This window comes from Conger conger, chromosome 2 (genome assembly GCF_963514075.1).
Source record: "Conger conger chromosome 2, fConCon1.1, whole genome shotgun sequence".
Taxonomy (NCBI): domain Eukaryota; kingdom Metazoa; phylum Chordata; class Actinopteri; order Anguilliformes; family Congridae; genus Conger; species Conger conger.
In genome coordinates this window covers 27,131,966-27,204,054 of record NC_083761.1, presented here as the reverse complement: position 1 = coordinate 27,204,054, position 72,089 = coordinate 27,131,966, and the positions used below count along the sequence as shown (strand labels likewise).

Here is a 72,089-nt window from a genome sequence, read left to right as displayed (position 1 = left end):
ATCTGCCATGTGCAGTGAATGTATTACTGCTGGTAAATGATCGCAGGGCTAGTGAAAATGGAGGGTTTTCCCTCCCTCCCCACTTGGGAGGTTTTTATTTTTATTTTTTTATTTCTTTATTGAATTTTGTACAATCACTGCAGATGGATATTTACTGAAGTAATTCAAATGAAGTACCTTGCTCAGGGTTGTGACTGCAGACCTCCTGCTCCTACTGTCATTTGGCACCTGCTGGTCCTCATTGTCAAATGCCAATTAAAGGCAATCAAAAGCCTAGAATCAAGATAGAGAAAGCATTCTTATACCTCCTCTATGGAAGCTATTCAATACACATGACTAATCAGAAAATGGCGGAGAGCCTACTACCCAATTGCTTTTGGTCCCTTAAACTAGGGGAGGGGGGGGGGGGGGGGGGGAGACGATTTCTCCATTCATAACGGTATGATATAATTTATTACGATGCAATACGATACAATTAGCTGGCTGTGAGAGGAGACTGAATGAAACAAGTCAAGTCCCCAAAACAAGCAGGAGCTGAAGATTTCTGCAGTACAGGCCTGGCGGAGCATCACTAGGGAATCACCATGCATGCAATGACTGCTTGAAGTCTACAAAGCAAAGGATATGCTACCCAATCTAAAACATCATGACTTTATTCTACATTGTTAAACTGTTTAATCTGATATGGATGAAAATATTCTTTGTCTGCACTTCAACCTCATTGTCATTGTATCCTTTCAAACTCACTGCTAGAGCACAGAATCAAAATAACCAAAAATGTTTCACTGTCAAAATAATTATGGTGCTCACTGAAGTTTGTTCACCAGAGGCATTACGGCTGTGCTAAAGCCAAATGTCAGCTTTGACGGTCTTCCTCTCCGTGTCTCTGCAGACAGATGCGTTGAAAAGCGTGGCGCTAGCCAGCAAGAACAGGTCCTTGGCAGATTTTGAAAAGGTGAGTTTTCCAGGTTGTGCCCAACATACACATCGACACCTCCATCTACCGAATGATTACGCGTGTACAATATTAAAACTGTGACTGTTATAGTAATATCAATATGACATCAAAGTGCCCATTTGGTTATTCCTCTCAGGCCCTGACGGAATACAGAGCAGAGCTGAGGGACGACCCGATCATCAGCACCCACCTGGCTAAGCTGTACGACAACCTGCTCGAACAGAACCTTATCCGCGTCATCGAGCCCTTCTCCAGAGTACAGGTAAGTGGCGCTCTCGTCCTACTCTGCTCCTAATGCTTATTCCGAGTCTGGTTGAGAACCCCCCCCCCCCCCCTCCTTTCTGGCTGTTAACCTGTTGTGTTTGTTTTACAGATAGAACACATATCGACTCTAATCAAGCTCTCAAAGGTACACTTGCCCGCCTCTCGGAAAGCTGCTGGTATTTAATAAAGATGCAGTTTTTTGGACAAACTGCTGCAGATATGAATCACATTTACTTTGTGAATTCTAATGCGATATCATTTCACTTATAATCTGGACTGTGTGTATTCTCCAGACAACTGGTATTCTCTCCTTAAATGGGAATATGCTGGTAGGATCGGTTGGTGCCTTATAGTTCCGAATGGCATCCTATCATCTGGAGCCAGCAGGCCCCCATCATGAATATTCCTCATATGGTAATATGAGCAGCAAGTGCCAGGGGATGGCAGAGATGATGGGAAATCTGTCAGGAAGTGCAGGTTTTAGCGGGCCACTCTGAATGCCAGGTTTGAATTGTACTAGTCCATCTGTTTTCCCGTAGGTGTGGCATTAACTGCTTTATGGGTCCTTGCATAGGTGGTCAGGGAACAAAAGAACATTTTAAAATGGTGTATGTTGTTACTTGTCAGGGTTTAGGATGCTCTGCCTTTACAGCTATCCCTTAGACTTGGTGAATTTATTTTAGCTTACCTGCAGTTGCACAAAATGTGCAGAGAATGCATACTCACTTTTTATTCCAACCACATTTTATTCCAGAGCTGGCATTCTTGATTTACCGGCATAATCTATTATAATCTGGGTCAAGTGTTGATCATAAGACCTCAAAACCTTTGAATAACCTTGTTGGCTGGCCAACATCCAGAACCAAATGCACTCACAATTTTGGTGGTTAATCAAGTTATTGATGCACCTTTTTTGTGGAAATGTATTTGTATGAAATGCACAGTTTATTGTGATTCTGTACACAATTGGTTCTACACCTCATGGGGACAAACCTGGTTTATCAGTCTTTTATTCCATCCATTATGGAGTATGGGATTGTAGGTTATTCAATAGCACCGTGTACAAATCCTATGCAAAAATGGCAAATGAAATGCATTGAGCATCTTGGTCTGTGAGGACTTCTGACTAGGCTGTGCTTGTACCTTCACAGGGAGATGTCGAGAGGAAATTGTCACAGATGATTTTGGACAAGAAGTTCCACGGTAAATGTAACATCATGCTTCTGCATGCAACTTTCTGTGTTTTTATTTTCTCCAACAGCTTTATTCTGTGATTCAGTTAGTCTTCTTTGTCAAGCAAATAATAATCGCAGTATAATCACTTTGATGATAACTTGCACTGCCATTTTGCTTTTCATGCGAACCGACTGGCTCGCTTGCCAAATTCCAAAACCTCCAAACTTTGGGGTCAGTGTGTCCTTTCAGTCTTGACTCCCTGTCCTGCTACTCTTGGTAAACTCCAGCTGTCGTATTGGTCGCATACCCACACCTTTTGTGGTTACGGCAGGCCAGAGCTGTGGACAGTTTGGAAAATACGCAGTGATTAATCTGAGTGGGGCCCACCCATTTTGTGTGCCTATGAAGCCTCTATTTTTGCTAATGCTATTTTTGAGCATTTGGTTGGTTCGTTCCACATATGGACAAGATGGCTGCAATGGTTCACACGGTCTAGTTACAGACTTTCAGTCTGTGCAATGGAGCTCCATAATTAACCATCTGTGATGAACCATCTGTCCGCTGTCCTTGTTCTTGACCTTGCACTTTCCGCTTCCTTTGGGCAGGAATCCTGGACCAGGGGGAGGGTGTGCTCATCATATTCAATGAGCCACCTGTAGACAAAACCTATGAGGCAGCCCTGGAAACCATTCAGAACATGAGCAAAGTGGTGGACTCGCTCTACAACAAAGCGAAGAAGCTCACATAGGTGAGCCTCGATTACCATCTTAGAATAATATATTTTTTTGTGTTGTACCTTTCATTAAAGTGACAGTAAAGGGGCTGGTAAGAGTTCAAATAGCAAAACATTATCACAGAGGGATGCATCAACTAAACATCCCCCAAATATCTATTCAAAGTAATGAAAATGACGAATAACACATTTCAAGTTGGACAAAATATGTATTGAAAACTACGTCAGAATTATATGGCCGTGACTTAGACTGCCCCATCTCAACTCCTCCCAAAGTGTACCACCCATAAGGAATTTGCATTTGAGATTGAGGGAGACTAGGAGAGGGATAATGTTGGTTAGGGGTATTAAGAGCTGAGAAATGGCAAAAATTCTAACTTCACACTGAGAGGCCCCAGTCAGGATTAGACACAGCTCACCACCGTGCCATCACATAGCTCCTGATGCATATCCCTCTATAAAGAAATCTCATGAAACTATGGGAGGAGATGGGCCTTGAGACTGAAACATGTATTGCCCATTGGGTCCGGTCCCTCTTCATCTGGACTCAGTCTGTTTAGTCTGAGTCAATATTGCAGTGCAATTGATTTCTCTACTGTTGCTGAGGCATAATGTGTACCATTATTACGCCATACAATGTTTGATGCCATTTGTGGATTTACCTTTACTGTAATTTTAAAGATCAATTCAAAGTGAAAATCTGAGCAAAGATAACAGATTTTGAAAACGACAATGTAGTTTATTTCTGAATGGCAATTGCAGTAATCAAAATGTTTATGGTCCTAATAGCATGTTATATTAGCATATATAGTTTATTGAATATAGTCTTGCACATGTGAATATAATATTATATAGTTCATTGAAAATTCATTTAAATATGTTTTTTTAAATTGCCTGTTCGCAGCGAAATTTGTCAAGTTGCTAAATTAGTCGAAACGGTAACGCAAGCTAATATTTTATTTGAGGAGTTTTGCCTTTAAGCTCCACAGACACCAATATGGTTTACTGTAATAGATTGCCCTCTTAAACCTTTCAGTTAAATTCAAGTTAATGTAGATTTGGACAGTGGTTAAAACGTACAGTCTTTGGGAATGGAGGATCAGCGCTACGTGACTAACTGGTAATCTGTCTCATTCGCAGAAGTGAAGACCTCAGCTGTGGAGAATGTGTGTGATCGGTGTTTGGAACATTTGGGAGAAGGGGTGGGGGGGAAGGGTTGGGAATGGAAAAGACTACAGAAAAACCCACAAACCAGGATTCCTCGGTTCCCTACGGAAAGTTTTTAACTTCTTTTGATGGACAGAACTTTACAATTGCATCATTTTTTTCCCCCCCTTTTTTTGGTATTCCTTTTCAGTACTCTGTAATACTCCGCGGCCCTGCAGGCCATCAGGGAAAACTGTACAAAAACAATAAAAAAATTAAAAGCATATACAGTATAAATATATAAATATATCCATCTCTTTCAGAATAAGTCGGTCTACTGTTGCCATCCAGAAGTGCTGCCTCGAAGCCCAGAGAAATGCAATGTGCGAAAATGTTATGGTCAAAGTGATCCTATTTTAAGAATACTTCCCCGTTTACCCGGTTGTATTTCTTACTGAAGCACATTGAGTGGTCGTTGGAAATGTCTGGAACGTCTATCTGGTTAGTCACATGACACATACAGTACTCCTCCTGGCTGTGTTCTTGCGCATGCGTAATGTTACCAATCTGTCCTGCACCTCCTGCTTTCACCTCCCATTACGATCAGCCAAATGTAAGTGCTTATGTAGAGGAGGTTAGCAGTTTGGATTTTGACCATTCTTATCCCATTCATTGAGAGGACAAATAAAATCGTTCCCATATTCTGTGATGTTAATACCTGTAACGGTCATGTTAGTTTTAGATCTGTAGGTATGGGGATCAGCTGGCTAAAGTGGAGCTTCTACTACTTTTCCCATATTGATGGTTACTCAAACGGTAGTTCAAATGTTCCAGCAGGACATGCCAACAGCCAGTTTGTATTTTTAACGGTAATTTTTCTAATAAATATTTTGTATTTTTGTGGATAATTGCATCTCTCGCAGAACAGTTTGCCCTTCTCAAGAAATGTCTTGTTTCATGAGTGACCTATTTGTTTTTTGTGTTGTGGTGAAAAAGGAAAAGATTGGGGGGATTTCTTAACAGACTGATTTAAGCATGATGAGCTGATTTAAAATGCCTGTAGTGTCAAAGGTGGTGGCAGGATGTTGGACACTTTGCCATTGAAACCAGTTAACTTGTGGACAATGGGCATTTTTGGTGGACACTGAAAGGGGTGCCTTGCCACTGGTTGGGTACTATCTTGGGGGGGGGGGCGGGGGTAGAAAATGAGTGATTGTATGTTCTGATGATTTACGCAAATGTAATGGTAAATCATGTACCTGTCAATTGCTTACCCAGATGTGGCATTGTTGTGGGCCCAAGTGTGTACTGCAAAGTTCTTGTTGAAAAATAACTGTTTTACATAAGTATGTTGCCTGCTAGGAATTATGTTCACTAAAAACCATGTTGCCATAATCTACAGTTGGGTGCAGCACACACTGTCCTGCTATTTGGAGTGCTGTTTGTAGGAGAACTACAGTGTGTGCCCATTTTAAACAGATTTTCTATTACAGGGCTAACTCATTACACCTGGGATGTGTAACTAGATTCATCAAGGGACACAGGGTTAGCTGTATGGTTTCTCTGCCTATTCTCTTAACTCATTAACTGTCACCCCAGGCAGTGAATGAGTCAATATTTTTTTTGAGTAACTAACCATGGGAAAGGTTGTGGCTCGTGGACATATGACACTAAAATGTGCTGGGCTTCATCCCCGCCTTTGAGTATTGAATTGTCATTTTTGCATCCCCAAGTGTTGATCTAGTGTTTTCGATTGTGCACTTGCAGTGCACAGTTGGACAGTACCAATACTGTACCTTCACATCAAACTAGCAGTGATCCACAATGTTTTCAGCCCTCCGTGTAGTAACCAACCAGATTCATGCCACTCATAATTGTACAAGTGAATGTTGAGTGTTGAATGAGTGCTTGTTTTTTCTTTGCTTACTGTAAGGCTGGTTCAAAGCGTGAAGCTGCACTGAATGCATTGATTTATTGGGAGTCCAAAGGGTGTAATTGCATGACTAGATTAATTTTATCAACGGGATTGTTTATTTTTTGCCTGCAATCAGATTATTATTATTTTTTTACTTCTTGAACACTGATTTTCTTCGTTCTGATTGAATTTGCTGACCCATGGATCAAAAATTGCCAGTATGCTCTCCTGGGTTTGGTCAGAAACGGCCAAGATCGGAAGAAACTTGAGAAATGGCCCTCTACTCCCCCCCCCCCCCCCCCCCCCCCCCCCCCTTCTATTTTAATTTTAATTTTAAAATAAAACATTTATTTTGCTGTGATTTGTGAGCTGTGAGAGGCTGCCTTTTTTCATAAGTTCCAAACATCAACCTGCTCATTCGAAGACCCTTTCCCCATCATTTCTCATCGTCTTGGCAGGCTTTCCGCTATGATGCAGCAAGGCTGATGTTTAAATCGAACACGCTTTGGTCTTTTAGTTCAATTTGTTGAAGGCAAGCACAAGCATTTTTGACTTTGTCAGGCGGATGATTGGGTTCCAACAAGTGGCATTTGTTCATCAGAACAAACCTGTTTGAACAAATGGGAATGTGATCCTTTTCATTCTTTCAATCACGTGATGTGGCTGCACGTTATCTTTATTGCATCTATGAATTCATAGGATCTTGTACAGTATCGTATCCCCTGACTGGGGGCAAGTCTCTTAAGAGATTTTGTGTGAGATCTTTTTCTTGCTTCAGCTGTGTTATGAAAGAACACATTTGACACTGCAGGGTCCTCCACAAAATCAGGTTGAAGGCCTTTCAGCCAGGTCAGTTTCCAAAACCCAAACTGTTTAACCTTGACTTTATGTTGCAGTTTTCCTTTATGGTTTATTTGGCCTATGATATTTAATAAACTGATCTGTCTAGGTTTTTCTTTATTTTTCTTGATGGTACTTTCCCCCACAAATTTGGCCTTTTCCTTATACTGAAATAACTTTGTATTGTTGCACCTTGGCCACCCAGTCTTCGACTGATTCCCACCCAACCAAACCAAAAAAAGAATGATTGCTTGCTTTGGGTTTCTAACGCCATCAATATCAAATGTACAAGCGGTTCTTGCTGACCAACAATTACCGAGTATATCTGATGTTCAGATGAGTTCAAATAAAATGTTTTTTTTTTTTCTTTTACCAAAGCGTTCTGGTTTCTTGAATTATGGTACTTGAGCTATATAACCTTTAATATTTTGTGCAAAATACGTTTTATCTTTAGGTGATCTCCTCCTTTTTAGATGGTATCTTATCTGTGATGTTCTTCTATCATGGTCCTTTTTGTTAAATTTAATACCTCTACAACTGCAGTGTCAAAGACACCAAAACGGTTAAGTGAACACCTTCCTTTCGTTTGAGACCACTGTGCTAAATAATTCCCACACCTTGTTCCCACAGCCTTAAATGGCTGTTAACGGAAAGGAAACTACAAAAGACATTTTGGGCCTCCACGACTTGAGTTTGATACCACTACTCTGGTATCTTGTCCTCAGTGTTTACCATTTCTCAGATTAACAATCTACCAATTCTCAGAGCGACAAAGTGCATACATACAGGTATGTAGATGCTGTGCTAGCAGGTGTGTTTTCATTATGTGGTGGAAGACATACTGTGACTTGTCCTGACTGTAGCAGTGAGCTCATTCTACCGTTTCAAATTCAATTATGCCTGTGTGTACAAGCATTCCCATACTTTCCTCTGAAGTGCTTTAACCCCTTGTATCATCTTATTTAACAAAGGCCTGAAAGTGGTATGCCCAAAATAAAATGGTTACTATTCTTGAACCCTTTTGACGACAGGAATAATACTAGTCTCTTCTTAAAGGGGTTTGTTTTCCAAAATGTAGAATTGAAATTTAGAAATTACCACAACAACGTTACAGAAGCTCAAATGGAGTGAAAGTGGAAGCTTTTTTCTCACTGAGAAGATTTTTGGTTTTTAAGTTGATACATATTGTCGCTGTGCCTGGTGTGCTAAGAAACAATGGAGTCACAACACTGGACAAATCCCCTTTCAAGTTGGATGACAATATTACCAAAAATGACCATTCTGCATTGATTCTGCTGGGCAGTTTTCCCCAAAAGGACACATGGAAACTAAATGATATTATAGGTCTTACTGTATCTTGCTTATCAAATTAAATGAGGCTATCCTGAAAAGTGTTCCCTCCCCCAGCCTCTCTCTCCTTGCAGTCTCCTCACACAGCAACAGGTGAAGGTGATTGTTTAAAAAAATATATATATATTCTCTCGGATGAGAGATGCTTTAGAAGTCCATCAAAGGATATCCTCTATATGTAGGCATTGCAAAACCACTGGACACTTGTTTTGCCACCCACGAAATAAACTGTTGTCGCTATAGCTAATGGCATCATAAAATAGATTAGAGATAGAACCCTGAGTTTTAACGCTTTCCAGCGGTGTATCATGTTACCATTGTGATAGAAAATTGCGCTGTGAAAATGAATGGGGGAAAAGAAAAAACATACCGGCCCAGTCTGATGAGACTTAAGGGGTTAAATTTCATCTTCACAGTGTTTGGACTGGTTTTTGATAAGTATGTAGCTAATGCAAGGAAGGTGTTTATTATTTTGTAGGTAATGTTGCTCAACGTACTGATTGTAGCTATGAACGCATGTGATTCACTGGATAAGTGCTCTTGCTGAATGGATATAAAATGTAAAATGAGCAAATCTTGAATTATTTCAAATGGGCTTATACCTGTTTTAGCTTGAGGTGTAGTTGGTAACATAGCTTAATAAAAATATTGTCTGTGAAATATGAAGCCAACTGCATAAAATACAGTAAACATATTTTAAGGCCTCAAAATGGGTGAAAAGAGGGACTACTCCAGTTATATTCCTGCATATTATTTTGGTATAAATAATTGTCTATTCTTGGCATTAATTGAGTTGCTTTTAAAAATCACATCATTATTTCTGTGAAGTGTAAAAAAAACACCCAACTGTAATTACAAAAGTAGGAGGTATAACAGTAATTATGACTGGACACTCATAGTGCACAGCTCCTTGGTTAAAAAAAAAAATACCTGTGAATATGAGTATGCCAACAATGTTTAGAAGTAGTTTTTTGTGGAAGTTAGCTCCTAATCATGGCTTCCATTCCAGAACAAATTGCGGATATGGACTTCACAGAAATAATGATGTGATTTTTAAAAGCAACTCAATTAATGTATTTGCCTTCAGCTCCTAGCTTCATGAATAAGAAACCAGTAATTGCACACGGTCTTTCCTTACAGCAGGTGGCACTCACGTCCTACATACACTGAATGACAGTATTTGTCAGAATATTAACCAGGCCACTTCAGAATTTGTGGAGGGTAAACATTAGTAATGAGAACTACGTAATGGATGAAGTGTGTGCTGTACATCGGATATGAACTAATGAAGGAATTGAACGAATGAACTAATGATTTTAATACTTTCCATATAAAAACGTTTAAACTGGTTAACTCTGTGAATCATTAATAGCACAATAGAATTTTTTTTTTTTAATCCAGCATAACCACGCTATAGTATAATATAGTATTCATAAAACTAGTGTGTCAACATTAACCTGATAAATCTATGTATTGTAATAAGACAAGTCTAGCTATTGAGTCCTTGGTTCAGTTAATAGTCTATTTTAATACGTACAGTATTAAAAGAAAATGATTATTAATAACAAAGGGGATATCAAATGCTTTAAAATTAGACTTAGTGATAAAGTAGCCTATGTCATAATCAACTGAGACTGACAGTGTAAATGTCCTCCCTCAATATGTATATTCCTTGATGCATAGTATCAAACAATGTAGTTGTCAAAAATATTTAAAATTAGGCTAACATTAGCTGATTAGTATTGGTTAGCCAACAAACATACAGCATTAACCGCTACAATGGGTAATAAAACACCTAGGCCTACTGTGTAGCCTACTTTATTTTAGCTACTTCTTTTTAGCACAATTTTCTTTTACTTTTGATACTTAAGTTAACTCAATACCCAAATAATTTAAAGGGGCAATAAACCCTAATTCACTTCTTTTCTTTTCTTTTTTGTAATGCTGAATGTCTTTATAGAGGGGCGGCCTGTTGCGTAGTGGTTAAGGTAAAGGACTGGGACACGCATGGTTGGTGGTTCTAATCCCGGTGTAGCCACAATAAGATCCGCATAGCCGTTGGGCCCTTGAGCAAGGCCCTTAACCCTGCATTGCTCCAGGGGAGGATTGTCTCCTGCTTAGTCTCATCGACTGTACGTCGCTCTGGATAAGAGCGTCTGCCAAATGCCAATAATGTAATGTAATGTAATGTATAGATAACGATAATGCAGCCCTGACTGAAAGGTTTCGTTTGAACCACGCCCCAATCCAGGGTGAAAACCCATAGACATATATACAGTACATGTCTATTTGAAAACCTACATAAACGTAATCAATTTAACTCTCCACCTCCACCCTCTTGTTGAGCCAGTCGACAAGGGTGGACCCGCCCATAAAAACGTCATAATCTCTGTAATCTCTTCAGGGGGGAAGTCTGTCAGTGTTTCCACACGAAATAAACCAAGCGGTAGGTTAGTTATCACAGTTCAATAGTTACAAGTCTTTAAATGATCGTAAAATGTAGTCTTACGTTTTTCAAAACACCAGAAAGACGCCGTGTGGCCTACCGCACAGAAAACGAGTTTATAACCCAGATTTTCAGATTTTCATTAACAAGAACCCCGTGGCAAACAACTAATGGCATTTGCTCTCTAAAAGTCGTTAACACCGCTTGTGCGATGTTAAAAGTGAAAACTAACGATTATGATCACACAGATAGTATCAGATAGTCTGGTTAGTTAGTCTAGCTTGTCAGTCTACTTTTCATGGTTATGGGTCATAAGTCTTAGTTTCTTCCATTCCATTTCCATTTAAGGCTTTTACTTGTAATTGGTGACATTTACTTGTCATTTTCCGGTAATGGTAGGTAGGCCTATGTATACTTTTTAACATGTTCATTAGCTACTGGTAACAACCGTTGAAAAGAACGATGACGTCGGCGAAATGCAGGTGGCGTTTTCTTGGCATTGTTCATAAGAATCAGGAGTTGCCTGATGCTTAGATGCTGCGCGAATTTATGATCATATGATCATATTTGTGCATATGCGAGGATCAGCCATCGGTCTACCGGTGGCTTACTTGAACGGATGAGAAATTAACCAGATTAAAGATCAGATAGCATATGCATCTCTGATTCCTAAATAGTCGTCATTTTAGAGAAGTTCCAAAAGTCTATATTTCCTCACAAATGTACAGCATATGAGTTGACTTTTTAAAATCCACGTCAGTGAATCTGCGCAGCCCCTGCCTATTATTGACTACCGTGAACCGTAAACTGTACGTGCGCGCCACCCTTCTGAACGTAAGCGTACACTACTACCCTATGTTCCGTTTTGCGCTGTCAGTGGTGCTGTGTTGAAGCTTGTGACTGCACTGCTGCTCAGTAACAACAAACACGAAGATGGCGGCCCGGGTGAGTTCTTACATTATTATTTATGAATGCGAGGGTATGAAATACTAACCGCCAGTCTCGAATGACATAACCTAAAAGCGGGGAAATTAAAAGTCTCTGACGAACCGGCCAGTCAAACTAACAAACGTAGCGCAGTTGCACGTCATTCAAACCTCAACCAGCCCGGAAGATGTTGCTAGCTAGTTATGTGTATGGTCTATGAAGCTAGCCAGTCACTTAATATAGCACACAGTACTGAAAAGTAACTTAGCTGGTTGGCTTACTTGCCACCTGGCAAGATATTACTGGCCACTGTCTTATTCTAACTTACGTTACTATTCCATGAAGCTAGGTTACTATTTAGCTAGCTATCTTTATGGAATATTATACAAGTTACTTAGCTAGCTGGCTGCTGTCTAGCTAAGTATTTAAACTTTCATTACATGAAGATTAACGTTAATTTAAAAATGACTAGCTACAAACCGATATGCAATGCGCTGAGCGCGCAACGTTAAACGAATCCGTGGGGCTACCCAATTTTGAAATGCAACAGCAAAAGGAAATGTGGTAGCAAGGAATATCTGATACATTAGACGTAGCAAATAGTTAATGTTATTGTTGGCAGATGACGTAGGTTAATGTATAGTTGAAAAGCAAACGATCTAAGCTGGAAGACTGTCTTCGTGTCTTTAGTACTGTATTTTCCTCGTTAGCAGAACTGCGGGTGGTACTGTTTGGCTTACTATGACTGCGACCCTGAGATATCCCATTAGCACACACCGATTCGGGGTGTCCCATCCAGGTTTCAGTTCTGTCAAACGGGATTTCCAGCCCAATCTAAAGTCAATTGGAAGAAGCTGTCATGTGTTTATTTATTTATTAATTTTATTTTTATTTTTATTTTTTCTATTTTGTCACATCTATCATGAGGTCATGTGCTGTCAATCAGTTGTTATTTATGCCAATCAAGGCTTTGTTACTCATTGTGTTCTGTTCTAATCAAAAGCTAATATCAGCAATTTATGGGCACCTTCATGGCTTTGGGTGCTCGTGAAGCGTCACTCTTCCATCACTGTGTCTCTAGGTGTGTCTTCAGCCTCCCCTCTTATCATAAGGAAAAACATTGGGTCATGCTTTGCATTTTAAATGTATCCTTCTGCAGTGCTGTACTTCACTTGCTTGGCTTCTCGAAACGGTTCCAATAATGGAAGCTTAGTACTCAGTCAGCACTTTGCGAATTCATGACAGGCTGTTCGGCAGGAAGCTAAAAAAGCCTACCGAAAGGCTTGCTCTTTTCCATTTCCTCTCCCTCGAGAGCACCTGCATTCCCGAGGGGAGTTGGCCGCGGGGACAGCGTGGATCGAAGTCACGCCCGTATGGTCAAACCCAGGAGGACCCGTCACTCCTCCAGCAAAGCAGAGGAGGCGTGGATGTTGGGGAAACATTTAATTCAATGAGGCAGCGCCATTACATGTCAATCAGCCTGCAAATGTAGCCTGCCTGTCGGTGCAGTCGGGAAAATTACATTTATGGGCCTTTTTGGCAAGGAGCATAAAACCATCGGAGTGGATCCATCTTGACAGATGGAACCTGTGTTTCTGAGTAGCAAATTTGATTAAGCCTGAATGAAGGTTGACATGTTGCATTATGGCAGTGTGAACTGGTACTGATGTCTCTCCTGTCTCATTTTGCGTTGTGCACTAGGACGCACAGGGTATTGGTCATGTGCAAGTTTGGTTCAGATTAGTTCTCAGAGTTCACTTATCACAAAGAGCCACATATCTGGAGTTACTTGGTTATTAACCTATGGTACAATCTAGTCAAATAGGGCCACCATTTCTGCTGGTGGTTGTGATTTTTTTGTTACGTTTATCAACGCACAATTTAGGCCTTGGAAAGGTGGTTGGAATGTTGAGCAAATATATTTAAAAAAGAATCACTTAAATTGACTGTAAAGCTCCTGGACATTTTTTAAATAACCGTAAATTATCACAGAGGTATCCACTACATATCCACCATATGCACTCACTGAGCACTTTATTAGAACAATTTTACTTCATTACACCTACTTATTCATGTCATTGTCTAATCAGCCAATTGTGTGGCAGCACTGCAATGCAGCTCCTCCAAAAATGAACCACCCACAAGTAATTGTATTGGAGAAGGACAGAGACTGAGAGAGGGATAAGGTTGGTAAGAGGGATTGAGCTGAAAGTCCCTGGGCGGGATTCAGCCCCAGGGCGTTGTTGTTGTGAGGTAGCAGTGCTATCCACTGCATCAACGTGCTGCCACGTAGCTCTTGCTACAAATCTATCCATGGGAAAATCTCTATATAAAAATGTCATGAAACTATGGGTAGATATGCAGTGGGACTAAAACATTTATTGGCCATTGGGTCAGGGAATCATTGATGTCATGAAGGACCCTGACCCAACAGGTCTGGTAATAATTTGAACTCCACCTATTTAATCCCCACATTGGAATAAATGGAAATGTTAAGACTGATTTAAGTCTGATATTGCAACGCAGTTTTCTCTAATGTTCCTGATGCGTAATACACAGATTTATCTTCACAGCCACTTCTAAATATTCACACCAGCACACACTGTGACCTTTCAGGACTGCAGTCTGGCACCTTGCTATAAACAATGCTGCTAGGTTCTAAAAATATTGTTTACATCTCATGCCAGGTAATTATGCAGCCTTCCCTAATTACCAGGCTCGGCCAGCATTCTGATTGTAGTATCCACCGTGGACTTGAACTGGTTTTGTCACAGGTTTGATGCCGAGTGCTAAACGTGAAAATGATGAGTGCCTGAACCGATACCTTCTTTAGAATAAAGGATGACAGTAAAGAATATTTTTTTATTTTTTATTCACATAAACCTAAATTAAATACTTAGCAGCACAGCACATTGACAGATCTTCTTTGGATCATTGTGTGTTGATTTTTGGGTGTTTTTGTTTGTCCTTTTATCAAGCCCCACTTTGGAAGCCCTGAGCTCAAAAGCTTGTGCCCATTTTTGATTATTTAGTCCCACTCCCACCATTCTGAAAGACGGCTGTCTGTGCTGTTCTGGGAGTCATGGTTATACAGGGCATTGTCCTATGAAAGCTTTCTCCGAATTGAATTGCAGCAAAGCCCATGTAATTGTCCACCACCTAATGAAATCGTTTACAGCATTTTTCAGGGAGGAAAAAACAAACTCCGGCATCATCATAATCACCAGGTTGAACGGTGGATTTCTTATCCTTTTCTAAATATTATAAAAACACCAAACACGATCACTAAAACACGAGACACCAAACCAATATCGTTCAACGCAAACAATATGGCTCCAGTGTGGGTAAGTATTTAGATTTTTATTTGCTTGGGTGTTTTAACGTTACTCCTCACTTCCTAACATACCGGTGGGAATTTTAGCACTGTGTTGCTCATATTAATCGGGTGAAATTGGCGAACGCATAAGACCGTGAGCAACATACATTGTACATTGATTGCTTAGTTAGCTGATCTGGATAAGCCCATTTGTGAATTAAAGGTAGTAATGAGTACATTAGGCAGATGATATGTTCCTTGAATGTTTAATTAATTAACATTTTCTAGGTTCTGCAGTCTCCTATGTGGCAATCATTCACTTTTTTTGGAATGTAATGCAATCTTATCTAACTACTTCAAGTTGCTCTCCCGTTTACCCTTTAAAAGCTTAGCTTTACCTGTATTCATACTACCAAAGTCAGGCATCAAACGGTTGTCCCCCACCCAATGAAGGTGGCAACAGTGCATGGGGGTGGGGAACATGCCTACTATTTGCTTGCACATTTTTGTAATTGAGATAACTTGGTGCTGAACTTTCATTCAGTTATTCACGAAAGTTAGGCTTACGGTGTAGTTAGCTAGTAGTTTATGATGAATGGTATGCAATTATCATTAGGAAAGTTATGCCTTTTCAATATTTGCGATAGATTTGTGCACAGTAGATCTAACAAGCTGATTGGAGGTGGATACTAGCTCAGTAAATGAGAATATGTCTGACCGAATATCATCCCTGAAGCCCACAGTCCTGGTTCTCCATGTCCTGCAGTCTTTGTTTGGTCAGAAAATCCACACACCTTATTCTCCAGGCCTTAATTGACTGCTAGTTGAAAGTAAGCTACAAAAAACTGAAAGTTCTGAAGCTGCAGTTTGATTTAGGATGTTACTCATTTTTATTGTTTGCACAGAAATCGAACATACATCAAAACGTATGTCCCTTGTTATGCTGTTAGATTGTGTAGCAAACTAGGCTTATAGAATAGTGTTTTCAACAGTAAAATAAGTCAACTTTGCTCATGTGAATGCCGTAGATTATTTGCTTGCCTAATCTCTAGCAGAATTTGCATGTAAATAAATAAATGTTATTTTCCAAGAAGTAAGATAATGCAGGCTACTTGTGCCTGTGAATTGTCACTTTTTTCGGCAGTTCGCTGTAAGACGCACAGGGAGCTCACAGGCTGAGCAAAATGGAGCTCTGTTCAACTGTATTTCTTGATTTTATCTCGTATAAAATGTAGCATTCGCTTAGCCAGGTTTGCCATCTGCAGCTTACATTTAACTCCAAGTTATTTTGAATGGGAGCCCTCTCGCTACAAACGAGCCCATACCATATAAATACACTCAATGACCACTTTATTAAGTATGCCTGTATGCCAGCTCTTTAATGCAAATATCTAATCAGCCAATAATGTGGCAGCAACTCAGTGCATAAAAGCATGCAGTGTCAAGAGGTCCAGAGGTTCAAGTTGTTCAAACCTCTGAATGGGGAATAAATGTGATCAAAGTTACTTTCACTGTGGAATGATTCTTGGTGCCAGACTGGGTGGTTTGAATATCTCAGAAACTGCTGAGGTCCTGGGACTTTCACACATGCTGTCTGTAGAGTTTAGCATGGTGTGAAAAAGCAAAAATGCCTTGTTAATGAGAGAGGTCAGAGGAGAATGGGAAGTGGTTCCAGCTGACAGGAAGGTGACAGTAAGAATAAAATATCATCACACAACATGTTAAAACTTCAACAGGAAACTGAGGCTACAGTGGGCACAGGCACACCAAAACTGAACAGTTAAAGATCGGAAAAACATTGCAAACTCAACTCTATGACATGCAGATGATTGGGTCACAATTGAACAACATGAATCCATAGATCCATCCTGCCTTGTGTCAATGGTTTGGGGTGGCGGTGTAATGTTTTCTTGGTGGACAATTGGCCCCTTAATACAAAATGGCCTCCGCAGTCACAGAGCACCTTTGGGCTGTGGTAGAACGGGAGATTCACAGCATGAATGTACAGCTGACAAATCTGCTGTGATGTTCTCATGTCAACATGGATCAGAATCTTTAAGGAATCTTTCCAGCACCTTGTCGAATCCATGCCACAAAGAATTCAGGCTGTTCTGGGGGCAGATGGAGCTCCTCTTACCCAGTACTACCCCCCAGAAAGGTGTACTTACGGTAATAAAGTGTTCCCTGAGTGTATATGAGTGAGTGCAGGGAATTAAGGCTAAATCCTGATTATAAGGCACGTTTATGTTCATGCGGTCATGGTATTTGTGATAACAATTGTGCATTTGCCATATTGAAAGCAAAGGCTGAGATACCATTATGGTTAGTTGGCATGTTGGCTTTTGCCTCACTCCCTATCCCTGTATGTTGTGAACGCAGCATTGTTCTCTCACTGCAGTTTACAGTAGATGCCTTTAGAGTGGACACGCTTGGCTTTGAGTCCAGAAGCCTGGAAGCTGCAGTGCAGTGCTGTCACAGTATATCAGGGCCTGCATTAAAGGTCTGCAGTATCCTCCCCTCAACTGGCACCGGTACTGTGTACAGGAAAACTGAAGGTCCCCAACCTCCTGAACCCCATCCTCTGAGCCTGCAACACTGGCACATTTGTGTTTTGCTGGTCACTGTTAGAAGCCTAGTACCATGTTTTACTTCCAATGTTTCAACACCGTCTTGACATGTAGCACGTGTGAGGTCTGTGGTGTCTGCTTGTTTTTCAGTGTGTTTCAGCAGTGAAGTATTTTATTTGATTGACTGCAGAATCCACCCACCTCGTTCTGAAGGCGTTACTTGGCTGCTGATTGAAAGGAAACCACCAATATTTGCAGACATTGCTGGCCCCAGGGTATGAGTTTGACGCTGATATATACTGGGGTTTAAACTCAAATATGTACAGATCTTCTTACATGCTGAATATGTGGGAATAGTTCAACCAAATTTACTCCATGGTTTACCTGCCTTTGGCAACCATTGGTAGCACAGGAGACTGACAAAATCTCTAACCAATGCACTGCGCATACAGTCATGGTCCAGGAGTATAGACTTTGAACCAACTGCCCCTAACTTAGTCACTGTTCCTTGTCAAAGATCAAGTTCAGCAGTCTGGGTCACTGAAGCTTCTACCCAATATACAATCACCCCTCTTTAAAGTCCCTGAGATCTCTTCTAGCCAAGGTGGCATAGAATAATGCATCACAGGGCCTGTGCAGCAGGGTTTCTGAACAGATTTGTTCTCTTTCAGGCCTCAGAACACATACACACACATGCACACACACACACACACACACACACACACATACACACAAAGATTTGGTCAAGACAGGATCACACACATGTCCAAATTCCAAACTCTCAGAACCTCGGATCTTGCAGAAACTCGCATAATTCAATGTGACTTTAGAGCAAAACAAAAACTGAGGTGGACAGTCAGACACAACTTGTTGCTCTTGGTCTGTGTACATTAAGAGATGCCTTCTTTGTGTCAGATGGTCTCCTTGGATCCTTGTGTATTCTCACACTACGCTATTTAGTTAAAGTTTCAAAGTCTTACAAAATAAAAATATAGGTCAAGTGTGAGTATGCCCATAACGAGAGCAAAGATTCTTGGTCATTTCCACACCATTACTTCAGCTAATTCAGTTGAGTATTGCACCCTATTTACAAAATCCTCTTCTTGTTTTTGTGCATTCAGCCCACTTGCATACATGATTAATGATGCAGGGCACAAAAGCTCAATGAAGCTATCAGGCTGAAGCTAAGTAGGGCTTGGCTTGGCTAATACTTGGATGAGAGTCCTGGGAAATTAATTTGCTGCTGCAAGAGTTGTTGGTGGGCTCCTTCCTTCACCCCTCTCGCCCATTAAACCTGGAGACTAACTGAGGGCCTGAGTCGAGGCAGTAACCTTGGTGTCCTGATTACATTCCCGCAAAACTGGCTCTGTATATCTGGTCACCTAGTCATCCACAGCAACTGACTGGATACGTAATCCATTGCATTCTCTAGCCAATTCGATCCCTAGGTCCTCGCTGCATCACCTTGTTATCCCCTCAATTCTCACCGGCCCAAGGCTGGTGAATAATAAATAGCATGTGAAATTGTGGAATATGTTTGACTTGTTAATGGGAGTTGGGTATTTGACAAAAACTTAAATCAATGGACGTCAGTGAATATATTAGTTAAGAGCATTATTCTTTATGATCTTATTGATCTGTTGCGGTCTGAGGAGAGTGTAAGGGAAGTTGGGACAGGCAGGGGGAGGGTGACAGGTGGGGGGAAGTGCAATCACTTTTCTTCGGGATAAAATTTAGTAGGCAAAATGTCTCATAAGACCCATAATATCATTTAGTTTCCATGTGTCCTTTTTGGAAAAACTAGACATAGATTTGAAAAAACAATGCCGAATGCTCATTTTTGGTCATATTGTCATCAAATGGAGTTTGAAATGGGGTTTGTCCAGTGCTGTGGCTGTGGCTCCATTGTATTTCTAACAGCACCTCAGCCGCAATGATCTGTATCAAATCAAAAACAGAAAGTCTTTTCAGTGAGAATAAAAGCTTCCTCTTTCACTGTGCTTGGGCTTCTGTAACTTTGCTTTAGTAATATTCAATTCAAAACAAACCCAAAAGGGTTACCTTTCAGAAGATACCAGGATTATGCCTGTAGTCAAAAAGGTTCAAGAATAGTAAAAGAAAATGGGGTATGTAATTTTCAGTCCCTCAGTAAATCATAAATTAACCAGCCACCTTTAAATGTAGTTCAGTCGTCTTCTTTTGCCAGTCAATGTGTAGTGGCTTCCCTGAATTACACTGTTGACGCTGCCACAGGAAGGTGGGGTCAGATGAGGTGGCCATGTTGGCGTGGCTGTGATCCATTTGCTGTAGGATTGTCACAGCGGGTGTGGCTAGCAGACACTGAACTCTGCGTCATCTTACTCTTCCCCACCCACATGAGTTTCTAAAGCGACTCGGCATCAGTACTGGAGCTGACGGTGGCGGTCTTTATCATTAATCAACCTTTGCTTGTAATGCTCGCACTGACAGGGACCACTGCACTCAGTGACCACTTTATTATACATATTTTTCTACTTATTGGTCTTCTGTTCTAGCCCATCCACTTCAAATCTTGATGTGTTGTGTTTTATGCACCACTGTTGTAATACGTGGCTTTTTTCAGTTACTGTCGCCTTCCTGTCAGCTTGAACCAGTCCTGGCCATTCTCCTTTAGCACACAGAACTGCCACGCATTGGGTTTTTGTTTTGTTTTTCTGCACTGTTCTATAAGCTCTAGAGACTGTTGTGCGTGTTGTGAACTAGTTTCCTTTCAACAAGTTTTTTTTTCCCCGACTATTTATTTCTCTAAATTCAACTGTTTTTTTTTATTTTAATGGCCCATTCCATAAGTGCAGCATCTGTCTTATCAGTTCAGGAGCATGGAGTCGGTCAAGATTCAGCAGTAAAACATGGAAACGCAGAATTATATATACTCTTCTTGAGCTTCATCTCTGGACCAAAACCCAATTGCTGGTCCATTGGCATTTACTGTAGAATTCAATATGGCTTTCTGTATAGGTATATTTGCAACACTGTTATATAGTAAAATAACAGCTGCTGTTGATGTAATTTTCCTTTTCCTGCCCAAATATTTTAACATAACAAAGCCACATCATATTTTGATGGCTAATAGCTTTCTTTTTCTTGGGGGGTACGTGTGGATAGACCACCATGTTGCTGGAAGCAGCCGGTAAGGTGTTGGTTTTGGTGTGTTTGGTATCGATTTGCAGTGATACACTGAATTTTGCGCAATGTTTAGTAGAGAATTATGAATGAATGTTGCCATATTCTGTAATGGCTGCATCACCACTAATGGAAACGGAAACTGTATGTCCCATTATCAGAAGTGTTTTCACTCTTGCAGCCTTTCCCCATGGCTTTACTGATATGGTTCACTTCCCTCCCAGGCTTATGGAGAGCATCATTACAGCCCTGTTTTCCCAAATAAACACTAAAACATGAATGCTACAGAGAAATGCACTCTGCCCCTTTCTGAAGATGACTTGATATTCAGGGGTGTGGATTTCATTGTTGTCAATTTGTTAATATGTTTACATTCAGCTGAATGCTTTGGTTTCAAATTGAATGAGTAACTCTGAAAACGGATATTGAGAGCCCTCAACTGCCTTTTGAAAAGAACTGCCAGCAATCCCACAGTGCCTTGCCCCTGACAAAGGCCTTGGATTTTTTAAATATAAACAACAAAAAAGCTTTTTTTAAACTGCAACCAAATGTGAGAGATTAGTATTTTTTACATTTTTGGTTTACAGGTTCCCTTTAACAACAAATTAAGGAAGGCTGCCCTCACAATTAGGGTGGCAAGGCTATTGCTTAAAGGTACAATAGGTAATTTCGGACATTACATTACATTACATTAATGGCATTTGGCAGACGCTCTTATCCTGAGTGACGTACAGTTGATTAGACTAGGCAGGAAACAATCCTTCCCTGGAGCAATGCAGGGTATCTCATGTACCTTAACCACTACGTTACAGACCGCCCTACACAGCAACACCCTCAAACCACAACACTATTTAGCCCCCCCCCCCCCCCTTCTCTGTGAACGCGCTGATGTTGAACCCCCCCCCTCACATGGGTTTACAATGATCTTGGAACAATGTTTTAACACAAAAATCTCACCTATTGTACCCTTAAAGCAGTGCTGTAGAGGAGAGTACAGGATTGGGTTAGATACTGTGGACCCTGATGCTGAGGCAGGAGATGTGTGCCATAAACAGGGGAGGGGCCAGTACTGCTCTTGGCAGTCTGAACACAGATGAGGTTCCCCACCCTCTGCATAATTAAAGACTGCAGGGATGCTCCAGGGGAGGTTTTCAGCCTAACACAGTTGCTGTGAGTGCTGCTGGCATTGGCACTGTGTGTGTGTGTGTGTGTGTGTGTGTGTGTGTGTGTGTGTGTAATGGTAGGACATACTTACTGCACATGGTGTTTGTTGATGGCTTGGCTGTGCTTTTTTTCTTTTCACAGAGCGTCCGAATGTGTAAATTCTCAAGGACTGGCTTTGAATCGACTGAACATTGTGCGTGTTTCGCGTCCGCTTTGCCTGGGGCTGTTCGTTGGAGACGGCCTTAATATGCACTCTAGCTACTCAGATACGCGATCAGAGGAAAAACACACCCTAATTGCCAGCTATTCTTCCCACAGCCTGGCCCATCGATTTAGCTGTAACAACCTTTGGGATATGTGCAGGTATGGATCTTGCAGCAGCAAAGAGGGCCTATTGTTCTAGAGCTTAGCTGTCCTTTTTTGAGTCTGTTAATGAATAACCGAGAGACGCGTTAACATTATTAATGTCAGCGTGTGTAACGTAGCACAGCCAGCTAATCATTACATTACATTAATGGCATTTGGCAGACGCTCTTATCCAGAGCGACGTACAGTTAATTAGACTAAGCAGGAGACAATCCTCCCCTGGAGCAATGCAGGGTTATGGGCCTTGCTCAAGGGCCCAACGGCTGTGCGGATCTTATTGTGGCTACACTGACCTGATCGAACCACCAACCTTGCGTGTCCCAGTCATTTACCTTAACCACTGCCGCTACAGGCCACCCCTAATCACCAAGCAGACCCCAGCTTTTTCCTATTCCATTCTGCTACGCCAATTCAAAATAGACATAATCAGTGAGTTTTTGCACGATACAGTGTGCAGTTTAATCTCTTTTATTTTTCTCCAATCACCTGATACTTATGTCAGCAGTGCAAACCTTAAGTTCTCTTTTTAAGCATAATCACAGATTGAAATGTGAGCTGATGTGCTGAGAAATACTATGGCAGCTGGACTCAAAAAAGCTGAATACAAAAAATGTTCTGTTAGCGTATGAGCTCCTGAGTTGAAAAATTGAGGCACTCACATCCCAATTAGTATATGCAATTACTGCCTACTTATTTTTTCAGCTGGCGCACATCAATTTTCAGGAGTAATGTACAGCCCTGGGATTGTCTACAAAGTGTTTTCTAGATTATCACCTCACTTTACGACAAGTAGTCATGAAACCAGTGGTTAGACAGGCAGCCAGTGGCAAATAGCCTTTGACTTTGTTCCAGTAGTCTGTTGTTGGGGGACACATCCTAACAGTCTGCTGGTATTGCTGTCAGTCCCAGGGGGACGTTTGAATACTAACCCATGTGCCATGATGTGTGTCTCTCGGGGTATAAAGGTCCTTTGTGGGTTGCAACCTGTCGCTCACCTGATGCTCTTGCCCATTTGCTTCATTGAATAATCAAAACAATTGTAATGGAAACCGTTGTAGTTACTATGGCTTGTGTTCAGTTTATGCAGTGAATATAACTGGGTGCATATTTTCCCCCTTTTTGTACGTCCAGCTATCTCTCCTTGGTGTGTGTCTGTCTGTGTGTGTGGTGTGTGCGTGTCTCTATGTGTATGTGCGTGTGTGTGATTGCGCACCTGTGTATATCTGTGTTTGTCTGCGCACATGTTGTGTATATATGTGCTTGCGTGTGTCTGCGTGTACAGTGGGAGCAATAATTATTTGATCCCTTGCTGATTTTGTAGGTTTGCCCACTTACAAAGAATGGAACTGTGTAGAATTTTAATCATAGGTACATTTTAACATTGAGAGACAGAATATCACAAAATAATCCACAATAACAACATCATATAAATTTTATAAATTTAATATCATATTTTCACATGAAATAAGTATTTGATCCATAGAACAATAGGACTTAATACTTGGTGGAGAAACCTTTGTTTGCAAGCACAGAGGTCAGATGTTTGTTGTAGTTTTTCACCAGGTTTGCACATATCTTGGGAGGGATTTTGGTCCACTCCTCTTTGCAGGTCCTCTCCAAATCCTTAAGGTTCCGAGGCTGTCGCTTGGCAACTCGAAGCATCAGCTCCCTCCACAGATTTTCGATGGGATTTAGGTCCGGAGACTGGCTAGGACACTCCAGGACCTTAATATGCTTCTTTTTGAGCCATTCCTTTGTTGCCTTGGCCGTATGTTTTGGGTCATTGTCATGTTGGAAGACCCATCCACTGAGGGAAGGTTGTCACCCAAAATTTCCTGGTACATGGCCCCATTCATCCTCCCCTCGATACGGTGAAGTCGTCCTGTCCCCTTAGCTGAGAAACACCCCCAAAGCATAAGGTTTCCACCTCCATGCTTCACAGTGGGGATGGTGTTCTTGGGGTTGTACTCAGCATTTCTCTTCCTCCAAACACAGCGAGTCGAGTTGATGCCAAATAGCTCTATTTTTGTCTCATCTGACCACATCACCTTCTCCCAAGCTTCCTCTGGATCATCCAGGTGTTCTTTGGCAAACTTCAGACTGGCCTGTACATGTGCCTTCTTCAGCAGAGGAACCTTGCGTGCGCAGCAGGATTTTAATCCTTCACGGTGTAGTGTGTTACTGATGGTTCTCTTCGTGACTGTGGTCCCAACTGCCTTCAGGTCATTAATAAGCTCCTCCTGTGTAGTACTGGGCTGATCCCTGACCTTTCTCATGATCATTGATATCCCACGAGGCGAGATCTTGCGTGGAGCCCCAGACCGAGGGAGATTGGCGGTGACTTTGTGTTTCTTCCATTTTCTAATAATTGCTCCAACAGTTGTTAACTTCTCACCAAGCTGCTTGCTTATTTTCTTATAGCCCATCCCAGGTCTACAATTTTGTCCCTGATGTCCTTAGACAGCTCCATTGTCTTGGCCATGGTGGAAACTTTGGAATCTGATTGATTGTGTGGACAGGTGTCTTTTATACAGCTACATAACGATGTAATGAGTTGACACAGGTGTTTTGGGTAATGAGTTGAGATTAGGAGTGCTTCTTAACAGAAAATTAACTGGTCTGTGGGAGCCAGAATTATTGCTGATTGGTAGGGGATCAAATACTTATTTCCTGCAAATATACAATAATAAATTTATAAAATTTATATGATGTTGTTATTGTGGATTATTTTGTGATATTCTATCTCTCAATGTTAAAATGTACCTATGATTTAAATTTGATTCTATTCCATTCTTTCTAAGTGGGCAAACCTACAAAATCAGCAAGGGATCAAATAATTATTGCTCCCACTGTTGTACCTGTATGTGTATTGGAGGGATAGAGAATACTGGAACAAGGAAGTCCTCTCATCAGGAAAAACCTCACCACTAAAGATAGCTACCTTGTGTGATACAGTAAACATTCTCACTGAATCTCACCACCCGGATACACATAAATTATGTCGCCAAGCCAGCTGTATAGAAGTCTCCATTGCCAGTGCTCTTAACTCTCAGACCCGCTCCAGGGGATTTTAGACTGCTACAGGCTACAAATTGAGGCGAATGAAATGGCTGTGTGTGATGCGTGGGCCATTGATCCAGCGCCTGTGGGCTGGCAGCTAAGATAAGAGTCAGGCTCCTGCACCTTTGCGGGTCTTTCACCATGGCAACGGCTTGCTGCCTGTGCTTTCAGAGCTGCCTAGCATGCTGGCCTATTTTCTGAATGGAAGTCTTCGCTAGTCGTTCTGTTGTGTGACTGAAAAGCTTTCATCATGTTCTGTGTTGTGCTGAATGGGTGGGGGGTTTTCAGCTGAGAAATGCACATTTGGGCCTAAATTTGATTAGGCTAATTTGATTAGGCTGTCTCAGACTGTTACCACCCTTGTTCACCGGTCCCTTCCAGAAAGGTGTGTGTGGTTATTGTGATTGCATTCTTTAGGGTAAACCCCAAACCTCTTTGTTTTATTGTTTAGGATAATAGGTTGAAGATGGGTTGTTTCATGCCAACTTGGGATGCAGAATAATATATTGTATATTTATTGTCATTGCGATATGATCATAAGCAATAAACACATTTTAAAAGACAGCTTGAACTGCGACTAATAGTATTTGATGTTCTGTAATTGATTGACTGTTCATGTGCAATTTGTCAATGAAAGCAGTGTCTATGTTAGCAGTGTACCGAAAGCAGAAAGACAGTAGAACTGTGCAGAGTTTAATATTTGTTTATTTATTGAAAGTCCTATTGTCATCGCAATATTCAACAACATTATCACATTTTGCATATGTCTTGCAGCCCTAATCTGGGATGTGATTTTTCCTTCGATCCGCATTTTCACACCCAAATCAATGACCCACGTGAATTGTGGAGAATTATTCATGTGTATTAATTTCCCAAGTTCTTCAAGTAGCGATTCACTTTGCAATTCACTCTGGTGTTTTGACCACTCACTCTGATCCTCATATTTGTGCTGCAACTGGTCTAGAATTTATTACCTCCTTGAACCCACATACCACTCCCTTTAATCTCATTCACATAACTGTTATTTCTGAACCTACATTCATTTTCTTTCTTTTTTTTGTCATGCAGTGGAGACTTGCCACTCTGACTTGCCACATAAGTAATGTTTGAAAACCACACGCACATTTCGATCAAGCCATATTTCATTCGGTTATGAGATGATGTTTCGGGAAGTGAAAATTGACATTCACTTTGACATTTTGGAGTCAATACTTTGGGGTTCTCAGGCCTGGGTTCTTTGTAAAGTTGCTTTGTGACAATTTGTGTTGCAAAAAGTGCTATACAAATAAAATTGAATTGAATGGTTACATGGTTATTACTAATATACCCATCCACAGCTTGATATTCACAATAACACATTTACCCAATTGGTGATTGTTACAATGTAAAGTTTGTTTAGCTGCATGTAAATACAAAGTTATGGATGCCAGGACTGATATCAACAGTTCCCAGACCCCCGTCTCATTAGAAACTCCCCACTCCCATCTGGCAGCCATCTTTTTCTGTTCTTTTTTTGCTGGGCCGGTCATATCCCTGCCTTGTGCCAACTCAAAACAGAGATGGAACATTTCTTTCTGACTCACATTTTGCTTTGAATGTTTGCCATGGTATTTTCAGGAAATACAATCTTCATTACTTTCAAACAAAGATAATCTCAGATTAGGCCAAGGTAATGTGTTTCACTCTTCTTCCCTCTGTTTGAATTACACGGTACTGCATGTGGTGAAAGTCATGTAGGAATAGATCCCATGCATTTTTAAATATTATATTACATTACATTACAGGCGCCTCACAGCAAGGAGGTCCTGGGTTCGAATCCCCGTCGGCCGGGGCCTCTCTGTGCGGAGTTTGCATGTTCTCCCCGTGTCTGCGTGGGTTTCCTCCGGGTACTCCGGTTTCCTCCCACAGTCCAAAGACATGCATGTTAGGCTGATTGGAGAGTCTAAATTACCCGTAGGTATGAGTGTGTGAGTGAATGGTGTGTGTGCCCTGTGATGGACTGGTGACCCGTCCAGGGTGTATTCCTGCCTTTCGCCCAATGTATGCTGGGATAGGCTCCAGTCCCCCTGTGACCCTGTTCAGGATAAGTTGGTTCAGATAATGGATGGATGGATGGATTACATTACAGGCATTTAGCAGACAAATATGGCGGGTGGTCTTTATTAGATTTTTTTACGTATGAAAAATTCTACAGGTCCTGGAGGACCTGTTAAGATAGACGTGATCATGAACACCAGTACGCACCAAAAAATGGACCAATGAGATTCGATTTGCGGTCATTTAGGATGAGAAAAAAACGTGGCGGTCGATAATGACTGCAGGATTGTAGGCAGACGTTTAGCATAAGGGCGCGTCTATGGATTCAATTAATGTATATCGATAGCAGAGTTGACTGGTTTACAACTGTTCCATTTGCAGATGACCGAATTAACACACAGGTAAGCGCTAACCTTTCTGTTAATGGGCCACATGGGCGCGGTCATCAGCCGATGCCAATGCTCTCAGAATGCCAGATATTGGCCTCGATGTTTTGGTCGGCCACTACTCTAAAACCTATCCCCTCTGTCAGTTTGTCCTGAACGAATCCAACCCAAGTTCAATCAACACATCTATTTCAAATCAGCACTGCTGACAAAACTCAAATCGGACGATACCAAATCATGAAACGGATCAAACACTCCTATTTGGAATGCTGAGATACTGAAACTAAATCTCAACAAAAAATAGGATGCTATTGGACCGTAGCAAGAGAATTTGAATTGTCATTCCTAATCATTCCTAAGCCAATGTCCTGTGACACCTTGATGAGGTCTCCATACAATGCATTTTAAGACAAACAGCATACACAATTTGGCATACAGTATCCAGCATCCGGTCTAAAAAATGAAGCCTTCCTCACCACTGCCGTGAAGGCCTGCCGGCTTTGTGTGTGTGCGTGCGTGCGTGCGTGCGTGCGTGCGTGCGTGTGTGTGTGCGCGCTTTAGCAGCAAAACCTGAGAACCTTGGCAGGGCAGAAGGCAGAGGGACAATGGAACCGTTGGAACCGTCCCCTCTGTAAAGCACTGCAGGGAAAGGGCTCTCAACGTCCCTGCGAGGTGGCGACCATTTTCTGCTCTCCTTTTTCCAGCACCATTGGGCATTAAGGTCCTCGACAGGGACACTACCTCATCCTTACAAAGATTTACACCTGGTCCCAATTTGAATCCTAATCTCACTGCCTACGCCGTAACTCTCATTTTGAGAATATGCAAGAGTCGCCAGAGTAAGCCAAATATCAACAAGGGGTAATGGCTGTTTGGCTCTCCCTCAATAAAAGGATTGAGGAATGAGGAATCAATGAGGAAATTTAAAGTGCTGGCTTAAAAGCAAGTGCTGTGTTAGCAGGCATTGCGTTGATTAATGCCATTAACAGAGTTGTTAAAGCATGGCAGAGCTAATCACATTCAAATTTGACTGCAATGTCATACCTTTTCAAAAGAAAATGACCATGGTCATCGCAGTATAGTCTTTTTTGCAAACGGATGTCGCCTCAAATGATACAAATTTTGTCAATGAAAGTCTGCTGATAAAATTGCAGTTGTCATAATTTGTAATGCAAGTTGGTAGGTACTGTGCCTGTTGAGTGATAATACATAAATATATATGTGTCTCACCTGCTACTTCTTTCTACTCTCTGCCATGCTTCTTGGTCAGTTTGTTGTCTGATTAATCTACAATGGTTCACGTTTTTATCTAAGTGGTCACTTCTAGCACTCAGAACTGTACTTCCCTCTAGGGTTTCCAGCGCACTTGTCCCTGGTTAAGGTTTTGTACTTTTATTGTACGTCACTCTGGATTAGAGCATCTGACAAATGCCTGTAACGCAAGGTCCCTATCGCCTCCATGCCTGCCCTCACTTGTGAGTGGCCCTTACATAAGTGACACTTAGAATTGACAGAGGGGGTGGGGAGGCGACTTGGGACCTGGGGTTAGCAGCGGTTAGGCCCTGAGAGGGATCGTGAGACCCCGATCTCCTTCCCCCGCTGCCACTGGGACATCAACATTAAAGTGGAGGTCATTCTTCCCTCAGGTGGGCCATTTAGTGCAGGTTAATCTTGGCTCCCGTCCCTCCGACAGTAGCTCGACCGAGGATGCCGGAGGCTCCGACCGTCACGACAAACCGAGCCGTAGCCGTGGAGCAGAATGGTGTACAAGCCCTTCTTTCCGGAACATTCTGTTGTGCTGCAGAGAGCAGGCCCATGCTGCTCGAATGTAAAAATAAATAAATTAATTAAAAATTTAAAAAAAAAAACCACATGCTGCTATGCATGCTGGGTAAAAGGAGGAAGAGGGCAGGTTAGTTTCATCCCTGTGCAAACACTGCCATGCTGCCCTTTTGTCAAGTCTGTGTACAGTCAAGCCCCATGCTGTGTTGTGCAGAGAGGACCTGTTATGAACTCCATCTGTCAGTTGATCAGGTGGATGTTTCATGTAGAATTTTGGTTTACTTTGAAGTGATGTCTCTTATTGTTTGGGAATTTGTTAAACAAGTTGGGCACATAATGCTATTCAAAGGGATTCATTATGCAAACAATTCATTTTGCTCCCACATTTCACCATATTAAAAACTCACAAAGTACAAAAAATACTCACAAAGTAGAAATTATGCTATTCTCATCATTGAACAATTTACAGCTCAAGCATGGAAAAGTAGCCTTGAAAAGGTTGGTGTGAATGGTCAGCACTAGGATGTCAGCAGACACGGCTACACACCTTTCTTCAACCACATCTGTCATGTAGACACCTAGATGTCAATGCAGGCAAATCCTCCCCTGTACACGCAGCAGCCGCATACCATGTATGCCGCCCTGGTGCTAGACAATGTACACTCACAGAGCACTTATATTAGGTATTTATTAGACTTATTTTTTGACTTATTGGTCTTCTGCTGCTGTAGCCTATCCACTTTGACACGTGTATTCAGTGATGTTCTTCTGCATACCACTGTTGTAATGTGTGGTTATGTGCGTTGCTGACACCTTCCTGTCACCTTTGACCAGTCTGGCCCTTCTCCTCTGACCTTTATTTACAGTGTGTTTTTGCCTGTAGAACTGCTGCTCACTGGTTGTTTTATGTTTTTCGTTCCATTCTCTGCAAACTCTGGAGACTGTTGTACATGGAAATCCCAGGAGATCAGCAGTTTCTGAGATACTCAAACCACCTTGTCTGGCACCAATAATCATTAGCTACGTGGTCAAAGTCACTTGGATCACATTTTTTCCCCATTCCCCCATTTGGTCTGAAAAACAGCTGTGCTGATGCTTGTATGCATTTAGCTGCTTCCACATGATTGGCTTTAACTGGCTTTCACATTAACAAGCTGGTGTACGGGTTACCTAATAAAGTCCTCACTGAGCCTACATTGCCAACACATGCTTTGGCACTAAGGCAATATAGGCTTCTCAACTTGAAGGCTTCAACATGAAGCTTTCAAGTTGTTTAGCTTCAGTAATTATTCAAAATGAAATTGCTAATTTTTTCAATTATTAAACTTGAAAGTGGTTTTACTTTTTACTATTAAAGCAGAACCAGGGATGTCGGGTTTCCAGGTCACCAAGTTGAATAACCAAAACGCACAAACAAAGTACAATTAAATGAGGAACGTTAATTGGGGGAAACTCACAAAGGGGGAAAAGGGGGGAAATCAGGCAATCAGTCCAGTTCCACAATCCTTATCCTTAATCTGTGTCCCTATTCCAAAGTTCAATCCAAAGCCGGGTTCTCAGACAAACGATTCGATACACAAGCGGGATAGTCAGGTGGTCCAGGTCACCACAGTAATTTGCACGATAACTCTTACTCTCTCACCAAACGCATTTCCCTCACGGTACTGCGGCTACCTGCTCTCTCCTTTTTTCCCCGAGCCGTGAGTGCGTTATGACCTGCAGGCGTGTCCGATTATTGGAGTAAGTCCTTATATGGTTCGGGGGTGGAGCCAACGTGCTGCCAGGTATCTGCCCTCCTCTACCAATCCCCGCGCCTCTACCAGCATCTGTCACACTATCTTATTTTCATTTTTAATTAAAAAAAATGGAAATGTGGCAAGCAAATGAATTTCTTGAGAAATTATTCAGCCATGGATTGAAACTCGCACCTGTCAACATGGTGATATCGTTCCCTGCCACTTACCATGACCTCGTCTCAAGGCAAGTGCTTTTAATGAAATTACTTTAGAAGTGTGGTACTGAGAAACTGGTAACTCTCCAGACGCTCCTGTCCAACTGTTTTGATCCCAGATTAACTGTAAGGTGTCTATTGGTTGGTTGGAGAGAGATAGCCACTGTGCTGAGATGTCTCACTGAATTAATTGACTGCTGCTCCCTTCTGCCTTTCAGCCATGGGAGAAATATAGATTTCCTTGGCAGATGCCATTGTAAATCTTGTGGAGCTGTTCCCTACTGTTCACTTTGCTGTTCTGCTTCCAAGTTTCAACAGTGTCTTTAAGTTTCATGTTTTTTATTCAATTGGAGCCCCAGGACATTTGAATGGCCTTGCAAAGTTTGTTTGGCTCCTCAGGAACCAGGCACCTGCCCCGTTTTATTAAATTCCTTTTTGTTCAAATTCGTTTTCTGAAGAGCACTTAGGGGTAATAGTTATGGACTGAATGTGGAAGAAATATCGCCGGTTTCAGGGGCCGAGAGCAGGCAGCCCTTGCGCACTGATGTATGCCACTGCCTATACTGTATGAGGTGAATGAGTTCTGTGCTGGGCAGAGAGCCATGCCTGCAGTGGGTATTTCTCACTGGCTCGCTGCTTCTAGTGTATTTTCTCACGCAGGCAACCGTGCATGCTTGCGCCTGCAGGCGGGCCAAATGCGCTTACACATCGGCTGCTTGGCTGCCCTGCTGCTAGCGTAGGTATGGCAGTGCGTTGTTCATGGCCAAACCTCAATTCCAAAGGAGTGCTTCAGTTACTGCAGGAATTGTACCAGGATGTAAATGGGGTGTGTCGAAGTGACACCTAACCCCCAATCCTGACAAGCTGGTTGGTGCCTTGCATGGCAGCCAATTGCCATTTGTGTTTGAGTGTGTGTATGAATTAGAAGCATCAATTGTACAGCATTTTGGATAAAGGCGCTTTATAAATGCCAAGCATTTACCATTTACCATGTAAAAAAATATGCAGACATCAGCATTTAACTGTGATGAAGTGAGCCTATTGGTCTACACTGACCCTGTCCCTGGAGAGCTACGATTCTGTACGTGTTTACTCCAACCCTACAACAAAGCATGCCTAATTGAACAGCTAGAGATTTCTTTGTGCTGCTATTTAGTGGAATCAGGTGTGCCGAATTTAGGTTGAAATGAAAACCTGCAGGATGGTGGATCTCCAGGACCAGGGTTGGGAACCAGTGGTCTATTTCTTTACAAAGCTTGTATGATATATCCCCTTTCTGTAGAAATTCAAAGCAAGCATTCTTAAGGTGGCTTATTGGAGTAGTTGAATTTTACGTTTGGGGGTTTAGCTCTTATTCTGGACCTACATTCAGGTGTAATTGAGAAAGCAATACAGTTGAGAACAAGGGATTACATTTCATTGTGTACTTAAATTAAGTTCCCTTTGGTTGGAATTGGCCATTGATAGTCGGGCTCTTTTTTTCCCCTCTTACTGCTGGAAAAGCATCCCCATGGCAACCTGAATATAATGCGGACACTGTCAATGGAATAGACTCAGTGCAGGAATGCTTTATTTATTTCTCGTTTCCAGACTGTGACTAAATGGTTGGTTTTTGCAACCATTGTTATCGGTGGTGCCAGTGCTTTCTTTTAAAGGTTTCAGCGGAAATATCTACACGTCTGATGATAAAGGCAAATTCAAACATTTCTAAGATGATATGCATTTATATTGTGTAAAGTGATGGCGAAAATAGTGCCACCAAAACAAGTGCTTGTGCCACCATCTGATACTCTCCTGGGCTCCAGACCAAGTTTAACAAATCTGATGTGAGGGCATCACTGAGTCCTGACAGTATGATCTGATCAGAATCACTGTTGGACTAACGCCAAGGAAGTTGGTGTTAGGGAATGTTTTCATGTTTTTTTTAACGAGGGAAAAGGAGATAGAAGGCCAAACTATCAAGCTGGCCATCTGAGGGAACTTTTAAGTGTAAGCTTGTTGAAGTACTATTGCCACTCTGATTTGTTGTTATGCATTTAATGTATTTTCAGAAGTCCGTCCATCCATTATCTTAACCCGCTTATCAGGGTCGCAGGGGGGCTGGAGCCTATCCCAGCATACATTGGGCGAAAGGCAGGAATACACCCTGGACAGGTTGCCAGTCCATCGCAGGGCACACACACCATTCACTCACACACTCATAACTACGGGCAATTTAGACTCTCCAATCAGCCTAACCTGCATGTCTTTGGACTGTGGAAGGAGGAAACCGGAGAACCCGGAGGAAACCCACGCAGACACGGGGAGAACATGCAAACTCCACACAGAGAGGCCCCGGCCGTCGGGGATTCGAACCCAGGACCTCCTTGCTGTGAGGCGGCAGTGCTACCCACTGCACCATCCGTGCCACCCATTTTCGGAAGTATATGCTTAAATAAAATGTTATCTCTGCTTTCAGAGCCTTGAGGTAGGCTATTGCATAATGCAAAACATACAGGACGCATCATGCAATGCCACAGCAAAATTCTGCACCACCAGATTTCTTAATTGCACCATCTGCCGCCACCAGTTTAAAAAAACTTGTCTGGAGCCCTGTATTTATTTATTTTTTTCTGAGTTTGCAGGTAGCATTCAACGTCAATGTCAATGTCAAGCATTCAATTCAATTTATAGCTCTACACCCCTGCAGTAGGCTACATTTTGAATAGTTCTAATTTCTAAATCTACTACTACTAAATTCAGTATGAAAATATGATGACATTCTTTCGATTAATCTCCTTAAAATGCACATATTTTCTCATTTCAGAGGCATGTATTTGTAAATAACTCCCTTGTATTTGTAGACATGGCATGAATGTGCCAGAGATCACCTGTTTATCTGAAAGTCTGTTGAGCTGGCTGTTTGTCAGCAGCCTTTTCCAGCAGTGTGCTGTGAGACAGGGCACTCTCCAACATCTGGCCTAATGAGGGTTTTAACAGCATGCAGTGACTGGGGAACTGAACTCTTGGCCAATATGTTATAAGGTCAAATGCTGTGTGGCCTGGTTGCTATGTTTTACTATCACCTAGGGCTGTATACATCCTCAAGCACTTCACCTATAATACATGATTCTAAAATAATATTATATGATATATAATATTTGAATAAATACAGTGCCCTCCATAATGTTTGGTACAAAGACCCATCATTTATTTATTTGCCGTTGAACTGCCGTTGAGATTTGTAATAAAAAAATAAAAAAAGTGGTTAAAGTGCACATTGTCAGATTTTAGCCTAATATTGGGTATTTTTGATACCGCGTAGAAAGTACAGCAGTGTTTATACGTAGTCCCATATTTCAGGGCAACATAATGTTTGGGACACAGTAATGTGAATGAAAGTAGTCATGTTAAACATTTTGTTGCATATGCTCTGCCAGGACTGTATTGCAGCTATTGTATGCCTTCTTTGACTTTCATTGGCACAACTTCATTGGTCATCATGTTGATAAACAGCAATAATAGTTTCCAAAGGTGATCTAGAGGAAAGGCTAGGTGCTGAGAACTTTCTTATACCTACATTAAGGAAGCAATTAAACACCCCTTAGCAATTAACACATTTGAAGCAGTGTGTCCCAAACATTGTGGTGCCCTGAATGGGGGGAGTATGCATAAACAACACTGTAATTTCTACATGGCAAAACCAAAATGTTTAAAAAATACCCTTTAATAAAATCTGAGAATGTGCACTTTAACCACATGTTGATTATGTGATTCCAAATCTAAAATTCCGACAAGTCAAGACATTTAATATTTTCCCCCAAATATTATGGAGGGCACTGTAGTAGGTGTAAAAACATCAAAAATAGAATTACAATCATTTACTCACTCATATACAGAGCAACTCATTTAGGAACAATGCAAGTGCACAACATAATTTGCGGTAAAGAATCTTTGGGATGTTCATCCATTGTCTTGGTGCTCAGGGCTATTTTGAACTGATCCTAAAATTGGTATTGCCAAAGAGACCTTGGTAAAAAGGAATTGAAATTTTGTGTGTGCTCTTTGGTGTATCTCAACATCCTCTCAAATCAAGCGGGTTCTTTGCATGTAATATTTTGTTTGTGCTTTATGGTGAGTTGTTAAAGAGTTTTATGGTGAACATAGATTGGACTCAATTTGGCTGAGAGTTGAATTGCTGAATCAATTGTAAAATTAAAAAGCAATAATAGTTGACTAGCCATAAATGTGGCAAAACTGGTTGCTTGTTACATTTCCATGCAAACAAGCTTGTTCAGTGCTATTAAGTTGTTCAGTTGATATTAAGCAATATCAAGGTATTGCTTAATATCTTGATATTGATGTTTGAAATTGTCACTTTCATGCAATCACCCCTTGTCAGTGCCATGCCTTAAAAATATTCTGAATTTGGAAATATTGGTGATGCATTGCATATACATATACCTATACATTTATATGTTGTCTTTTGTGTAACCATAAGTTAAGTAATTTTTTGCCCAAGTTTTTTCCTGAAATGATGCCCCTGTTGTGCAGTAACATATCTAATTCATGTGGAGTTTTATTGTTTTGGTTGTGGTCCAGCCCATTGGAGCATGTTGTACTACAGGTTAATTGATTAAATGTCGCCAGTTAACCAAACCATGAAAATACTGAAAATGCCCATCTCTAGTCTTAATACAACAGGCAGTTCTGCTGTGAATTATATCACAGTCCCCTCCCCCACCTCTCATTGAGTTGAAACGGGCTGGTGCACGGAAGGTCTGAGTGAATTAGCGTAAGTGCTGGTGCTGAGGATGTGAATGTGAATGTGTAGTTGTGTTATCAGCTTTGACAGCCGGGCCCTCGGAGCAGGGATTGTGTGCCTCACAGCCAGTCAGAAGGCATCACAGGAGGAATCCTGAATTACTCTGACCCTGGCACTTCAGTGGCTTCACAGTGACTGTGTGTTCCGGTCTCATTTTTGGGATGGTAAATGGTAAATGGACTGCATTTATATAGCAAGTGCGAGATAAATGCAGTCCATTTATAATTAATGCCTCTCATTCACCGATCCACACACCCACACACACACATCAATGGCACATCAATGGCAACCTTTTTGACTGCCGGATTACCACTCTTACCTCTGGTGCTAATGTCATTTCCGGATGGCAGTGGTATTGCTTGGATTCTACTTTGTAAACAGACCGAAACTAAGGAATGCCTTGCCTGAGGTTGCAGGTTTCTTTTTGTATAACTGTGCATTTTCCTTTGACGTTTCACTTGCTTCAGTTTTTATTTGGATATTTTTAACATGAAATGTATATTAATTCCTTTTTTAATTGTTCATAGATGACTTGCCATTGCAATCACTGTTAACAACAATGTTGCCATACAGGTGATTCATAAAAATATAAGACCACAAAGTAAACCATCGACAGAACAGCAGCCTCGAATACTCTGCTCTGATCAGCCGCAGTTCTACTTGACTAGAAGAATATCATTTTATTTACTTTATTAATAAATGTGTTACTAATGTCGGCAACCACCCGACATGTTTAAACGTTTAAAAGTGGAATTTTTTAGATTGGCGGTTAATTGGTTTTTACTGTCTTCAGGGTGTTTCACTGCGGTTACTTGGAGTGGAGTACAGCATAAGAAAAGGTGACATTTTACACAAACTGAGAAATTTAGGCAAAAAACACACTTCCCCTGAAACTGGCTTTTAATAAATGCCTTCTTGAATGTGGAAGCACCCTGGCCCACAGATTCTAAGACTGGCAGATCTTGCTACTCGATTTGGTGTTGTAAGTGAACGGGGGCTGATTTGAATCCAGTCTAAATCAAAGCATTTCCCAACATACTGCTTCCTGTGATGTTTGTGGCTTTACAGAGCACTACGCAGAAGTTATTGACTGCACAGGTAAATGCCCCTAATATATATTATGCCAGCACGCTCACGACTGCTGTCTGTCCTGGTCCCACGGTGGTGGAATGACCTCCCGGTGAATGTCAGAACGGCAGAGTCTCTGACCTCCTTCAAGCGCAGACTGTAGACCCATCTCTTCAGGCTACACCTTTCCCTCCCCAACTCACAATCACTGTGATTAGCCTTAGACCGTAATGGCACTTATGTATAGATATCGTTACTTGTATAGGTATTGTTGTTTTTATTGGCTGTTGTTGTATTCTAGCTGCCAACTGTGGTATGCTAGTTTGAAAGTTGATTGTACTCGTCAAGGGTTCTGAATTTCTGTATGTTTACACTAGGACTCGGAACTGTACTGTCCTCTCAGGTCTACTTTTGCACTTGTTCTTGTGATTGATTTGCACTTTGTTGTACGTCGCTCTGGACAAGAGCGTCTGCTAAATGCCACGTAATGTAATGTAATGTAATGTAGTAGCTGCTCTGACTTCCTTTCTTGTTTCTGTTCCTGTCTGTCTCTCCTACAGAATATGCAAGCTGCAAGATGCCCGACAGATGAACTGTCGTTGACAAACTGCGCCGTGGTGAGCGAAAAAGACCTGCAGTCCGGACAGTGAGTAGAGCCTGGTCTACAATCTTCAATTTCCACAGGGACCACATTGAAGACATGAATGCCACAGAACAACAGATTATGGACATTTCTAGATCAACCAGAGCTTGGGGGCCTAAAACTGCTGTGCAGTTCATTATCTGTTATTTTCCACAGGGTTAGTGATGTGCTGCCCTCGGAGCACATTTTAGCTCAGAAAATATCACAGAGATAGCTGACTCCGGTTTTGTATCATTTCATCGCCTGAGCACTGTGCATTTTGAACAACGCCTCAGTGAAAAGGATCATTTTTCCTATTGATGAGCAGTGTGCAGATTCTTTGCATGGTCCATAATGTTTCTATTTGGAATAGAAATATTCACCTGCAGTGAATTAGTTGGAGAACAGCAGCTTTATTGCATTACCTCACATTTAGAACTCTGACATTTAGAATACTCAGTATGCCATAGTCTTTCTGACGCTTCTCCACCAAAAATAAAATTCCTGAAGGATGATCTGAAACAAGATGTCCTTGCCTTTGTAGTCCTCTGTGGCCCCTCAAGATGTGTGGTTTTGTGTCTACCACAGAAAGCAGTCCCTTTGAATTCTCAAAGCCCTTAGGCCTAGAAGCTATGCCCATTAGGTACAAGCACTGTATGATTCTGTCCACGCTGTGTAGGCTAGTTGTGCCCTTTGTTTAAAAACAACTCCAAATAGTTCATGACCTTTCTCGTCCGGCCAATCCTGTATCTAGCAGAGGGGAGAGAGCGTGAAATATTAGCCTGGGTTTTCACTTTTACAATACTGCTGCTTTGCAGTGCCCATTCATTATCCACAGGGGATTTCCTTGTCCGTTCAATGGGCTGTAGTCAGGTTTCACATTCATATGGATTCAGCAGATCAAGGCCATTGACTTAGAACAACTGGGGCTTTCTAGTGTCACCAATCTGTCTACATCTCTCAGCTGTGTTAACCAAAGTCTTCTTCTTCCATCGGCGGGCTGAACATTAGCTTGTTTGTCATGTTTTGTGATGATGGTCTTCATTCAGGAGTTGGCAACCCTGGTACTGGAGTGCCAGTGGCGTTTCTGGTTTCTGTTCCCTCTGAGCTTGATCACAGGAGTATGACGCGTGATTAAAAGTCTAAGCCTGATTGGGTTCTGAATGGGGAAACTCTTGTGTGCCCCCAGAACGTGGTTAGCTGTATGAGTTAAACCAGATTAATTCAAATAAATCCAGTTATGTAGTTGTAGCTTAGGTTTTGATGAAGCAAAAAAACAGGGCAATTTCTAAAACAGGGCGATTTCTGGCACTCCAGAATCAACAGAAGCAGATGGAGCTCTGGCTGGTATTGATTTTCAGTGACAGATGAGCACTGGCCTGAATATTGACTGATCTGTACCCATATATTGATAATGCTAATCACCAACTGGAGGACATGCATTCAATTTTGACTGCATTTCAGATGTGTTTGATAAAACTATTTTGCAAAACCTTCCTTTCTGTGTTTGTACATTAATTGAGATTTGTATTGTAAGATTTAAGTTGCTTAAGATCAACCAACCGGTTAGGAGAGAATATTATGCCCTAAACCGCTAGGGTCACCATTGAATCTGAAAAAATGGGGTGGTGTGACACCCCTGGTACATAGTGTGTGTGGGCTAACATTTTGGAAACCAGAGGGCTGAAAGTATCTCTGTGGGGCACAGTGTTCTTTTGAAGTTAGTGCTGTACCTGTAGTGTAATTTCCCTTTGGTTGCACATCAATGCACTTCTTTTTCTTTACGAGAGAGATATGTAATGTAATGTATTGTAACCAGTCTCACCTGTACATGCTGTGTTTCTTGATCTGATCTTCCATTCTCTGCAGGCATGTCATTGTCAAGACCACGCCTGGCCACAAGTTTGTCTTCACTGTAAAAACCCACCACAGTGTGGTGCCAGGCACTATCGCCTTCAGTTTAGCACAGGTAGGGGGTACTGCTTCACTGGAGACGTGCAGATACCTACATTTACTCTTAATGTGTAATTAACATGTACTTCATCAGTAGATATTTTGAGCGTATCAGGATATTCAGCTTTTGATTCGGTTCTTAACCTCAAAATAAGAGGTTTTCTCAAAATTTGGGTTGTCCTGAGCTGTTTTGTTGTTTTTATATTTTTGGTTGTGAGTTCTGCCATATTGCAACACTGGATCATGTCGTACCTTTTCAGCTGTCTCTTTAGCAGTCTACCTGCATGCATTTTCTCTCTCTCTGTCTCTGCTCTAACTGCCTGCTTCTGCCCACTCCATCACCTTCAATAAACATGACTGCAGCAACCCAGGTACCACAGTAAACCCCCTGATTTATTAGACTGATTTATATTTTACCAACAGACCTATCAAATGTAATTAGATCATTATATTTAGCTGTAGTGGGAACAGTAGTTTAGCAGTCCAAACCAACCATCTTTTACTTACCCAGCCTGCAGTGAAGATATGAATTATGTTATTTTAAACTATTTTTGGGGGAAACAAATTGTGCATGTCAGTATACTGTATCAACAGTACCAGTCAAAAGTTTTAAAACTTTTGAAGTTCTGTAATTACTACATGGTGAAACAAAAATGCAACTGCAAAATGCAAGTTTAATAAAAGCTATAATAGAATCTGTACTTTGACCACATATGTATTGTTTGATTACAAACAGTGGAAATAAAAAACTTTATTAAAAAAGCCAGAAAAGGGCAAGGTGTGTCCAAACTTTTGACTGGTACTAAATACATGGAATAGTTTTATTATTTAAAAACAGGGACACATTGTGAATACACATATGGATTCAAGGTCATTAAAAATGCCATTCATGAGACTAGTAGTGACTGATGTATTGTAACATATGCAGTATATGAAACATATACCGTATGTGTCATATTCCATGTTTTATCTTTCATATGTATTATAAGTTTCACATTTTGGTATGCATAGCTTTCTTTACTTTACATTACAGTTAGTTTGCTTATGCTTTATCCCAAGCGACTTGCAGTTGATTGGACCAAGCAAGGGCTGATCCCCCCTGGAGCAATGTGAGGTTAAGGGCCTTGCTCAAGGGCCCAACAGCTCTGCTTCTTATCGGATCTTATCGGGACTACACTGGGGCTTGAATAGACCAGCTTTCAGGTCTCAGTGAAGCACCTTAGCCATTATACTATAGCCTGCCCTTACTTGTTTGTGAGCACTGTCAAGAAATAGGGCACTATAAAATGTTAGCTTGTAATGGAGAATGCTCTGATGAGATGTTTTTTTATTTCAGAGAAAATGGGCTGGCCTTTCCATCGGACAAGATGTAGAAGGTAAGTCACAAAGTTAAAAATGTATTTACAGTGCCCTCCATAATGTTTGTAACAAAGACCCATCATTCATTTATTTGCCTCTGTACTCCACAATTTGAGATTTCTAATAAATAAATAAAAATGTAATAAGGTGAATTTTTGTACGTTTTGGTTTCACCGTGTAGAAATTACAACAGTGTTTATACATAGTCCCCCCATTCCAGGGCGACGTAATGTTTGGGTCACATGAATGTTATGTAATGGAAATTAGTCACGTTTAGTATTTTGTTGCATATACTTTGCATGCCATGACTTCCTGATGTCTGTGACCCATCAACATCATCAGAGTCTGGATATCTTATTTTCAGGTTGTCCTACAGGCGATACTAGTACTCTTTGCATTTGAATGGATCTCTATGGGATTTGGAGGGTGGGACTAGATTCAACTGTAAATTACACTGACACAGTATGAAACACATTTGTTGGCTAAATGGCTTTACGTCATCAAGGGTCCCAGGCATCAAATGAGCCTGAAACCACTGTGCTGTTGCCAGGTGCAGTAGATACAAAAATAATTGTTTCTCCTGACAAATTTTTCTGTTGAACTCAATTGAAATATTCAGGAGAAACAATTATTTTCCACGTGATCTTTTTTTATTACAAATCTCAAATTGTGGAGTACAGAGACAAATAAATAAATGATGGAGGGCACTGTATCTTGTGATCACAGACTTAACGGATTCCAAAAGCATTTGGCTGTGAGCTTATAGTATATCAGGTCATCACATCTAATTATTAATGAGCAATACACCTTGAATGATAAGGTTGTAATGTGCAATGGATTTCGGATTGTTTTAGGCTGAGAATTTTCAGCCTAAAACGTTTTTGTGCATTCACTGGCTTGGTTTCCATGTTAGCATCGGAAATTGTAGCCTACCTCCTTCAAAGTGAAGAAATACACCTTACAGCAATTCCGAAGCTGTCTTATTTACACAAGGTATCAAGGTATCGTGTGTATTTGAAATACGTGTGGGGAGCATTTTTTTTTAAACGAGAGAAAAGTTTTGAAAAGTTAGACGGAACTGCTGAACACACGTATCCTTCTGTCTTCCACTGGTTGAGCGCTCCACTCCGTGCAGCAATGACATTAGATTTCCGTAGGCATAGGTTGGCAAGCCCCACATTTATACCACCAATCCTCTCCGGATCTTTCTCTCCCCTCGGGCCCTTGCTGTTCCACTGGCTCAGAGGATTCGGCCTCCCTTCTTGCCTGCTCAGCATCCAAAAGCAGTAGTCCCTGCAAACTCAGACTCAAACAGATACGGTTCTGGATCATTGTCTGTCCAGAAGAAATCATCTTCATCCTCTCTCACAAAGTCAGCCATGATGAGAAGTAGTGTTGGTTAGCTTGGTAGTCACCTGAGTTTTGCTTGCAAGTGAGTGAGTGCACTCCCTCTACCTTCTGAAGGTGTGCGGATCACTGCGCTCAGTCAGTGGAAGACTGATGTGTGTTTAGCGGTTATAGTTCCAACCGTTTAACTTCTCAGAAAATGGCTCTTGTTTTTAAAAATATTTTGAGGTGCTGTAAGGGGTATTTCTTGACTTTGAAGGAGATAGGTTGCTTTATGCTAAGTTGACACATTATGCTAACATGGAAACAGAGCCAGTGAAAAAAAGTTGTATTTCCCAAAATGTATTATTTTAACACTTTAGCCCAGGGCATGATATAGAGTTGGTGCTTCTATGGCATGTGCCTGGTAACGAAACAGATACAGATGTTGCAAGCCTTCTACCGCCTCGAAGGCTCCGCATACACACTATAGCGGATACAGCCAAAATGTTTATTAGGTAGATTTTTTACAAATATTTTATTCTTCATATTTCGTGTTCATTCGGCTTGGGCGCTGTGCAAAAACAATTAGGCACTGCATCTAAGGCAGGGGAAACCCTGGAAGAGTGAGCTACAATTCCTGAACAGCAATGTGAAAGACTGATATGAAATTATAGGAAGTGATTGGTTGTAATTATTTCTGCTAAATGTGGTGCAACCATTTATTAAGTTTAAGGGGGGCAATTACTTTTTCATAGGGATGATATGGGCATTTGATAACCTTTTTCAGTAAATAAATTAAATAATAATGTAAAAATACTCAGTTTCCCCTCGTATAATACAACATTTTGTCTAAGGATATGAAACCATTCAGTGTGACAAATATGCAATGATCGAGGCAAATACTTTTTCACAGCATGGACATGTCAGTCTGTCAGGGGAATTTGTTAGAAATAATTTCACATCATTAATGTACAGCTTAGTCGGCTCTTACATTTTACCGGGGGGGGGGGGACTGTTATACGTGGTCTTCAAAAATTCCGTATTCCAGCTGTCAGGTTCAGCTGAACAAGCTGTACTCCCCTTTCTGCCTGGCCGATCGATGTCCTGCAGAAAGAAGCGCACACCGGCTGTCCATCATTGGGCGTGGGCGTCGGACAAAGGGCCCTGGGTTATTGATCAGAAGTGTCGGGGTGAAGCATGGAAAGATTGCCGCCCACGCTGCTTCGGTGTTACCATCAGTCTGTGGCTTTGGCTCGAGAGGAAGCAATGTGTTCCTTGCAGTAACTTCTCTGTTTTTTGTGCCCCTCGCATTATCGCCCCCTGGTGACCTCATCCTGTGTATTAAACACAGTGCTGCAGAAACCCTTGTTCAGTGTATGAATTGCACTGCTGCACATTTGTTTTTTTTGATCATGCATCGTTACTGGACAATTGCGACCTCCTCTCTCAAAGAGAGAATCTTTTTCCGGCAGCCTTTTCCTATAATTACTCGTTTGAACTCGTAATTGGTCCAAATTAAATCATCTACTGATGATTACGAATGGAAATGTGATTTTCTTTCTTTACTTTTGGTACAGACAAACAAGCTCATCCACATGATCAGATTTTGTATTCTGTCAGGCTGCCAGGCAGTGAGCCCTCCTTGCTAAAGAATTCTGCAGAATGTGCTCCTGTTCACAGAATGGCCAATTATTCCTTAAAGTCAACTCTGTGAAGTCAGTAGCATCAAAGGATGTCTCGGTGAGAGATTTTTTTTTCTTTCTTTTTTCCAGAGAAAAGGAAAACTTCTGCTTTGGCTGATTTTTGTCTGAACCGCTGGTCTTTTTTAGATAGGCTTCAGCTATTTTTACTGGCTCATTAGCACTAAACAGCACCCAGCCTCAGAGCAGATCTGCTCGTTGGCTGGTTTGTGTAGATGGAAGCTGCAAATTCACATTGTGCAAATGTTAACAAAATGCCCCCCAATTCTGCCTTGCACGGGTTTAATGGTGAAAGGCTCTTGGGTGTCAACCTGTTATGAAGTTTGATATTACCACCGTCTTCTTCTACATCACACGTATCATCAACTAAGATGTGGCTGCAGCTGAATCATATTCCCTACCAAAGAAAATAATATTATGAATCCTTAACCTGATTAACTGTCTGGACAAATTTAATTTACCAGGAGGATTCTTGCGATTTGCGAACTCTGGCAGGGTATCTTTTTTACATTACAGTTATTTTGCAGATGCTTTTATCCAAAGTGACTTACAGTTGATTAGACAAAGCATGGGATAATCCCCCTAGAGGAGTGCAGGCTTAAGGGCCTTGCTCGAGGGCACAACAGCTGTGTGGACCTTATCATGGCTACACCGGGGCTTGTCCCAGCAACCTTCCGGGCCCTAGTCATGTACCTTGCCCACTAGGCTACAGGCTGTCCCCTGGCTTCATTTTATTTTTAAACCAAATGACCATGTCCATCCATTAAAAACATTCAGGAACAGCATGCCTACAAATCATAGGGCGTAGATTATAGGTTGTGTCTTTGTGGACGTGGGTTAAAAGCGAATTACTTGCGGGTAATGATGGAAATTAGTGTCTGTTATTTGTTTGTCTTTGTGACTCAGCAGTTTGAAATGGTGTTTCAGATTCGTAGTGGAGAGTTGCTGGGTCCAGTTCCATATTGGAACCTATACTGTGGCTATAGCTTTGAACATTGTGCTTTAACAACTTTTAATCTGGGGGAATGCTACACTTGCATGTAAAATGCAGCCAGTGTAATTGCAGCCACCTAGAAGGACAGCTAAGGAAAATTACAGCCATAAGAGGTCATAAGTGCTTGAATTTTACACTCTTACTCCCAAACTCTCCCTCCAGTTGCCAGCTACAACTTTGACAAGTCCAAGCAGTGCGTGGGCAACATCACTGTTGAGATCGACTTCCTGCAAAAGAAGAGTGTGGACAGCAGCCCCTACGACTCAGAGAAGATGGCCAAAGAGTTCATCCAGCACTTCAACAGCCAGAGTTTCACCGTGGGGCAGCAGGTACAGTAGCAAATAGGCCAAGGCACAGGGGCAGGCCAGGGAAAGGGGGACTGCTGTGTGTATATATGCTGCAAGACAAGATGCCCCTATAAGGAAAAAGGCCTGGGTTTAATCCACATTTCTCTTGACTTTAACCAAACAAGACAGTATTCGCTTTTGTTGACATGTAATTCACATATTTATAGCAAACATTTATCAATTTGTCAAAGTTTTATAGAAATGTGACTTAATATGATTTGAAATGGTTAAGGAAATTAGGCATAATGCAGAAGCAGTGGAGAACAGACAATTACAGTCATATACATAATTGTGTTGGATCCAAATACTTTACTGTGCTTGATTGATCTTGTCTGAAGCAATTGAGCTGACCAAGCGGACCAGGAGGTGGGATTTTCCAGTATTTCATCCGTTCCAGTACCCCAGACTAGCTCAGTAAAGCGTATTTGAATCAAAAACAATGACATATCTGACCCAGGTCTGATGGAGAACATTGAAGCTTTAAAGAAACAGCCATTGTAAATGCATGAGGGTGAACAGAACTAGAGGCCAGATTCACCATCTAAATTCTGCTCCTCCTCTACCTTCAGCTGGTATTCAGTTTCTGTGACAAGGTGTTTGGCCTGCTAATAAAGGACATTGAGGCAATGGACCCAAGCATCCTCAAGGGGGAGCCAGCATCCAGCAAGAAGCACAAGGTACAGAGAAGTTCCACACACACTCAGGATCCAGCAGCTCTGTTTGCACAAATGCTAAAAGTGCCTGCCAGACTTTATTTCTATATTTATAAATGCTAAATGTCCTCATGTTCTCCCCGTGTCCATGTGGATTTCCTCCAGGTACATTGGTTTCCACCCACAGTCCAAAGACATGCTGGCTAGGCTTATTGGAGACTCTAAATTTCATTTATTTCATTCATTTGAGTGAATGGTGTTTGTGCCTTGGCGACCTGACCAAGCTGGGATAGTCTCCAGCTTGGTCAGGTCGCCAAGCTGGGATAGTCTCCAGCCCCCCCCCACGACCCTGACCAGGAATTAAGCGGGCTAGATAATGGATGGTTGGACGTTTGCAGTTTTGAGGAAGACCCTTCATTGGTTTGTCCTGCCTTGTTTTTTAACATACAAAAGGTTCAATTGCCTAGCCACTCTGCTGTACTACCACCAAGATTATATAGAGTATACAGAATGTTATCATTGAAAAGTTAGATCTCTGAACATTCTTTCCTGTTCTCTTCTTTTTGATCTAATTCCTACCTGCAGATTGACATAGGTCTGTTGCTGGGCAACAGTGAAGTGGTTTTTGAAAAGGCAGAGAGCTCCTCTCTTACCCTGGTTGGTAAGTGTTAATCAGGTTACCTTCCCAATCTTCAAGTCATCCACATGAACCAGAAAAGTGCCACTACATTTCAGTCAGACCACTTGACATAGAGAATCGCCGTTCATCTCAGATCTCAGCAATGCCCTCAAAGTGGCAATCATATAATGGCAAATGATTCTGCTCAGTTATATAGAAAAAACATGCAACTACTGAGACCCTACGGTGACAGTGGCACGGAAAAAGTCCCTGAATAACAGGAAGAAACGTTGAGCAGAATCAGGCTCAGAGGGGAAGCCCGTCTGCTTCTGGCCGGCACTGGGCAAACAGTGATTTTGACAGCAGCATTATATATAATATATCAATAAATTAAATGAATCAATTAAATCAATAATTATACAAATAATAATTATGCAGATAACCCAGACTGAGGATTGTCCAGGAAGGTCTGGTTCTTGGCACAAGGAGGGCAGAAGTAGCAGGTTAGCTGAGACCGGGGTCAGGTTGTGACTGCTTGAGCTACAGTTCCCGGCCAGAGCCCGGAGCAGGAACAGGAGGGCAGAAACAAATCAATGATTAGGGGATGGTAAAAGTGGTAAGATTAGAAAAGAAAACTCCAGCAGAATAACACTGCTTAAACAATTTTTTTCATGATTAAAAATGATTTAAACTGTATAAACGTGTTTATAGACACTTAATATTTAATTATATGATATGTGTACTTATATAAGAAGATAATCATAAGTGAATTGCAAGTTTAATTAATAATATTAACAGATGCTCCAGGACCTGTAGAATTTTTCATATGAAAAAAATAAATAAAGACCACCCGCCATATTTAGAAACGCATCTAATCCTACATCAGTTTCACCCTTCTTCCCTCCTTTGGAATTACATGGTACTGCATGCATCTGACTGAAAACACCCTTGAACACTCTCATCTTCGTCTAACATGGGACACACCCTAAAATCCAGCTCATGCACATACCTGTATCTAGCTCCCCTTCAGTTCCACACTACTTAAGCACACAACACTGGATTTATTTAATCAAACAAGAATGTATTTTTAGAACCAACTGGATATGCACATATCTCACATCTGGACAGTCATCTATGAGAATATAATTTATTTGATTGTATCTGAGTATACCCGAGTCTTGTTTGATATACTTGCATATGCCTTAATCTTTCTTGTATCTGGGGCAAACGCCACAGTGATTTGGGAGTAAATGTCTCATTTTCTTCTTTACTTATACCCTTTGTCTACCCTCTACTTCCTCTTCCTGCAGGGAAGGCTAAGACCAGGGAAGCCCGCCAGTCCATCATCAACCCAGATTGGAACTTTGAGAGGATGGGCATCGGTGGCCTGGACAAGGAGTTCTCCGACATCTTCCGCAGAGCTTTCGCCTCCCGAGTCTTCCCTCCTGACATAGTGGAGCAAATGGGCGAGTCCTTCTTTTGTGCCTTTTTTAATAAAAAACTAATGGATTTCTTATGTGTGGTAACTATATTTGTTGTGCCTCTTTCCACAGGCTGTAAGCACGTGAAGGGCATCCTGCTCTACGGTCCCCCAGGCTGTGGGAAGACCCTTATGGCCCGACAGATTGGTAAGATGCTAAACGCCCGTGAGCCCAAAATCGTCAATGGGCCGGAGATCCTCAACAAGTACGTGGGCGAGTCAGAGGCCAACATCCGCAAGCTGTTCGCCGACGCTGAGGACGAGCAGAAGAGGGTGAGATTCCCCATGAAAGAATAAGCCTGGTGCTACACAGAAACATGCATACACACATGCAAACATGTACATACACACATTCACATGCCCACACACAAACATGCATATGCGGATATGTATGTACATACACACATACAGTACACACACACACACAAACATGCATATGCAGATATGTATGTACATACACACATTACACACACACACACACACACACACACACACACACACACACACACACACACAAACATGCATATGCATATATGTATGTACACACACACACACACATACATTACACACACACACAAATATGTATGTTGAGACACAGGCATACACACATGCATATGCACGCACCAACTCATGGCCATGTATATCCATTCATGCATGGGCACACACTCACATTTCACAGTCACACTCAATGCTTACACTTTTCAGAAGCGAAGACTGGAGTCAGTACGGTCACAAAAACATTGGGCCTCATTTATCACACGTGAGCCAAACAAAATTGACCGTAAATCCTTCGGAAACACATTTACAGAAATAATGTGGGATTTATCAAACATCGGGTGTCAGTTTTTTTGTAGGATCCAAATGGACTTCACGAGTGCTCTCAGCTGTTCGTATTGTGTGCGGAAATGAAAGTGCTTTTATTATTCCATTCATTCATATTTAATTTTGATTTAGAGTGTCACATTTATTTAATAACCCAATTGAATATTGTCATTATTCATTTCATATAAAAGCACAACTGGATTCAACATTAAAATGGGTGATGTGGGTGTCTCGGTGGCGCAGCCTGTAGAGCACTGACCGCATGCTCATTGCGAGCCGCGACGTCGGCTGTTCGAATCCGACCGTCTGACATTTGTCGCATGTCTTCCCCTCTCTCTCGCTCCCATTCTTCCTGTCTCTCTATACTGTATACTGTCCAATAAAGCTGAAAAAGGCCTAAAAATATCTTTAAAAAAATTTTTTTTTAAAATGGGTGATGTTTCATTCCGGTAATCCCAATTAATGAATGTATAATTGGAGTTGAATATAAATGCCATAAAACACGTAAACAAAGTTTACTATAAATATAAGTCATAGCTTAAATCTTTTGTGTCTATGGCTGACCGCTCTTTACATTACATGTACATTTTTTGGTTGATTAGAAGATATAGCATAGCCTACATCGGAAAGAGCGATTTCTTTGGTGAGGCTCATGAGTCGTTTCCAACCAGAGACCGTATAAAAAAAGGTCCTGACTGCCCAGACAGTTTATGCAACAATACTGGAGCCAGAACTCAAAAGATCCACACACCCTTCCTGTCCAATTCCAGAACATGTCCAGGTGCTTTCTGGCCTCAGCTTCTTGGGGACTGGCACAGGACAGTGAAAACATATTGCTGTCACCCACCTGGCCAATTCCAGACAATTCTCTCCTATAATTCCTCCGTACTCCGTAGTCCTTATAAGGCATTTTCATTTATGCTAATAATAATTTCAGTGCACACATTTTTTGTTTACGATTGATTGGTATTCATCAGCAAACACACGTGGTTACAAAAAATGCTGTCTACTTGTGTTTGATAAATCTTGTGGAATTTGTGAGTTTGTTTCCAATCACTCAAATTTGCCCAATGATTTATGAAAATATTGATTGATTGATTGACTTTTGCATCTGAAACACAGGTGCTAGTTACCCAAGGAGCCAGATGTAGCTTGTCTGGTAATTGTTTGAAGCACTCATGAACTTCAGTTTATGAACCGTAAAATATGTGTTTAATAAAAATAAACCGAGGTTGTATGACACCACTTTTACTTATTTTTAATTTCCCCACAAAATGCTTTTGCCTTAACTTATGGTTTCCCTGGACAATAACACTAGGACATATCATTTCTCCCAATAACCCAGAGGAGTTTCTTGTACTGGGGCTTATAGCTTATTTTGTATTTACTTTTTCAGACATTGCTTAGCCTGGTGGAGCAGTAACCACCTTTCTACGGTGTGTGCATTAGTAGTTAGTAGATGCATTTTTTAGCACAACCATTCATCTCAAAAGGCTATATCTGATTTGTCTGCTTTCAGGATTTGAAAACACAACAAGAATGTTCATAGTATGATTTCAGGATGACCATAAGCAAGAAATAGTGGCCTTATTCAGGTTGAAAACTGGTTGCACTTTTGGTTCCCTAACTTTGTATACATTATTGAACAATTTCCACCTGAAACATCTATGACTCTGCAGTCTTTTATTATGCAACAACAAAAATCATCATTTTGGTCAAGATTACCTTTTTAAAAATGCAAAAGATCAAGTTTCACTAACCCTGACCCCTTTCCTCTCAGCTGGGTGCCAACAGTGGCCTGCACATAATCATCTTTGATGAGATCGATGCCATCTGCAAACAGCGAGGCAGTATGGCTGGCAGCACAGGCGTCCACGACACAGTGGTCAACCAACTTCTGTCCAAAATTGACGGCGTGGAGCAGCTGAACAACATCCTGGTCATAGGTACAGATGGGCACAGTTTTTTGTGTGTTCAGATGCTTTATGTGAGTTTCATGTGTTTGCAACATCAAAACTATGCTGTAATAACTTTTTTATAGTGTTCATTAAGTGATAGCAACAGGGTATACAATGATGAGCCAAAACATTGTGACCAGATGAAGCGACCGACAGAAGGACTACTCTGGCACAAGTTGCAGAAAATTTTAATTATGTTTACATGAGGAATGTATCACAACACACAGTGCATCGCACCAAGTTGCCTGGTCCCATATTCTTTTACATCATGTGTACGCCGTTTACCTGGGGAAGAGATGGCACCAGGATCCACTGTAGGATGAAGACTAATCGGTAGAGGGAGTGTGATGCTCTGGGCAATGTTCTGCTGGGAAACCCTGGGTTCAGGCGTTCGTGTAGACATCAATTGAACACGTGCCACCTACCAAAACATAATTGCAGACCAGGTACACCCCTTCATGGCAACGATATTCCTGAACAGCAGTGGCCTCTTTCGGCAGGATAATGCACCCTGCCACACTGCAAAATTGTTCGGGAATGGTTTGAGAAACATGACGAACAATTCAAGGTGTTGGCCTGGCCTCCGAATTCCCAAGCTTTCAATCTGATCGAGCATCTGTGGGATGTGCTGGTACAACAAGTCATGGCAGCTCCACCTCGCTCAGAGGAATTGCTGCTAACATCTTGGTGCCAAATACCAGAGGGCACCTTCAGGCATCTTTTAGGGTTTGTGCCTCGGCGGGTCAGAGCTTTTTTGGCGGAATGTCAAACAGCATATTTTATCATAAAGTTTTGGCTCATCAATGTATATTTACCTTCAAATTTATAAGCAGGAAAATAATACATTTCTCACAGGCGAGTTGGAGGAATGACAAAGTAAGTTATTTTCACAAGTTCACTTTTTATAGGCAGCCCGATAAACAGACTAACACTGAAATTAAGGTGAATAAGGTGCTAGCAGAACATGTAGAACTATTTGGAAAAGGACACCGACTCATAAAATCAGTTATACAAAAAAACAACTGAACCAGTGCTATAACCAGAGTAATTATGCTGTATGTATATGGTCCAATATTAGTCCCTCTTAGTAATAGGAGCATCACTGCCTCCACTTCTATAGTGGGATTTGAAGCTGTTGGTTGCTCTGTATTTGGCTTTCTAGGACAGCAAGGTCTGTATATCTTGTAGCTCAGTTTCTCATGAAACCTTGAGTTTGAACCTTGAGACTGGCTCAAGTGTCAAACAAAGCTCTCGTTCTCAAAAACTACTCATCGGAAAAATGCTTGTCGAACATAGAATAAAAAAACAAAACATCGGAGTTTGCTGTCAAAAGATATAGATAATTTAATCACTAAATATCATATTTCCGCTATGTTATACTTACCCCTGAAAAGGGGAGTGTACTTCAAAGTTCTTCAAAGTACCTGGATTCGCCAGTCTGGTCTAATAGCCAGCTAACTTAGTTATTCCATCTGTGTTCCTCCTTGAGAAGGAAGTTATTTGAAATGAATATGAAATATATATACATATATGTATATTTTACCAGGAAGTCCCAATGAGATTTAAAATCTCTTTTTAACAGTCGGGCACCATCTTGTGGTTTAATTACTTTACATTTGTATTATCTTAGAAATATGAACATATATGACATAGACAACTCAACCACAAGAGGGCAGCATGGATGGGGTCAAAGTCTCTGTCAAAATCTCAACAGAATAACAAGTGCTTAATTAATTTTCTTTTGGTTCTTTGTGTATTCTAAATATTATTTTCATTACACAGGTCCTCTAACCCTTTCAGTCTCAAGACTGCCATATGCCACTCTCAACCTTATCTTACCTTTTCAACCAATCAAAATGACTGCTATATGCTTTGAGCCCCTATTAAAACCTTACAAAATTTTCATAATCTTATCAACCAAAGCCAGAACCCCTTGGGATTTGGGTAGAGTCACTGAAAGGGCTGAGACGATTGTTTGTGTGCAGTGGAGGGCACTCTTCTCTCCTGCTTATGTGAGACACCCATATCAACTCTTTCTGTTCATCAGGAATGACTAACAGGCCTGATCTCATTGACGAAGCCTTATTGAGACCTGGAAGGCTGGAGGTGAAGATGGAGATTGGTAAGAATTTGTGGCCCAATGCGTGAGCTTATAACCTGTCCCTTTCCTTTGGTTGTGTATAGCTTGTGTCTGTTATTTCCAGGTTCTTAGTCTTCATTTGCTTAAACCTTCCATTCTATCATGTTGTGTGTACTGTAAGAATATGTAATTGCATTTCCTTTTCTTTGGGTGGGTCAGACTGCCACTTGCTGTACAGCCTGGATTAAACCAAAATATTCACTGTTCTTAACAAAACAGATTGCCAAGTAATTTATGCAATGTATGAATTTGCCAAACTTAAAATCAACACTGAAATGTTACTGAGTCAAATGAAAGGGAAAATGCTGATACAGGTTCATTAGTCTGATGGGGTGGTGTCACCAGCAGGTTTCCTCTGGTGCTCATACACATATTACTGCCTTACATGTCACTACCTCCACATCCTTCCCCAAAGGCTTGTCTCCCTGCCCTACTCTTCCCTCAATCTTATCCAGGCCTGCCAGACGAGAAAGGCCGGGTTCAGATCTTGAACATCCACACAGCCAAGATGAGAGAGTTCAACCTGCTGTCTTCTGATGTGGACGTGAAGGAGCTGGCTGCAGAGACCAAGAACTACAGTGGTGCCGAGCTGGAGGGCCTTGTCAGGGCCGCCCAGTCCACAGCCATGAACCGTCACATCAAGGTCAGCCTCCATTAACACCAGGGCTATCATTCATACAAAGATGGATTTTAATTCAATTATTCTTGAAAGAAAAAAGAAGTAAAATTTCAATTACAATTTATTTTCCTTAATTTCCTTTTGTAGATTGGAATAGCTGCCTTTGTATGCTGCACCTAGCAACAACTGCTTATCTTTGCTAAATTTATCTTTGCTTATCTTTGCAATCTCCGCTCGTTAAGCAGGTGAACCAGCATTAGCAGACTACAGGCGATTATAAAGTCTAATGATAAAAGAGCGTAATTTTTTTATTATGCTAGCTAGGCTAACATTATTCACTCACTGCAAGCCAGAAAGTTGAGTGTTTGCTGGAATGCAGTATTTAATCCACTTTTGTGGCTAGATCTAGTGATCCATTGAATATGGGTTGTTAACGTAGACTCTTGCAGTTCCGGTCTGTGACAGTGGCTTTGGGTATTGAGTGACTGTTTTTTTAAAAGACTGCATTAATGCATCTTCAGGCTACCCATTGTTGATAGTAAACAAACAGGAATAAGGCAAATTGTCTAAATGCCCAGTAACGTGACTTTGCTGTTGACATTCCACCATACACAAGTTCAATACAGCCTCCAAAATTTCCTAAATGCCATCGCAAAACCGCAGGAACGAGCTTCCAGTAGTTCACGAAAATAACTGTTTACTTAGCTAGCTCAAATAACTGGTTAACTAGCTAAGCTGTTTAGTTTACCATTTGGTCATTTGTATGAAATGAACAATGTGGCTTAAGCCATGTAGGTTTATTAATTTACACCAAATTAGTAAATTTAGGTAACTTAATGTTAACAGGAGACGTTAGCTAAGTTAAAGATACATAGCAATATATATATATATATATTTTTTTTTTTTTTTTTTTTTTTTTTTTTTTTTCATGGATAATTTTACTAAAGTAGACCCAGATGCTCTGTGTGTTTAGGGATAAATAGACATTTATTAGGTATATATTATATAGCCAGGCGGCACGGATGGTGCAGTGGGTAGCACTGCCGCTTCACAGCAAGGAGGTCCTGGGTTCGAATCCCCGTCGGGGCCTCTCTGTGCGGAGTTTGCATGTTCTCCCCGTGTCTGCGTGGGTTTCCTCCGGGTACTCCAGTTTCCTCCCACAGTCCAAAGACATGCATGTTAGGCTGATTGGAGAGTCTAAATTCCCCGTAGGCATGAGTGTGTGAGTGAATGGTGCGTGTGCCCTGCGATGGACTGGCGACCTGTCCAGGGTGTATTCCTGCCTTTCGCCCAATGTATGCTGGGATAGGCTCCAGCCCCCTTGCGACCCTGATCAGGATAAGCGGGTTCAGATAATGGATGGATGGATGGATGGATGGATGGTAATTGTGTTATTCCTAGGGATGTTTTGCAGAATATGCAGGATGCCCATTTCAAATATATGGCCCATCTCAAAGGCCATTTATAGAGGTCCCTTGTACCATGAGTTCAAGCAATCATGCAGTTGTTCTGTCTAAAAACAGTTATGCATGTGTTTGCATATATGCAAATATATACATGTTTGCCTCCCACGAATGAAATGCTCTCAAAAAGTGCAAATCCTGCCTTCTAGATCTCTTGGTTGGCTCAATTGCATTATTTTACACATATTTTACATAATTTTGATGTATTTGACCCAGGACCGATCAGTTGTTTTGACTGTAATATCTCTCTCTCTCTCTCTCTCTCTACCAGCCAGTTTATTGCGGAAGGTTTTGTCATAAAGTGCTCATTTTTCTCTGTGATTTAACACCAAATACAAACTAAGCAAAGCAACAACTGTACAGCAAATTCATGTTCCCTTGCAATACAGTGCTGTTTTGTGGTTCCCTTGTAGTTTTAATGATTGAAACCACTACTGTCTGCCACTCTCCTTTTGTGTCATATAGGCTATATAACTCATGCAGCCCAGTTTTTCTGCAGGCTAGTGCTAAGGTGGAGGTGGACATGGAGAAGGCAGAGAAGCTGCAGGTCAGTCGAGATGACTTCCTTGCCTCCCTGGACAATGACATCAAACCTGTGAGTACCTCCCCACCCTCTAACCTCCACTTTAATCCTCATACTGCCTGGGTGTTTTGCCAGTCTGTATAAAAAAAGGAGCATTTTGCACAATATGTGCAATAATATTGGAGTTTCTCCAATAAATTCCAGTTCAAAACTGTAAGGTTGTATTTCTTTGTCAAAATCGAAAAGCTTGTCCTCTAATTCAGCTAAGTCAGAGCTGTCCTACATATCATTCAGGCTAGCCAAGTTAGGTTTCATGATATTTGTATGCTAATGTTACCGTATTTTTTGAGAGTGTCATGTGATCGCCTGGATGGGTGGCCACCCATAACCCAGTCGCTTCCTTCAAGGATGGAGTTTAAGTGTCCGTTACCTTCTGGGAAACACAGGCTGGAGATTCAAGCCATACGTCACTGGACGCATTTACCCTTAGAAGTTTTACTATTTAGGAAACAGCTACACTGACATTTAAAAAAGCCCTACACACAGAATTTAAGCACGTAATCCAAATAATCTCAACTGAAGGGTGAACCCAGATAGATACAATAGGATGTGTATTTTACTGGCCATGTTTGGTTAAGTATGGCTCTGCCTGCTTAGGACATAAGACGTTGGTTGTGTTTCATTTAGGCTCGTTGTCTTCCCTCTCCCTGTCACTCAGGCCTTTGGCACAAACCAGGAGGACTACGCCAGCTACATCATGAACGGCATCATTAAGTGGGGTGACCCTGTGACCAGAGTCATGGACGATGGGGAGCTGCTGGTGCAGCAGACCAAAAACAGCGACCGTACACCCCTGGTAGCAGTACTACTCGAGGGTGAGCCACTCTGCTCACATATCACATGTGTGGACATGACATATACAACAATATATAATCATGATACTTTGTTTTTAAGATATTCAAGAAAATATTTTTTTTAATTCACCACTTTATAGGTCCTTGAAATGAGGTGGAATCAGCTGACAAACCATTTGAACCCATAGTCTGGGATGCTTACTGCAGCAAGTCCTCAAAAGCTTATACCATGGGCCCTGCTATGGAGAATGTTCAAGAATGTCCACACTCAACCATGTGGAGTCATGCTTCTCTGTTTATTCAAGGTTCCCCTCATAGTGGGAAGACAGCCCTGGCGGCCAAAATTGCAGAGGAGTCCCAATTCCCCTTTATCAAGATCTGCTCACCAGACAAGATGATAGGCCACTCCGAGATCGCCAAATGCCAGGCCATCAAAAAGGTGAATGGGCTTCTTGTTCCCTCACATGAGAAATAATGGATCAACAACTTAATGACAAGGGTTTCTGAGAAGTTGCATATGTGTGCATATGCAGACGGGTGACAAATTAAATGAAAACCAACATAAAGTGTCTCAGTAAGGTGGTTCGTGGTGGCCCAACACCTTACTGAGACACTTTATGTTGGTTTTCATTTAATTTATTTATCCTTGTGAACAGCTTCAATGTGTTTTGGCATGGATGCTACAAGTCTCTGGAACTCTACTGGCAGGATGGAATACCATTCTTACGAAAGATATTCCCTCATTTGGTATTTTGATGATGGTGGTGGCAACTTGAGTCCAGAGTCTTCCATCGGTGTTCAAACATGTTGAGATCTGGGCTGGTATGTACAGAGGTGTATACAAAGCCACTCAGTCTCAAGTGCGCACAACACAATTTTCATATTAATTGTAGAAGTAAGTGCATTGTATAAAAAACACGTCATTTGCTACAGCTCTTAACAATTAATTGTCAAAATCTATTTTGTGTATCTAAATGTTTTATATAAATTGAATGCAGGCTCAAGCGCATTCATAATTGTTCCTGCTTAAAAGTGTATGGTGGGACAACATTTTGTGACAAGAAAGACGCAGTCCCTCGTATTTGTCAATATTAATCTTCCTTTTTAATATACTGTAACTTGAATGGAGGCACCAGCTAATTGCTAATCGTTTCAGTTCATGCAACTGGCTGTTCTATGAAGGTTTGCCATTGGCTGATACCTGGGCACCATCATTTCCTCTTTACGGCACCTGAGTGTGCTGTGACTTAAACCGAGAGCAGCACCTAACAATTGCTCTTTGCAAGAAAAGGGCCTTAACGCTGTTATGCATAGCACTTAGGTCCTACTCTTTGTGGAGAATTCTTTAACTGCTAAGTCAGAGTTGAGACCATTCCTAGGAGTAATTCACAATACAATTACTCAATTACAATTACAATTGTACATATCATTCTCATACTCGTCAAACCATTCGGTGTTTCGATTGAGTAGTCTTTGTGTCTGAAGCTCCAATTGTCTCTGTAGATGTGGAAAAAGGATCTCTGGTTTTTGCCCCACTAAACTCTCAGATGTGTATTCATCTTAGTAATGAGGGTTTTATGCACTGCAACCCTCCTATAATATCTCACTCTATCTGGTTGTCAACGAGCTGTTCCTTCTCACACAGTCTGATCACGTTCTCCATTCAGTCACCTGAGGAAGACTTGTTCTTCTGTTTTCCCTTCTATATCTCACTAATGCACAAGCATCAGGGTCATTGAATGTGTGCTTTCGCCCACCATTTCTGACCCCATTTACTGATGTCTTTCCCTTGCAGGAAATGCAGAGGTCACTTTAGTCACTGTTTCAATTGACACAATTGAGTCGATCTTTTCCTCATCTTGGTCCAAAATCAAGCATTTTAGGATGATAGGATATTAATTGCTTAATTTTATCTTGCAGCACAATTTTATCGATTCTGTCACCCGTCTGTATATATTAAATTGGCAGACGTACTGATATTGAAAGCCGTATAAGCTTTAACGTTTGGCCCTCATGCTGATAAATGACGGTCGAGCTGTCCTAAGCTCTGACATGCGCTGGACTGTATTTACAGTAGGACCTATCATGCTCCTCTCCTCCAGTGTTTCCTCAAACGGTCTTTTTCCACCTTGATTTCAGATCTTCGATGATGCATACAAGTCACAGCTGAGCTGTGTGGTGGTGGATGACATTGAGCGCCTGTTGGGTACAGTCATATTACTCACGCCTCTTTCCTGTCACCTCACACAAACAAACCATGGGTCCTTCTCATGGTGGCCGTCTGGTACCCTGTTTGTCTGCATTTCTGAAAAGCAAAGGTTATGTGCAAAGTGCGGGAGTGATTGTTTCTTTAGTCCATCTGAGAATCATTTCTTTATCATTACATTATTGGCATTTGGCAGACGCTCTTATCCAGAGCAACGTACAGTTTATTAGCAGGAGACAATCCTCCCCTGGGGCAATGCAGGGTTAAGGGCCTTGCTCAGGGGCCCAACGGCTGTGCGGATCTTATTGTGGCTACACCTGGATTAGAACCACCAACCTTGCGTGTCCCAGTCATTTACCTTAACCACTACGCTACAGGCCGCCCTACATTGTTGTACCATCGACTTTACACTGGAAGCGGGGGTCGGGCCAAATGCTCAAATGCTCTTGCTTGTAGTTCTCACATTGCAATCTATTTTTATTGAAACAAAATAATGATGAGTTACAAGGCAAATAAAGGACAAATATCTAAGCCAGTTTAGGATGGGCAGCAAGATGGGCTCAATGGTTGGAAGGGAATAGATGTAAAAACTGTTTGTCATAGGAGTATTACATTGTTTTTCGCCAAATGTCAATATTGCACCCAAAGTATCCTAATTTTTTACAAATCATTAGTAATAATCATCTATTGTTTGATGACACAAGGTTAAATTGCAGATAAATATTTTGTTGAAGCTGCTGCAAGTCATAATTAAAACCTGCCTTATTTCTATTTGGTGTTTGCATCTCAGATTATGTCCCAATTGGGCCCCGTTTTTCCAATCTGGTCCTGCAAGCGTTGCTTGTCCTGCTGAAGAAAGCTCCTCCTCGGGTGAATATTCCCGCTATAATGAATCCAATGTAATCCCAACAAAGTACCCCTTTTTAACTGTTGTAATGGTTACCACTGTTCATCTCAAATGGTATGCATGTGGAGGTGACCCCAACCATAATGTGGAGGGCTGGGGTTGGGTTTTGGCAAGCCATTTCCTGTTAGGTGGCCTGGGCCAATGAATAAGTCACCATTGAAATTATTGAGTAACCAATTGATATTACTGTAAAGTGCTGTAACAAAAACAGTGACATAGACTGAGGGAAACTAAGAAATGTTTTTTATTTATTATTCAATTCATTCATTCATTTAATTTAAAAAGTGCCCAAGTGAGTGACACACATCCTCCCCCCACCTCGCATTCCTCCCCCCAGGGCCGAAAGTTGCTCATCATCGGAACGACGAGTCGCAAGGACGTCCTGCAAGAGATGGAGATGCTGGATGCCTTTAGCACGACCATCCACATCCCCAACATCTCCACTGGGGATCACCTGGTGGAGGCCCTGGAGGTGAGGTTGAGTAAGAGGAGAGCAGGGACAGAATGTACACAAGAGGAGGGAGGGGGATAGGAGCCCTGGGCAGGGTTCGACAGCAAGCATGGCCCCGTGCCACCGAGGGCAATGCATCTCCTTTGATTTGTCCATGTTGCATCTTCCCACAATTCCTAACCGAGCCTGAGGCAGGGAGGTGCAATGCTCAAAATGTAGCTTTTTGTTTGAACTGCGGGCCCATCCAGCCCAGAATATAGGTGGTAAGGACTAAGGACATTTTTAAATGAATCTGATTATTCAGATCTGGTTGCTAGGTTGTGCATGCAGTATATTGTCCTCTCTTAAAGTGGTCATTTTAAGAATGCCTTATTTTAGAGCCCTGTTGGGACAGTCCTCAAGCCAGCCAACTCTTAGCCTGTACACAAAATACAAACCCACCAATCACACCCCCACCCTACATTCAATGACCTGGGGACCTAGCAGGCCAGTATGGGAAATGTAGTAAGTGTGTTTCCCTGCCTGGGGCGAGTGAGCAGAAGAGAATATGTGGATGCGGTAATGGAGAAGGAGCAACTTCGGACAATAGTGGTCGAATGGACAGGAAAGAAGTGAGAGAACGATGGGAAGGGGGAAAGGGTGGAGCAGGTGGTATGGGATATTTATATTTTTATCTTAATATTGTGCCTCGGCTGGCTTTCATGATTTGACAAGCTTATCGTTTGGATTTTGAGTGTGAAGTTGAGTTTCCTTCCTTCAACATGAGTTGGCATCTATGGAATAGAGCAGTTCTAAGCCTCCATTATGTGTGAATGCCGCTTACCCAGGTATCTGTTTTTTGTTAGCTGCTGGGGAGCTTCCAGGACAATGAGCGAGCCATCATCGCCAAGAATGTGAAGGGCAAAAGGGTGTGGATTGGCATTAAGAAGCTTCTAATGCTCATCGAAATGTCTCTGCAGGTAAGAGCCTTACCTGTCGCCTCAAATATCAGAGAACTACACCGATCAGCCACAACATTAAAACCAACATGCTTAAACCAGTTTTTCATGATTCAAAATGCATGGGATCTATTCCTACGTAAGCTTCACCTCATAATTCCACTGGAGGGAAGAAGGGTGAAACTGATATTTATGCATCTATGGATGGTGCTTCATTCCCCAGCAAGGCAATGATCCCAAACATATACTAGTGCTGTCTTTCATCTTAATGATGTTCCAAACGGGTTGCTTGGGAAAAAGGTAATATCTTTTATCAAATATCAAATTTGCTTTCAATTATCAGAATTCAAACAGGTCCCTGATGGCTGAATGGTAATCTTTTTATTAAGAACATTTTACATTTTAGTCGTTTTAGCAACTTTAGCAAGTTCCTCAACAAGTGAAAAGCATCAAATCCATAAATAGCCTCTGTGTCGAGAAGAGGGAAATTGGATGGGGGGTGACAAATTACGATCCTCTATTTGAGGATCTAATTTAGCTAAGGATTGTTGATTGGGCTGTGCCTCTTGGGTCCAGAAACAAAGACGCAATAACATGCCATCCTAATTATTATAGGTATTTTCCATCACAAGCCATCAGCCCCAGAACACTAAGTATAATATATGTATTAGGGGTGTGAACGGTTAAACGTTTAACCGATTAACCAAAACTGTTTTTTTTTTTTCTGAAGGTGAAATGGTAAGCTCAGTTTACAATAAATGCATGTTTATCAGTTTATCAGTTTATTCTAAACTAGCGACAAGCTTCAGAAGAGCAAGCAATAAGGCCATTTCAGGGGGTTTAAAATGCAAACGCCACAGGGAATTGAATGCTACAGTATTAGAGTTATCAAATCTCTATCTCTCAATATCTCTCTATCAAATTTCTATTGCTGTTGGTTGACTTATGGCCTATTGTAACGCTATGTCGTTTCTTAAGGTTCACATGAGATCCATTCAATCCACAAGCTACAGTCATACAAGCAAGCAATCTGCGGCCATTTCAGAGGGTTAAGAATGCATACACCGCATGGAATTGAATGCTACAGTACTATAGTTGTGTTTTAAATCTGTAGCTATTAGTTCACTTATGGCTTATTTTATGCCGTTTGATGATGACGTTTTTCATCTGTGTTTATTTGTTACTAAACTATCGGCAAACTGAACTTCGCTTTCCACTGTGCGGTATCTACTTAAAAATAAACAAAGCAATACATTATTTATGTACTATTTATCCATCGGATATTGAAAGTGAAAACTCAAGTCAGTCAAGTCTATCAGGCAGAAGCCATAGGAAAGAGGGATGAAAAGATTAAGAATTATCATTTTGACCGATGCATTTAAAAAAATGACACACAATCAACCAGCATGCCTGGATGTAAACTACAGGGATTTAACTACAGATTTCTGTAACTGTGAGGTTACGCTGCACAATGTCAATGCAAATGTAAATATTTAATTTCGCAATTAGGCTGACTAACTATTATCTGACTTACAATGTTGACATTTAACTATTGAAATGGCCAAAAAGAAAGTTTGAAAATGCAATTAAGTTTCTCAGTAATCCATTAAAAAAACTCAACTGCTTTGAAACATTCATCATATTTTGTTGTGAAGATGCTTTTGTATGAAACCGAGCAATTGACAGGTAACTGCAGCCCCGCCCCGCCCCGCCCATTTTTGATGTCATGATAGGTCACAAAGCACAAGCAAGCTTATTGTTCTCATCGCATTTATCAAGTTCAAAGAAAATAACAATTTGGCTTCTCTTCCAGATGCACCCAGAGTACAGAGTCAGCAAGTTCCTGACACTGCTCACAGAAGAGGGAGCGTGAGTAACAACTTCCCTGTCCATCAGCCCTGGCATCCTCTGCTGCCACACCCTGCCCCACCCCAAAGATACACAGCCATTGTCAGCTTCACACTTTACACTCCCCTCCCACGCCCCCATATGCAGTCAGGTGTGGAATCCATAACATCCACTCCATTCCAGCTTAGTCTCAACAGTAAAGCTGCTTTGTGGTGTAATATACAATGAAAAAATGAACTTCAACTGACTGGCCCACCCGTGCTTCATGGCAATTGTACAAGTATAAATGTGGCATAGAGCAGTCCTTCACAACAGACACAAATGCCATTTATCTTGCAGGTAAATAATTGTGCATTCGGAGTGTGTTGCTCAGTGCTTCAGACACATACACCATACATCGATCAGCCACAACATTAAAACCACCTGCTTAAACCAGTTTTTTCATGATTTAAAAATGCTTTAAAATTTAAATTTTGAATTCAATTCACTTATGATTATCTGCTTATATGAGTACACATACCACATAGTGAACTATTAAGTGTTTATAGAGAAGTTTATACATTTTAAAGCATTTATGGAAAAAAAACTGGTTTAAGCAGGTGGTTTTAATGTTGTGGCTGATCAGTGTATATTGTATCCATTATTAAAATATTGTTGAAAGAATATCAGTGAAATTTAATCAAAGAGCCGCGGTGGCGCAACAGGCTAAGACGCAGCAGACTTGTGGTTGCAGTTTGCTGCAGTTGCACACCGGGGACCGGGGTTCGATTCTCGGTCCTGCCAAAAGCCAAGTTTGGCCGGCTCATGTGGAGCAGCAGAGGGAGGGACTTGGCAGGGTTAGTAGATTGCCGCACAAAACAAGCACCTCGAGCGCCTTGGAATCACGGTCACGACTTGGGAGGCGAGGCGGCTTGAAGAAGTTGTGTCACTCTCCCGTCGGCCGCCGAGGGACGGGGTGTGTATCTAATACTAGCTCTATTTGAATCAGACGGGGTCCAATTGGCTACCAAATTGGGATCGGAAAATCGAAAAAATCAATTTCAATTTTTTTATTTATTATTATTTATATGTGAAAATCTCCTTGTTTTATTGGTCTTTTAATAGAGCAGACTTATTTAGAAATGATCTGACTTCTAGGAGCTGGATCAGATTCATGCACTTTAAGTAGTTTCAAAAACATTCCACACACAGTTTGAAAAAGTCAAGTTAAAATGAGACACATGCTCTGCTTTGATCTACTTTAAATATATTTAATTTAACTGGCATATGTGGTATTGACAGTTCTTCAGAAGGTTATATACTTAAATTTCATTTAAGGCCGCCGTCCCTTAAAATATAGAAAATATTGATTGGACTGGGGATTTTGGGAGATTTGGAAATTATTTCTAGATGGCTCCAATACTATTGATGGATATTGAGTATGTATCAATCAGTCTAATAGTTAGCGTTATTGTGGTAATAGTAGATATTATTGTTATTATTAACACAATTATGATTATAATGGAATGTTATTGTTCAGTACTTGTTTTGATTATACCGATTGATATTTACCATGCCAACTTATTTTACTTTTCTCCTTTTTACTGAAAAAAAAACTTGGATTTGTCTTGTTCCGGAAAGGTTACGTTTTTAACCCAAGCCCTCTTTGCGGATAATCCTAAACAATCGTAGTAGTGGATACTGAAATTTACCAAAAGATTTACCTTTTTGTTGCATCCTCAGACACGGCTCACAAAGGGGAATACATTAGAGGCTCATTTTGCTGCCTTCAAACCCCATAATAAATGCATCTTTCGAAAAATGGAAGTTCACAGTATATTCATACGTCTTACCAAGTTCTACCAAAGAAATCATTGCAACAGAGCATTGTATCAAAGGTTAAGAGCTTGGGAAGTTGCATTCTTCCAGCTATTGTAATTTCTGCGTACATCCACACAGGACTTTGCACATGGGGTTGCTTGTTCGTTTACTAATACTAAATAACTCCTTGATACAAGTCGCTGCAGGGCTAGCTAGCATAGCATAGCCGTCTACCGACATTACATCCCAAAATTCCCGTGACTGGTAGGGCTGCACCAGGAGTCCAGCCAACACTTGGAACAGAGTAGTTTAGGAAATAGTGTTTACATGGTCATATTCCTTGCTTTGGTTGCATCATTCTTATTATGATCATGAATATAATATACAGTCAGGTCCATAAATATTGGGACATCGACACAATTCTCCTCTTTTTGGCTCTATACACCACCACAATGGATTGAAATTGAAATGAAACGAACAAGATAACTGCAGACTTTCAGCTTTAATTTGAGGGTATTTACATCCAAATCAGGTGAACGGTGTAGGAATTACAACAGTTTGTATATGTGCCTCCCACTTTTTAAGGGACCAAAAGTAATGGGACAAACTAACAATCATAAATCAAACTTTCACTTTTTAATATTTGGTTGCAAATCCTTTGCAGTCAATTACAGCCTGAAGTCTGGAACGCATAGACATCACCAGACGCTGGGTTTCATCCCTGGTGATGCTCTGCCAGGCCTCTACTGCAACTGTCTTCAGTTCCTGCTTGTTCTTGGGGCATTTTCCCTTCAGTTTTGTCTTCAGCAAGTTAAATGCATGTTCAATCGGATTCAGGTCAGGCGATTGACTTGGCCATTGCATAACATTCCACTTCTTTGCCTTAAAAAACTCTTTGGTTGCTTTCGCAGTATGCTTTGGGTCATTGTCCATCTGCACTGTGAAGCGCCGTCCAATGAGTTCTGAAGCATTTGGCTGTATATGAGCAGATAATATTGCCCGAAACACTTCAGAATTCATCCTGCTGCTTTTGTCAGCAGTCACATCATCAATAAATACAAGGGAACCAGTTCCATTGGCAGCCATACATGCCCACGCCATGACACTACCACCACCATGCTTCACTGATGAGGTGGTATGTTTTGGATCATGAGCAGTTCCTTTCCTTCTCCATACTCTTCTCTTCCCATCATTCTGGTACAAGTTGATCTTTGTCTCATCTGTCCATAGGATGTTGTTCCAGAACTGTAAAGGCTTTTTTAGATGTTGTTTGGCAAACTCTAATCTGGTCTTCCTGTTTTTGAGGCTCACCAATGGTTTACATCTTGTGGTGAACCCTCTGTATTCACTCTGGTGAAGTCTTCTCTTGATTGTTGACTTTGACACACATACACCTACCTCCTGGAGAGTGTTCTTGATCTGGCCAACTGTTGTGAAGGGGTTTTTCTTCACCAGGGAAAGAATTCTTCTGTCATCCACCACAGTTGTTTTCTGTGGTCTTCCGGGGCTTTTGGTGTTGCGTTCTTTCTTTTTAAGTTGATTTGGCCACACCTCATGTTTTTGCTATCTCTCTGATGGGTTTGTTTAAATTTTTCAGCCTAATGATGGCTTGCTTCACTGATAGTGACAGCTCTTTGGATCTCATATTGAGAGTTGACAGTAACAGATTCCAAATGCAAATAGCACACTTGAAATGAACTCTAGACCTTTTATCTGCTCCTTGTAAATGAGATAATGAGGGACTAACACACACCTGGCCATGGAACAGCTGAGCAGCCAATTGTCCCATTACTTTTGGTCCCTTAAAAAGTGGGAGGCACATATACAAACTGTTGTAATTCCTACACCGTTCACCTGATTTGGATGTAAATACCCTCAAATTAAAGCTGAAAGTCTGCAGTTATCTTGTTCGTTTCATTTCAATTTCAATCCATTGTGGTGGTGTATAGAGCCAAAAAGAGGAGAATTGTGTCAATGTCCCAATATTTATGGACTGTATAATGAATAGTTTGTTTAGAGCCAGCTTTCATTTTGTTCCCACAATTGGGAAAAGCACACTTTTTATAATGTGCTATTTCGCTTGACAGCTAAAACTCTTGGCTTGTTTGTATACTTTCACGATTATGAAGCATCCACATTGGTAGGATGTAGGGGGGAAAAATGGGGGGGGAAAATGAGGGGGAGCACTGGTTTGAGGGGGAAAACATTTTCCAACTGAAATGGATCATTGCGCTTCTTAAAAACTATTTCTAAATTTCTTAAAAATAAGTCAAAACCACTGTGAATACACAATGAGCTTCCCGTTTTCAAAAGATGTTTATCATTGTTTTTGAAGGCTGCAAAATTTGCCCCTCATGTATTCCTATGGGAGCCCTTTCTGAGGATGCAACAAAAAGATATGAAACTCACTATTTAAGCATTCAGCTAAATTCTGGTCTCCACTACTCGCGATTATCCAAGATAATCCGAAAATACCGAACCTCTCCTTTAACCATTAAATCTGCTGCGGTACAATTTGTAGAAAGTACAATGGCTCTAGATACCCACTGACACCAAGATACAGTAAGCAATGCACGTTCCACATGTTCCCCCACTCCAATCTGTTGCATATTTCCATTACATTTGTTTTGCTTACGATTATGTTTTGTAACCACCAGGTTGGACGACATCAGAATTTAACCCCCTTTCCACGGTGCATTGCCCAGCAGATGCAGTCAGTCATGGTAAGGGGTCCAACACTACTATGAGGAGCAGTGCCTCCATTAGGGAGCATTGGCATTGGCTGACTTAAGCCCAGTGATTTCAGCCTATAGCGTAGTGGTTAAGGTACATGACTGGGACCCGCAAGATTGGTGGTTCAAGCCCCGGTGTAGCCACAATAAGATCCGCACAGCTGTTGGGGCCTTGAGCAAGGCCCTTAACCTTGCATTGCTCCAGGGGAGATTGTCTAATCAACTGTAAGTCGCTTTGGATAAAAGTGTCAGCTGAATAGCATGTAATGTAATTTCATTTCCACTGCAGTCAGCACAGCCCAGTGCCTTGTCACTGTCAAGTTGCACTCAGATGGACTTCCCTCTGTGTACCACAAGGGGGAAAAAAAGCATGTAATGCTTAACCAAGTTTATCCGAGTATGGGTTCTCAGTCTAGGTCTGTATCACCTTATCATCAACAGCGAAAACCCACATTTCTTAATAGCTATAAAGGTTCCCTGTAACTGTTTTACCTAAAGAATGTTCTGTAGCCTCATTGTAGGATTTATGTAATTACGTGATATAAAATAATAGACATATGTATTAATGTATTTTAATCGTTTTTTTATTTTATTCAATTTTTTTAGAATTTCATTTCACAAATTGCTTATGAGTACTGTACAGTTTTCCTTTCCAACCACACCAGCTCATACATATCCCAGTCAGCTCATACCGATTACATTGTCACCCGATCCATTATAACAGACACTAAGAAAATACAGATTCTTTCATAAAACGCACGTCGTCCCATACATTTTCATACCGCTTATTGAAGCGTTTTACGAAATTACACCTGTATGTGTTTGTATTAATGGCTGACATTTTTCACAAGCTACCTGTGTCACGCATCTGTATGCAGCAGCATGCGAATCTCGCCTTGATCCCAGGTGATGGTTGGACAACAATGTCACATGACCATAGGGGACAATGAGAATCCTTGATTGCACCACACTAAGGGGATGGGTTGTTTTGCTGGCGTACATGGCATCATCGTGATCATATGGAAACATACACTGCAGTCCATAACTATTTTGACTGTGGTACAATTTCTGTTCTTTTGGCTCAGTGCTCTAGCATATGAATGAAACGATGTCACCCTTAATTACCTTTAATTTACCATGTCAGGTGATCTATGTAGGAATAACATCCCTTTTTAAATGTAGTCCCTCCATTTTAATTACCAGAAGTAATTTTGTTTGTTTCGGTAATCCTTTTGTTTGGCCTATGTCTCTTGACTGTTTCTCTGCCTCATAATTGTTTCCTTGACTTTCAATGGCACAACTCTGGCCCTCATGTTGACAAATTGTAATAACAGACTCCAAAGGCAAGAAAAATGAAAAACCTAGAATCAAGACTAGATACATTCTTATACTTTTACTAAGGAAGATCTATAGATATATATATATAGATATATATATATGCCAGTATAACCTCCACCTCCACCCCCAACCGCATACTGGTGTCTGACCACTCCCATGCCTCTCCTTCAACAGCGATCGCAGCTTCTATGACTAGAGCCAACGAATCAGCATCCACCCACCTGGGGGGAAACCGAGGCAACAGGAAGCATCATCATACCCACCCACTCAGCCAGAGGGCGAAAGAGAGAGCGAGACTGTCAGTCTCCTCCTCTTTCCCCAGTCGCCATTGGTCTGCATGTTTTTACTGACCCCAATCCTCTGTGACTCCATTCGCATATTGAGTAATGCATAAACTAAGATCTGAATAATCTTTGAATAATGCATAAATTATGATCTGAATACAGTTCAGATATGTCTTGTCTTAAAGCAGTTTCGAAGGCAAGTTGTGTGCCTTGTACTCTGTGCTGCTAGCATTGCATTCTTGCTCCCTGTATGCATTTTACATATTGACATATATACACTATATAAATGCAAACCAGTAGATAGAGCGATGTGTGTTTTGCGCTCTCTGCAGCATGCATGCGCATAGCTGTCATGCATTTGATTTGTTTTTGTATATTGTATAAATATATAAATATGTAAAATGCCTCAACTGTAATCATTCCATGAGGTGAAGATCCTAAAAGTCCTTCTTACTTTCTCTACTTGTCCTTCTGTGCTCGACTGATTTTTATGGAACTTAAATTAATCAAGTTGTGTAATTGTGCATTCGTGCACCAAGCCAGGTTGTTTTCAGAGATTGATATTGGTTATGTTTTGTCACCCTCCAAACGAATAAATGACGTGAGTATCTGCGTTTTAGGTGTATTTGTATAGTCGTGTGGTCCTGTACCTTGTTGCATGGAAAAGGGAGAAGTATCTTCGGTCAAAATTGCTGGGATTGATGGTATGGGGCAGGGTGCATGCTTCCTGTGTGGTCAGTGCTTGGTGTTCAGATTGTCTCTCAGTATTAATGTGGTATGTGCTTTGGTTGCCTTTCTGAGTTTCAGTATCCTACTCTCTCCCACTATATAAACTGTACAGAATGTGTCGGCATGGAGAGACAGAGTGCTGTTTATATACCCACAAACTAGAGTCAGTTAAAACCACGGATCACCTCACCTAGCCCCCCTTGAAGGTGTGGGGAGAGCTTTGTCAATATTATTTAAACACAGCAGGGCTACTTATTAGCCACCACCACCCCGTATAGGATAAAATCCACCAGTGCAAAGACTAACCCCCCCCCCCCCAAGAGACTGGGACAGTCTGTTTGCCAGCTCTAAGCCACACCACTCTCCCAAACCCCTGACCCCGTGACCTCTCTCCACAACACAAATGCATATAATAATCACGGATTGTGATCAATATCTATGTGGTTTACTAGTTATGACACTAAGTCAGTACTATATCGTGCCCTCTACGTTTCAGGTGTATGTACCTAATGGTGATGGTGGTTCCTGCACTGATATTGTACAATACTGTTGCTGTTTTCATGTCTTGTCAAAACCTTGGGGAAAAAAAAACAAAACAAAGCCAGTCTGGCAACCTGATGTATACATCTCTGCTGTAAACATGTGCTTGTCAAAAGCTCTTTTCGTTATCACTATGAAGATGTATGGCAAGATGTAGATGTGTTATTGTAATAAAAGTACAAATACATCGAAGAAGATGTTTATATTGTTTTCCTTTTGTGAAGCCAGTTATTCTAGTCTGAATATGGACTGTGGTGGGGTGACTAATCTAGACAAAGCACTGGTTTTCGAGTAGTCACAGGCTGCAATGTCATATGTGCCAGACCTGCAAGCCAGCAAAGGAAATGGCGAAAGGGTTCATGATTAGGTTCTGGTAGTGTGGTTACAGTAATTATGCAGGGATGGGGTGGCCCTGGGTGGTTTTCATCTTTTCACATTCCCTAGCAGCGCACCTGGCGATCGGTCTACGATGAAATCGGGTATCAAATCCTGACTGTGCTTGTGCTAACCAATCTCTTGAAGGACAATGACATCAGAATACTGAATATGTATTCTACCAAATATGTTTACCAAATTTAAAAATAAAACAAGATTTTAGAGATCCGAGGCTACCCCATAGGACACAGGCTATTCCGTCTTTTTATTTGTTATTTAGTCTAAAAAACAGAAGTGCGTTGGGTTGTCAAAATGTCACACATGCTGACCTTTACTGTTCTGCGGAGAATCATCACCACACTCTCAGCGTTCAGACTGGCAAACACCACATATTGAGCCTCACTCATTCTCCCTCTGCCCAAGATCAGCTCCCTCACACTGCCCATGCTGCAGATCTTGGGAAGGGATGCCAGGTCTGTACGTCTATGTCTTTGGATGAATATCCAAAGACTGTTGTCATTTTCACACATCCAAGAAATGTCGGGGAGAAAACGAATGAATTCACAATAGTTCGAAGAACAAATCCTGACTTTTGCTGAAGGACTGATCTCATAATTCACTTAGTGTGTTCTAAAGTAGGAGGCGTCACTCTAAGGTAAGAGAACGTTTCAGGTGAGTGTCTTGCTATCCTGTGGGAGTGCTCTCTTCAGCAAAAATTCTCTTAATCTATTGTTTGTTCTACATGAAAATGATTTAAATCTTCCACTGAGAATGGATACACCAACATTGGAAAATATACCTTTTTTCCCAGACTTGGAGGAGATGTTCAATTTCATTTTCATTTTTGTGCATTCTTTGGCTGAATTTCCATGTTAGCATAATGTGTTAGCTTAGCAAGAAGACTTGAAGCCTATTAGAGTCAGTAGCCTACCTCTTAAGGTGAAGAAATACACCATACCGCAACTCCGAAGCTGTGTTATTTACACAAGGTATCATGTGTAGTTGAAATACACATGCAGAAAAGAAATGGTAAAAACAAGAAGTTATACCTTTTGAAACTACCTTCAGAAGGTGCGTGGATCACTGTT

General features: G+C 41.3%; 2 protein-coding genes across 4 annotated transcripts in view; both read left to right on the top strand.

The window, feature by feature from the left end:
- Nucleotides 1-5,185, top strand: part of LOC133121758 (26S proteasome non-ATPase regulatory subunit 11A) — a 16,862-nt gene extending 11,677 nt beyond the window's left edge. Inside the window, exons 8-13 of the mRNA XM_061231201.1 lie at nt 893-955; nt 1,095-1,220; nt 1,332-1,367; nt 2,374-2,425; nt 3,004-3,146; nt 4,272-5,185. Coding sequence (XP_061087185.1) covers nt 893-955; nt 1,095-1,220; nt 1,332-1,367; nt 2,374-2,425; nt 3,004-3,146 — 420 coding nt within the window. The 3' untranslated portion in view covers nt 4,272-5,185. The remainder of the gene's footprint in view (nt 1-892; nt 956-1,094; nt 1,221-1,331; nt 1,368-2,373; nt 2,426-3,003; nt 3,147-4,271) is intronic.
- Nucleotides 5,186-11,647: 6,462 nt separating this feature from the next.
- LOC133121798 (vesicle-fusing ATPase) lies at nt 11,648-70,821 on the top strand. 3 transcript variants are annotated; one of them, XM_061231276.1, is made up of 22 exons: nt 11,648-11,773; nt 37,979-38,064; nt 39,910-40,009; nt 41,330-41,369; nt 45,538-45,704; nt 46,292-46,399; nt 46,961-47,036; nt 48,305-48,460; nt 48,548-48,747; nt 51,077-51,242; nt 53,302-53,376; nt 53,850-54,037; nt 55,976-56,071; nt 56,718-56,874; nt 57,159-57,292; nt 58,993-59,059; nt 59,850-59,929; nt 60,304-60,438; nt 61,263-61,376; nt 63,169-63,224; nt 67,661-67,726; nt 69,248-70,821. In XM_061231276.1, the coding sequence occupies exons 1-21, from the start codon at nt 11,762-11,764 to the stop codon at nt 67,680-67,682; spliced, it is 2,235 nt and encodes a 744-aa protein (XP_061087260.1). In that variant the 5' UTR covers nt 11,648-11,761; the 3' UTR covers nt 67,683-67,726; nt 69,248-70,821. The 3 variants fall into 3 exon arrangements, with proteins under 3 accessions (XP_061087260.1, XP_061087261.1, XP_061087263.1); XM_061231277.1 differs by lacking the exon at nt 67,661-67,726; XM_061231279.1 differs by lacking the exons at nt 67,661-67,726; nt 69,248-70,821 and having other exon boundaries at nt 63,169-63,228.
- The last annotated feature ends 1,268 nt before the right edge of the window (nt 70,822-72,089 follow it).

What these genes read in the sequence shown, in the direction of transcription:
- LOC133121798 (XM_061231277.1), top strand. An exon ending in CATCGGACAAGATGTAGAAG is followed by an intron (nt 41,370 to 45,537) that starts GTAAGTCACAAA and finishes CTCTCCCTCCAG; the next exon opens with TTGCCAGCTACAACTTTGAC. An exon ending in CATCCAGCAAGAAGCACAAG is followed by an intron (nt 46,400 to 46,960) that starts GTACAGAGAAGT and finishes TCCTACCTGCAG; the next exon opens with ATTGACATAGGTCTGTTGCT.